The 70,690-nt window shown below is 52.5% G+C and overlaps 1 protein-coding gene across 2 annotated transcripts; it reads right to left on the bottom strand.

The window, feature by feature from the left end:
• Positions 1-14,811: 14,811 nt before the first annotated feature.
• Positions 14,812-41,838, bottom strand: GDNF (glial cell derived neurotrophic factor). Of its 2 annotated transcripts, none has more exons than XM_079792247.1 (3): positions 41,349-41,838; positions 36,712-36,885; positions 14,812-17,880 (listed from the first exon to the last, which is right to left on the bottom strand). In XM_079792247.1, the coding sequence occupies exons 2-3, from the start codon at positions 36,857-36,859 to the stop codon at positions 17,396-17,398; spliced, it is 633 nt and encodes a 210-aa protein (XP_079648373.1). In that variant the 5' UTR covers positions 36,860-36,885; positions 41,349-41,838; the 3' UTR covers positions 14,812-17,395. The 2 variants fall into 2 exon arrangements, with proteins under 2 accessions (XP_079648373.1, XP_079648374.1); XM_079792248.1 differs by having other exon boundaries at positions 36,787-36,885.
• Between the last annotated feature and the right edge of the window lie 28,852 nt (positions 41,839-70,690).

Raw genomic sequence — 70,690 nt, 5'->3', positions numbered from 1 at the left:
CTTGTAGTTATTTCTTATAGTATCTCAGGGAATGTTCACGAAGGGCATATTCTTAGAAAACAAGCCCAAATTCATATTAGCCCCATAAGTGAGAACCACTGTGGTAGCAGATAGGACACTCTGCCCACAGGGAGGATTTGATGCTGTGAATTTGAGAGGTTCTGTCTCCTGGGGAAGTTACTCAGGCTTTGGTTAAGGTTGTCTTAGGTGGACTCTGGCCTGGTTGATTCAGCTTCTCACGGACCCCGCTGGGACCCTGGTCTCCCTCCTGCTGGCCTCACTGTTGGCCATGTGGACTCTGACCCTCCTGGTGCCGGTGGTGACAGCATCGAAACCTATCCAAATTTAGAAAAGTGGGAAAGTTATCCTCTGCGTTTCTTAGAGGCTATTTTGATGCTGCTTTTTCCTTCTTTGCCCTGTTTCTCCCCAGCATTAAAAAGGATCGTGTTCACTTCGTTGGGTGCCATGTGGTCTTTCCTTTGACTCCGCTGCCTCTTGTTTGTGAAACACAGTGAGTCAACCGTGACAAATGGCCAGCAGCCATCTGCCTCCAAAGGACAGAGACTTTTTTCTTCCCCTTATTTTGTTTTAAAAATAATAAGGTCTTTTTCCTTGGGGGGGGGGGGATTTTTTATTATTCAGAGATACATAGCATCGAGAAAAACTCTGAAGCCAGGAGACCTGGGTTCCAACCCCAGATCGGGCAAGTTACATGAGCTCTCTGGAGCCTCGGCGACTTGGGGGATGTCAGGAGTCTGAAAGCCCGTTGCAAACAACGAAATGCAACATGGATGTTCTTATCGCGGCCTCTCCTTCCCAGGCACCCTCACAGGGCTAGCGGGCTTTTCAGACTCCTGGGAATGCTGTATCAATGCATGTGTGTATTTGATCTGCAACAAGAAGGTCCTGAAGACCCCGTGGCGGATTTATTTCTCACCTGAAAGATGTGCAACCCTGCTTTTGAGATCCGGCCCCTGCCTGCTCAATGCCCTCCAGCAGTTGTGGCCCCACCTGCAAGTTTAAGACTAGACTAGACTGTGGCCCTGAGTCTCCTGTCGGTCCACCCCAGTGGCCCTGGGTCTTATTCCATCCAGCTCCAAGGCTTGCTGGACCCCACAGGGTGGCTATCTCTTTTGCCAGACAGTGTGGGCTCTGGGCCAGATGTGTGGCCCTAGCCGGCTGTGTGCTTGGATTCGCTTGCATCCTCCAGGACCTTTGTCATTATGACCAGTCCGAAGCAATGAATGTGATTCTCTTAATTTGTGTGTAGTTGGCTTTCCATGTTTCCCCTTCTCTGAGGGTCACAGGAGTGTAAACAATGGGAAGACAGAACAGCACATGCACATGTCACTGCTGTTCTCTCTGAAGGTGTCGGCAAGCTGCCCCGCACCTTTGCCTCAGTGTGCCCGGACGCTGCGGCCGGTGGCAAAGCAGACACTTATCAAGCAGACTGTGTTTGACCCAGAAGAGCAGTGTTGCAATTGGGAGGCCAAGGAGATCAAGGACTGAGCACCCATCAGTTATCATTAAGACCTATCATGTGTCATAAAACCCAGAGAAGGCGCAGAAGGCGGCCAGGATAATGGGAAGAGCGAGGCTGTAATGAGAGACTGGTGGGCTCGAAGGGACATTGGAGACCCCCCCCTCTGGACCCCACGTTTGGGCAAATGGAGCCCTGAGGGGCAGCCACCTGTGACAGGGCACACTGTTAGTTAACGGCAGGGCTGGGACCGTAATAAAGATCTTGGATAGCAGCCCGGGTTCCCTCGCTCCACTCTCCTTGGGGGTCATTGATTGGAAGGAGTCCCAGCTGTGCCATGTACTGTGTGACCTTGGGCAAGGTTATTTCACTTCTTTAAGTCTCAGTGTCCCCATCTATAAAACTGAGAAATTAATACTTCACTCATGGGCTGTTGTCAAGATTAAATGAGATAATTAATATAAGAAAAAGACTTAACCAGTGGCCAAGACAGCACTAAATGCCCAGTAAGTGACCGTTATGGTTACACGAAGGGCCAGTATACCATAAAGAATAATACATGAGTCGCTCTGTTGCGACACAGATTTGGCCTAGCTAAAATGGATTTCCCCACAATTCTAGACGAACCTTCTCTCAGCCTGGTTTGCCTCCCGTCGGCCTTGGAGTGGCTTTCAGAGGTGGGCCTGGATTCTGTCTTCCTAACGCAGTCCACGGAAACTGAAATCACTCTCTCCATGTTATCTTGCCAACTTCCTCAGCCGTAATTAGTCATGTGGGAGTCTTTTCGTTAATGTGAGCCGTGTGCTTAAAATTCAGATGGTTCTTAAATAAAATAAAATAAAAAAAAGACAATGGAACCTGGCTGGAGTGGCTCAATTGGCTGAACATTGTCATGTGCACCGAAGGTTGCAGGTCCGATGTCTGGTCAGGGCACATGCCTCGTTGCAGGCTTGATCCCCAGTCTAAATAAATAAAAATAAAGACATTGGGAATCCAGAAATGAAAGACTAGGTTTTTTTTTTGTACTATTATTTTAAAATATATTTTTATTGATTTCAGAGAGGAAGGAAGAGGGAGAGAGAGAGCGAAACATCAATGATGAGAGAGAATCATTGATTGGCTGCCTCCTGTGGGGGGTGAGCCCACAACCTTGGGCATGTGCCCTTGACCGGAATCGAACCTGGGACCCTTCGGTCCGCAGGCCCATGCTCTTATCCACTGAGCCAAACCGGCTAGGGCTGAAAGACTAGATTTTGAAGATTTTGAGTGTAGGTCACTCTTGATCTTTGGTCTCCCTGATATCTTTCCCTTTTTCTCTCAATCTCTGTTTTATTGTGTGTGTGTTTTTTTAAAGCCACCAACAATTTCAAGGCTGCTCCGGAAGGAGGAAGGGAAGAGGGCACTCAGCCCCTGGCCTGAAGGCAGCCTACAGAGGCTCCGGGGCTCAGCCAGGTGGGCCGTGGACCCACGGGCTCAGGCCCTGAGTGGGAGGAACAGGCTGCTGGGCCTGAGTGTGAGGAAGGAGCGGAGTGAGGCACCGGAAGGCCTGGCGGGGGATTAGAAGGGGCAGCTGGCTTCCCTTGGGCTCTGCCCCCCGCTCTGCCGCTTGGCAGGGCCCAGCCTGTGAGCTGCGGCAGGTGGGGTCCATTTTGACTTTCCGACGAGGCTGCCAATCCCGGGGCCTGTTCGCACGGGGGTGTGCGAGGGTGGGCCGAGGTTTCTGCAAAGCCCGCGTTTTCCTCCGGGCCCTGCCCCTCAGCGGCAGGGCAGAGAAAGAGTTGCTGTTTTGTTTCTAAAGAAACCGAGGGCCGGGGACTTAACCCGACTTAAACCAGCAGGTGTGGCTAAACCCCGGCGTGCAGCGTCTGTGCGCCCCATGGTAGCGGGTATGGGCCGTGTTCCTGAACATCCTGTTAGCCCTCGGACGGAGGGAACGCGATCTGGTCTTAGGAAATGCGCCCAGAGCCCGCAGAAGTCCGAGCCGGGACGGGGGTGTGGGTCAGGCCCACGGGCAGCGCCTGTCGGGGGGATGTGAGTGTGGCCGCCGCATTGCTGACCTCTGGCTCAGCCCCTTGCTGGAGCCGTCATTCTTTGGAAAGGGGGAGCTGGACCCCGCTCCCTCCTGAAGCCCAAATGCCATCAATGCCGCCCTTCTCCGGGCGCCCTCTGACAGCTTGCGGGGTTTTACAATTTGCTGAAGGCATGTCGCCCGGAGGGGCTCTCTGGGTAGAGACCGCTATGGATGCAGGCTTCCCGAGTACAGTCTCGACGTACAAGGGCGGCCCAGTGTCAGGAGAAACGGATTCTAGAACATTAGACTGCTTCCGCGTCCCTGGGACCAGGATTAGCAATGCCAGGGCCCGGGCCCACCCAGTCGGGTATGTCCTGGGGCAGAGTCCAGGCCCCTGCATTTGTCCTGGGGCCCCAGGGGTCCCGAGAGACTCTGACGCAGGAGGTCATGGACGTGCTGTGCTCCAAGGCAGTGTACAGTGTGCATGTTCCGTCTGACGGGAACCGGAGGAAATCCGGGACACGTGGCGCCTTCACGACCTTGGCCGCAAGGTGGCTGGGCTGGATCCCCAGTGCGGGGCAGCAGGAGGCAACGGATCGATGTTTCTCTCTCATCAATGTTCCTCTCTCTCTCTCTCTCTCTCTCTCTCTCTCTCTCTCTCTGAAAATCAGTGAAAACATATTTTAAAAAACGTGTTTAATGTCAAATCAAATTAGAAGTAGATGAGCAGTAAAGTGCCTTCTTTTCAGAGCTGTTTACATTTCTGCAGCATGGGGCTGAGTGCTCAGGCGGGGAGGAGAGGGCCTTTTATAACTAAGGGGACGGGAAAGGGCTTTTTACTTTTGCAGTCCCCGCACATTAAGATAATGTGATTTTTTGTCAACTACTGACTTTTATTCCAGAGACATGTTTAAATCCTCTGTAGTCGGCGTCAGGTAGCGGTACAGCTAAAATAGCACTAACAATACTAATACATCATCATATTGCATCTCTCTGTGCTTTCTGCGACCAGCCTGTTTGCCTCTCCTTCGCCAGCTGCCGTCCAGGTGAGACCTGGCGGCTAACCGGAGAGGGACGGGTGGCGGCTCCCCCCGGAGATGGCTCTGCCTCAGGGACACCTGTTGATTTTATTGGAAACAGGAGGGCGGCCGTGCGGTGAGCCAGAGGGCGAGGGCAGGCAGGGACCGGAGCCGTCTCCAGGGCGAGGTGCCTGATCACACAAGGTGGGGGGGGGGGGGGGGGAGCGCAGTGCCGTCCTCCCACCTGGAGGACAGCTTCTGGTGGCAGGAGCTGAGGACAGGGTGAAGGGAAGTGATACACCCCGGAGAGCGGGGTGAGGCGAGGAGAGGCTGGGCCTGGCCAGGGGCCCGCACCGCCTCGGCCCTGCTCTGTCCGGCAGGGAGCTCCGTGGGACTGCCTCGTTGTGGGGCTCAGTGGGTGTCCTGCCCGTTGGTCCCCGGCTCTTCCTCCCCATGATCACCCACATACACCCCTTTCTCCCGGTCCTGGCTAATGGGTCACGTGCTGGCTCCTCCCGCTGGGTTTCCTGAGAAGGTGGAAGGCAGGCAGGGAGGCAGGCTCTGTGCAAACTCCCCTCCCTTCCCTACACAGGTGGGACTCACAGCCCCCCCACCCCCATCCTCCAAGGGGAAACGCCCCAAGACCCAGGTGGATGCCTGAGACCACAGACCGTGCGGAGCCCTGAATATCTGGTGCTTTTCCCTGCACACACCTTCTCACCTCAGGAAGCCTCGGCCTCTCTGGGGCCGCTCCGCAGCTCTGCAGCCATTAGTAAGGGAAAGAGGGGTGACTCGGACACAAGACTGCGGCCCTAGACGGCCACTCAGTGACTAATGGGCGGGAGCATGTGCGTCGTGGGGATGCTACGTCCCAGGTGGGATGGGGGGGCAGAGCAGGGCGGCACCAGATTTCATCCCGCTCCTCAGAACGGCGTGAAATTTAGAACACGAATTGTTTTTTCTTTCTTTTTTATTTCCCCATTTTTTTATTAAGGTATTATACATGTACTTATCTTACCATTGCCCCCCCCACTCCCATACATGCCCTCACCCCCCAGTGTTTTGCGTCCATTGGTTATGCTCATATGCATGCATACAAGTCCTTCGGTTAATCTCTTATCTCCCCCACCTCTCCCTAACCTTCCCGCTGTAATTTGACAGTCTGTTTGATGCTTTACTGCCTCTGTATCTATCTTTTTGTTCATCAGTTTATAATGTTCTTTATTATCCCTAAAGGAGTGAGATCATGTGGTATTTTTCTTTCATTGACTGGCTTATTTCACTTAGCATAATGTTCTCCAATTCCATCCAGGTTGCTGCAAATGGTAAGAATTCCTTCTTTTTTATGGCAGCATAGTATTCCATTGTGTAGATGTACCATAGTTTTCTGATCCACTCATCTGCTGACGGGCACTTAGGCTGTTTCCAAATCTTAGCTATGGTGAATTGTGCTGCTATGAACATAGGGGTGCATATATCCTTTCTGATTGGAGTTTCCAGTTTCAACACGAATTGTTTTTCTCTGCAATTTTCCATTTAATAATTTCAGACCGAGGTTGACTGCAAGTCATTGAGCGGTGGGAGGCAAACCACGGCTAAAGAGGGACTGCTGTCCTGCCCCCATAGCTCTCACACATGGCACTCTCCTGGGCCTCTCTCCCCAGGAGAACGGGGACCACGGGATGCCCTTGGCCCTACCCTCTCCTCCCGTGTCCAGCCAGGACCTAGCCATGTCTGACAAATGCAGTCGGTTCGGTGAGTGTCAGCTGCAGGAGGCAAATCCAGGCTGGGCTGGAGGCGGCCGTGCCAGTGCTGCGTGCCTTCCCACCGCCGAGTGCCTTCCCACCGCTGCGCTGCTTTCCGGATCCGGAGCCCAGCGAGGCCTCGAGGTGCCTGGGGCAGGGGCCTGGGGCAGGTGCCTGGGAAAGGTGCGCAGGAATGAGGCGTCCGGGGAGCAGAGGGAGGCAAACACGACGTGAAACTGGTGTCGCTGAATGGCTTCAGAGCCTGGAGCGTGTGTGACCCTCCGATATGTGTGTGATTCTCAACGTCAGGCTCAGACGTGCTGGGCAAATCGGAGCATAGCATTCGTGTCAGCTATGGCCATCGATACCCCTTCTCGGATTTGGCACATACCCTGTTGCCACTGTTGGAGTCCTCGCGATGGTGTGTGAGTTCTGGCCATGACCTCGCTCCGAGCGAGGGCACCAGGTCCCCGCATCGCAGTTCTGGCCATGACCTCGCTCCGAGCGAGGGCACCAGGTCCCCGCATCGCCGCAGCGCCGGGGGGCAATGAGGAGACGTCAGGCTGGCCACCGGGCAGATGACCCTGTGCTCACAGAGACTCGGTTTCCACACTCGGCCCCTTACAAGTAGGGGGCCTTGGGGAAGTTCCTTAACCACAGCCATTAAGACCAGAACATCAGGAAAGAAAGCGGCATTCTCCTGGCCAACCCATGCGGGCCGGCAGGTAGAAGGCAGGTGCGTGACTGCCTTCCCGCGTGCGGGGTGCGCACCTGTCCCGTGAACTTCGTGACAGGAGGAGGCCCCAGGGCCAGGCATGCTTTTCACTGCTGCTTCCGGAGTCTCACACGCTGGACAGGCCTCGCCTTGGACTCGGGAGATTTATGACCTCGTTAAGCTCCTTCCACATTATCTCCCAGATATCAGCTCAGATTCAAAGGCCCGGCCGGGCAGGTCCGCGCCGGCTTCCGCACAGTTGCTATTGTGCCGCTTCCTCGCCGACTATAATTAGGTGATTGTGTAAGGAGTCGGCCGCACGCTGGAGAGCGACTGCATTTGGCCATGATGTCACTCGCACCGGCCCCTTCTCATCAGGTGGCCTTCCCGGTGCGGGTGGAATTCCGCGGGGATGAAATCAGACCTGCGCCGAGCTCTCCCTGGAGTAAGATAGCCCTTGGGATGAGCTTTCGGGACAAGTGCCTTTACATGCCTGAGATAATGATGACATAAGAGCTGAGGGTTCTGGGAAGACCCCGTTCTAGCTCTCCAATCTCGACAAGTCCCCGAGCCTCTCGGAGACTCCCTGGAGATTGGGGCTCATCGCACCAGCAGCCCCAGGAGATAAAACTGGTGTATAAGCTGGCTCCCTCTCTCTCCCTTCACACCCAGTCCGTGCCCACATCCTAAGCCAGTGGTCGGCACAAACTGCGGCTCGCGAGCCACATGCGGCTCTTTGGCCCCTTGAGTGTGGCTCTTCCACAAAATACCACGTGCGGGCGCGCACGTACAGTGGGATTGAAACTTCGTGGCCCATGCGCAGAAGTCGGTTTTCGGCTCTCCAAAGAAATTCCAATCGTTGTACTGTTGATATTTGGTTCTGTTGACTAATGAGTTTGCCGACCACTGTCCTAAGTGGTTCACGTCTTAAGTATCTCTCAACTCCTCCCACGTTTCTCTCTCTCTACGGCCACCGTCCTCTCTTGCCTTGGACCACGACCCTTGTCTGTTGACTGGTGTCACTGCACTCACGCCTCCACCCCTCTGCGCCATAGGCGTGTGGCTTCCACAGTGATCTTTCTGGACAGTCACTTGGAACATACCCTCTAGCTTAAAACTTTCCAGGGCATCTCTGTGCTCTTAGGGTGAGGCCCAGATTCCTCATCTTGACCTACAAGACCCCGCCTGATCTGGGCTTGTCCGTATCTCGAACCTCAGGTCACGTCACTCTCTCCCCGGCGACCGGCATTCCAGCCCAATCAGCAGCTCAGATACATCCAGAACACTCCTCCCTAAAGACCTTCGGATGTTCCTTTCGCTTAGAACTTCCTGTCCTGGATCTGGCTTTTCCTGAAGCCGGCCTACCCCAGGATGTGAGGCAATCAGTTCTCTTTCATTGTGTACAGCAGCTGAAGTTGAGTTTCTGTTACTGGAACCCAAAGTCCTGGCAAATACAGCTGCTTTTTGAGCATCTGCTACAGGTGAGGCACCTTCTTGTGGCTCTCCAGGATTCAGAGAGGAGCCAGACACGGCCCTGCACTCAAGGGCCCCTGCACCCCTCAGGACATGTAGATCAGTGTGTGATCACCACAAGCAGAGCGCCAGGCCCTCAGCCTGATCCTCGCCCGAGCACGGCTGGCGGCAGGACCACAGTGAAGAGGGATGGGTATCAACTGGGGAGCACTCGGAGCGCTCCAGAGACGAGGGACCTCATTCCCCACGGAGAGGAAAGCTTGGGCCAGGGTCAGCCGTGGGAAGTATAAAAACCGCACTGCGTTCTTTGAGGTTCTGGAGGTCACCCCTAGAGACTGAGGGCAGAGGTTGGGGGACAAAAAGAAAACGAGAGAAAAGATGTGTTTGAAACAAACTGTGGAGGCTCTGATGGGCAGTGTGGGGGATCTGCCTGGGGTCAGGACGATAGAGGGGATCTGAGTGGGGGGGGAAGGATGAGGAAGATTGCTGTGGCAGCAGTGAGCAGAGCTGGGGTGGGGGGAGGGGGAGGGGTGGGGGCCGGGGGGAGGCAGCCGGTGCCGTGGTCTGCTTGGACCTCAGTGCAGGCCTGGGAAGGGCCCGACGGAAAAAGAGGGCTGGAAGCGGTGGAATCCCAGCCTCGCCAGCATTCTGCAGACAGGCTTTGGCCATATTTGCTCAAGAATCTTCCTCGTGGTCTCATCTGAAAGCCATACTTTTTATTTCATGCTAAACATTGTCAGAGGGAGCACTGGCAGATCGTCCTGAGCGGGAGCCAGCCGGCCTGGCACGCACACTTCTAATGGCATTCCAGCCCGCGGGGCCTGGCACACCCCCTCATCCCTGCCTGCACCGCTCCTGCCTGACCCAGAGCTGGGTGTCAGGAGGGAGCGGCTGCCCCCCTCGGTGACCTTCCCCGCGGAAAAGGCCCAGGACAAGACTCCAGCCCTCCCCCACACGAGACGCATACAGTTTGGTCTTTGAGGGGTGCCACGGCTGTAGCTTCAGACTCGGTGCTGTTCTGACCACCCTGGGTCCTCTCGCGTTCTCTCCCTCGTCACGCCCAGTCCTGGGGCACGGCCTGCCCCTGCTAACTCTGGTCCAGGTCACCATCACCGCTCACGTGGACCTTGGCCGTGGCCTCGCTGGCCTCCCTGCTTCTCCTTCTGCCCCTCTGTCATCTGGACTCAACAAAGCATCCAGAACAGTCCTTTAAAATCACACGCCAGATCCTGTCACTCCTATTCTTTAAACCCCCGATGGCTTTCTGCCTGATTCCAAATAAAGCCTGAGATCCCTAATGCAGCCCCGAAGACTCGATCAGACTTGTCATGGTCTGACCAGTGGCTGCCTCTGTTGCCACTGTCCTATCCCGTGAGCCTTTATGCCGCTACTCTCCCGGCCGCTACGGGCTGGTCTCATTCTCTTCATGGCCCGTGACATGCTTCATCCTAGTAAAAGCTTGTATCTGTCAGGATAGGTTCAGCTATGCTGCAGTAACAAACACCCTCCAGATCTCAGTGGCTCCGATCACAAAGGGCGATTTCTCACTCACTGTGCCATGGTTGTCGGTGGAGAGAGGGGCTCTGTCCATCAGTCATAGCCACCCTCTGGAGTAGCGCAGGTTGCTCCTACAGGGAAAGAAAGAGATTCTCAAGAGGCCTGTCATGGCCATGGAATGTTAGGCTCAGAAGAAAGACCTGCCATTTCTGCACATTCTTTGTCCAGCCACAAGGGACCCCAACGTGTAACCTTACCACGTGGCCGGGAGTGGAAGGGGTCGGCCACTATTGATAAACAGCACTAGTGATGACCATGATGTCTGAGTCTTCTGTGCGTGTGGCATCGATAAAATGCCTTGGAGTGCCTTCCAACCCAGGGATTGCCAACGGTGGCAGGTCAGCCCGGTGGGGTTAGGGTATAGAAGGTGGTGGAGGATGAGGACTGTGGGGGAGGGTTGGTTACCTCAGCTCACGCTCAGGGAGGAAGGAGAACAAGGCTGAGTTTGGCTGGGCCGGTCCAATTGTTGCATGGAAGCAAAGGCGGTGGCCATGGTCAGGTGGTACTTAGCTTCTGATGTCTGCGATTCCTCCATGAGAGAGTCATTCCTTTGCTGCTAAAATGCCATTTTCCAAGTTGTGTCCCGCGGAACTCTGCTATTAGAGGTTCCCAGGACTCCTTGGTCAAGCAGAATCTGAGAGGCTAGCTGACCCAAATCCAACTGGCGCTTCCTCTGCAGGCCTTCTCAGGGCCGTGTCTAACAGGCTAACGTGTGTTCTCTCCTGCGAGGGGACCACCATGTGCGTTTCCTCAATTCCTCCCTAGTGGTCAGCGAGGTGGCTTGGGAAATGCTGGTCCTAGTGAGTCCCCTGCGGAAAGTAGGTGTCCCGGGACGGGGGAGGGGGAGGCTTTTCACGGGAGAAGGAAAGCCGTGCAGGCAGGGCCTTGACGGAGTGGGACTCGAGACAGTGGTCCGGGAGGCGCAGGTCCAAGAGGGAGAGGAGGCCTGATACTGTCCCAGCCCTGACACCTGGCCCTGCCCCAGACACAGCTGGATTTCTTGTCTGGACTCAAACCGCCCATCACAGACTGAATCTTATTACTGCCCTCAGCACATGCATTTTAATGCCTATGTCTGTCCCTCTAATCTGAGAGCCCCTCAGATTAGGGCTTTATCTTTCAATCTTCCCATGGCAGCCCTGACCGGTTTGGCTCAGTGGATGGAGCGTCGGCCTGCGGATTGAAGGGTCCCGGGTTCGATTCCAGTTGGGGGCATGTGCCTTGGTTGTGGGCACATCCCCAGTGGGAGGTGTGCGGGAGGCAGCTGATCGATGTTTCTCTCCCGTCGATGTTTCTGGCTCTCTATCCCTCTCCCTTCCTCTCTGTAAAAAACCAATAAAATATATTAAAAAAAAATCTTCCCGTGGCAGGAGAGAGATGCCCAATAATTAGTTGAATGAATGAGGTGCAGGCACGGAGCAGGAGGTGGGTTCAAATCCCCGACATACACCACATTAAAGGATTTCCCAAATTGAAATAATCTACTCCGCACATGAAACACCTCATCGTTGTTCGTCACCTGCTGGTTCTCTGGTTTCCTGGAGCCTGCGGCCTCACCTCTCAGCATCGCCCTCTCTCTGACCTGTCCCTTCCTCCTGGTCATCTCCCGCCAGCCTGCTGGGCCACCTGGGCCACCTGTACTCTCCCAGGCGGGCGGTGAATGGGTTTGGATTGTGAATGGCCCGCCTGAGGCTGTTTCCCTGAGTAGGAAGGACATGCATGTGTCTCCAGATGACACTCTGGAAGGGTGGGGAGGTGTTTGTTGTTGTTGTTTTTAAGGGGAGGTTGGCTTTAGTGATGGCGTGAGAAAGGGAAGACCAGGAGGAAACTGCGAGTAGAGACACAGAAAGTTTACCAGCAGCACCAAGACTTCTGTGTGTCCTTTCTTTATTTTCTTTTAAATATTTTTATTGCTTCCAGAGAGGACGGGAGAGGGAGAGAGAGAAACATCAACAATGAGAGAGAATCACTGATCGGCTGCCTCCTGCACGCCCCACACTGGGCCCTCTGGTCGTTTTGGGTCGCACTGTTCCTTCCACCTGGAATGTGTCCCTCATCCCAGCTGCAGCCTTTGCCCCGTCCACCTGACAGATGCCTGCTCGGACTCAAGGCCCAGCTCGAATGTCACTGTCTCTTGCCAGATTTAGCAAATTAAAACACAGGATGCCCAGCTGAATTTCAGATAAACAATGAGTAATCATTTTAGCCTAAGTCTGTCCCAAACTTCTCACGTCCCAGATCTCGCACGAGACAGAGCCAGAGGAAGAAATGGTGCGCGTTTATCGGAGATTCCAACGCGCTGGCTCCCCTCCTCGCCGTCCCTGACTCCTTTTCCGTTCAGGTTTTCTTCCCACCTGCTGCTCCCGGAGGCCTTCCAGCACTTTCTGTGCACCTGTCGCCACACTCCCTGCACCCGTCTGTGTCATCGTCCCCTCACCTGCCACGGGCGGGATGTGGCAATGCCGTAGCTGTCACACATGAGTAAATGGTGCTTTCCCTTGCTTCCCCGATCCGGTTACTCTCAGGGGTGACGTGGCGGCATCAGCGCAGGGGGTTTATTTTCATTCAGGATGTTTGTGCTGAGATGGGGGAGTTAACTCTTGCATGGGATCACAGAAACACTGCTGTTAACAGACATGTGTCCCAGGCAGCCACTCTGGGCTCAGACATTTCATGACCTGGTGGACAAAGGCCTGAGCCGAGCCAGCCCGTGGCGGACACCTCCACCCTCCCTGCCGCGGTCCTGAGAAGTGGACAGTGTGGGCTCTCGGGCTCCCGCCCCCTGCCAGTCTGGGGTCAAACAGCAAATCAACAGTGGCCCAAGCAGGACCCTGCGGTGAGGGGGAGGGCCTTCTGTTTTGGGGATTTAGGCTCAGGAGCTTCTGATCGCCCACCTTGACCGTAGGAGTGGATCGATTCTTTGAGAAGTTCTTTTAAACCTTTGCTTGGCTGCGATGGAGAAAGCCGGCTGGAGATGAGCTCCTGGGCATGAGCCAGCTGTGCCTGTCAGCCCCGGTTCAGTGCTCCACAGGATTCCCAGTAGCAGGGGGTTGAGAGCTGAGGCCCAGAGAAGGCACTCCTGCTGGGGGACCTGCGACGGGCCCATTCCTCGGGCTGCAGGCCAGCCAAAGCGCCTGCGGTTCAAAACCCGGAGCCTGGCCGGGTCTCCAGGGCGCGGGGCCCAAGTCCCCTTCCGATTGCTAGGCATGCCCCGCTTGCACACATCCTCCCCCTCCCGGAGCAATTCATCCTACAGTCTCCCTGTGGAACTGAAATTCCCCAAGGTGATCGTTGGTTAATCATGCTGAGCAAGAAACCACAGTGCCCCAGGGTCCTGTGTGCGTGTGTGTGTGTGTGTGTGTGTGTGTGTGTGCGCGCGTGTGTGTGTGTGAGCGCGCGCGCATTCTCACGCATTTGGGGGTGGTGGCTTTTCCGTTGGAGCTGTCTCGTAGTGTCCGCCTCTTTTTAAAAATATACATATTTTTATTGATTTCAGAGAGGAAGGGAGAGGGAGAGAGATGGAAACATCAATGGTGCGAGAGAAGCATTGTCCGGCTGCCTCCTGCATGTCCCCAACTGGGGATCGAGCCCGCAGCCTGGGCATATCTGGATGATACTCTAACCAACTGGGCTACCTGGCCAGGGCCCACACTCCTCTTTTTAATTAAAAAACAAAACAAACAACAACCACTGTTTGATCTTATTGAACTCAAATGTTTTCTAAACTTATTTGATCAGGGAGCCACCCTCCCACCCTCCTTTTTCTGAGGGGCACCCTACTCAGTCAGTCACCCTGGGAGCACACTTGGGGGAGTGGAAGTAAGCAAGTGCTTTACAGTCTTTGCATTCCTCTGCGAGTCCCTAACTCCATCCCACAACATGGCAAGAGAGAGCCTGGCAGGCCTCGGTGCCGCCCTGGCCTGCGCTCACTGCTGAGCCCACGGTCGGGGAGTCGGGGAGTCGTGGGGAGGGCAGGTGGCCCAGGCAAGCCCTGCCCTGTGCTGGGAGCCTGGGCTGGCGGCCACTCAGAGAGAGTTAAGAGCACCCGGGTTTTGTTTGGGATTGAAAACACCACCCAAGGCCACCTCTGAACAGTCACAAGGCCTGGGCCCTCCACGGGGCGTGCCATCGGAGGAGCAGGCGTGCTCTCCTCCCCAACCATTTCCTCTTCTCAGTGTGTTCTTCTTGCCCCACAACACACTGAGCTCAGGGCCCCCATTTGCACAATTCCGGGGGTGCTGCCGCCTTGCACAGAGAACGGGTGTGAGTGGCGTCACTCAAGTTTGTGCAAGGCGGTGGCTCCATCCCAGGGTTTGCCCTGTAGGGTTGGCCAGGATGCTCTTTGTTGGCACGATCTACTCCTCAAGTCCCGCCTCAGTGTCACCTCTAACGCAGGCGCCCTGTTATCTTCTGCTCTAATATCCTAACTGGATTCCTGATAGCATGTGTCACCACCTGGACCCCTATTCTTCCTTTTTTGCATATTGTCCTTCTCCACTTGAGTGAAATATCGATTCCATGAGGCAGAGGTTTATGTTTTGGCCACTTTGGGGGCGGGGGGGGGGGGGGGGGCTGGTGCCTTGAACAGCGCCTGGCACAGTGTAGACACCCCCTAACTATCTGTTGAGTGAACAAAGGATGTTTTTTCCTACTTGGGTGGTGATTGGCTGCGGAGAGTTGATAGGCAAGGCCATGGGCCAACCAGCAGGCTCTGTGGTGGTGCAGGGGACAGAGTGCTTGTGGCCGGCTGCCCGGCCCAGCCCTGGTCCCAGGCACGTGAGGAAGTACAGAAGTACAGAGAGCAATAGAAATGAGTTTTTATTTGTAAAAAGTTACAAAATGATATTGTACAAAAATAAAGTCTGTAGAGAACTTTGGTTGAATAACACAAACGACCGAGACAGATCAGAGAAGTCAGAACTTCCAAAGAAGGGCCCTCCTCACTGGACCAGGCGGTGATCGCAACGACAGAGAAAAATCACAAACTTTACCCTTTCGTGCACTTGGTGGAGGACTGGCTTCCGTTAGAACCGGCTACGGTGTGCAGGCGACGCTACGGCGTGTGGGTAGGACACCCACCGAGTCCTACAGCCCTCTGGGCGGGGACTCCCCACGGGGAGCTGGGGCTCACTGAGCCGACCCCCGGGACACCAGCCCCCAAGCCTGCCAGGCCTCTGAATGGGACAATGCCTCTGGGTGGGGTGGCACCTAGCTGCTTCCTGAGTGACCGAGGGCTGGGCTGGGTGCCCCGCTCCGGCCCCCGGGGAGGGCCGGGGAGGGGAAGCGCTTTCCCTCCATTTCCAAGTTGTGCAAGAAGGGACGGAGGGGGGAGAAGGAGGGCGAGCTTGGGTGTTTGGGGTTAGCGGGGAGATTGTCTGGTAACTGCGGCCTCTTGGGTACTTGGTGAAATTAGTATGATTTGAGGGAGGCCAGGGGGGTCTTTTAATGGCTAAACCTGTCAGACTTGGGGGCTCCTAGCCACTCAGGGAGTGACAGAGGATCTCCTTGGTAAAAACCCCTTTCGTGACACGTGTCTCACGCTCTGGTACAGGGCCCGGTGCACTGCGCAGGCACCAGCTGCCGGCAACCACGGGCTGGGGGGTCCGGGCTCTAGGAGGTGGTGGCTCCCCTCCCTCCTGTGTCCCCTCCAGGGTGTTCATCGGAAAGGTGGCCCACTCGGGGAGTGCGTCCACCCTCTGGGCCACCTTCTTCCACGGGAGGGGTCGGGGCACAGGAACAGCCACTGTCACCTGAGGGGACATCCCAGGGGCTTTGGTGGCGACCCGCAGACCCCCGTTCCAGAAGGCCAGCAGCGCGCCCCTTGGCCACACCGGGCTCCGGCGTGCTCTCAGGAACAGTGGGAAGGACGGAGAAAGAGTCTCCGTGCAGAGTGGACCCCTGGCGACCTGACAGGATTTTACTTTTAGGTCAATGCTGGATCCAGAATCGCCCACCAAAAGGAACTTCACCTTTCACACAGATGGTTATGCATGTCATAGATAGCTATATGTGGTGGGGAATAAGAGCTTAAGTCCATGGAGCATAAGAGCTGGAGCAACAAGGACATAAAACTCAGTGCCGAGGGTCTCTGCACGCGCCTCCCGGACAGGGAGCCTGCCAGACACGCTCCTTCGGACACATTTCTTTTGTAAAAAGAAAGAAAGAAAGAGAAAAACAGGGGAGATGCTGCAATCCGGGGAAATGAGTGAAGGCTTTTCTTAAAAAGGTAAAGTAAGTGATTTTTGCCTAGCGAGAAATGTTTTAATACTTTGACAAGCACGGACCCTTTGTTCCCAAGTAAGCTTTCCTTTGTCACCCTTCTTTGCATTTTGCGAGCACATATACTTTGGCACCTTTGAAAAGAAACTTTAATAAATAAGGGACGAAAGAGAAACTCATTAGTGAACGGTAATAAATAACAATAACTTAAATCTCAATAAATATCTTTCTCTATTTCCGTATCTGAAACAGATGCATTGCATCGAGTAGCTTGTCTGGCCACCGGGGACCACGCACAGCCGGAGCCGGGGTGTATGTAACGTGTCTCTCTGTAAACCGACAGCCGCCGGCGCGCCCTGCCCCGGGATGGGGGGGGGGGGGGGGGGGGGGGCTTCCCCGCTCGCTCTCCTGCAAGAATGTCTCCTGTTTCCAAAGGAAATCCTTGCAGGTTGGCTTTTAGTCTTGAGGACAGCCTTGTTGGTTCCTAGCCAGCTTCTGCCCACCCCACACACCCAGCTCCAAAGGAATCACCAGCCAGCCGCTCCCTGCACGCTGGTGGTGGTAACCCTCAGGCCTCCCCTTTCAGATGCAAAGGTTACTGTCTCTGTGTCTGCTTCCCGCCCATCCCCCTCCCTTCCGGGGTGTGTCTCCACTGAGTGACACAGAAATAAACCTTTCCTGCTCTCGGCAGTAAAACGTAACGACAAGGAATGACACCAGGATTCCGTTTCCCCGGTGTCTCCAGATGTGTGAGAACAAACCACAGGAGACACACTGGTTTAGTTTCAAGTGCATCCGCAACTGTGCCCGTGGCTGGTGGGCTGGTGGGCTGGTGCCAGTGGGCTGCCTCAGATGAAACCATGGCAACCCCCACCCCCACCCCCGCCCCAGGGACACCAGCCCTGGGCTTCTGGTGGCATTGGCTGTTGTCCGGGAGAATCCGGACGCTGTTTCCTCTCTCCTGTCCAGGTCTGTGTAGCTGGATCTCTCTGTCCCAGGCTCCCACACGGCTGTCTTCCTCCTCCTCCTCCTCCTCCTCCTCCTCCTCCTCCTCCTCCTCCTCTGCCTCCACCTTGGTCCTCATCTTCCATTCCGGGCAAACATTTCCTGGGAACCTTGGTCCCTTTCTTTGCACCGCAGCAGGAATGCAATACACAGCGGTCTCTGGAGCCGGAGTCAGATACATCCACACCTTTTTGCGGAATGCTTCCTTAGAATATGGTAAACCAGGTTATCATCTAAAAACGACAGGCTGTCGTCGAAGGCGATGGGCCTGCAGCAGGCCTGCCCTACCTTGTCACTCACCAGCCTCCTGCTTCTGGATAAGTTTTTTAATATTTTGTCGTACGTCGTCTCGGCGGCCTCACAGGAGCCGCTGCAGTACCGGAAGATCAGTTCCTCCTTGGTTTCGTAGCCCAAACCCAAGTCCGTGACGTTCAGGTGGATGGAGGTGAGGACGCAACCCCGGTTTTTGCCCCTTGGGCCCCGCCGGCCCTTCCCTCTGGGGTTCTCCGGGTGGGCGGCGGCGGCCTGCCGATTACGCTCCCTTCTGGGCAGCACGGCCATTTGTTTGTCCGGGGACCTTTTCAGTCTTTTAATGGTGGCCTGAATAAAGTCCATGACGTCGTCAAACTGGTCAGGATAATCCTCTGGCATATTGGCTGTTCAACAAGAAAAGAGAAAAGAGAAAACGTGAGACAGCGACCATGATCATTGCCAGCGTCTTCTAGACCCAAGTGCCGCCTAAACTCTGCCAGGACAGGATGCACAGCAAAGCCAGCAGCCCGGCCAGCGAAGTGACCACTGCTCCCCCCAGAACAGAGCCGACAGGCACCCTCCAACACTCCGCAGGAGGAAAATGGTTCTGTTGAGAGAGACTGAGCCGTGGGCGACACACTTTCTTGTAGAAAACACATCCTTAGAGGCATGGTTTTCATTGGAATAACGTGTCCATTTTTAACATGTTGCTGTGAGCAGGCTGGTCCTCAGAGCCCGTTTTCTAGACTAAAAACATAGCCTAGAGTAGTGGATCGCAAACACTGAGAATGAGCCAAGATGCTCCCCGAGAGGCAGATTCCTATCCTTAGGGGCGGGTGTGGGAGGGGGCCAAGGAGTCTGCCGCTTTTACCAAGCCCCGGAGGGATTCCGATGTAGGCGATGCATGGAAATCCTGAACAAAGGAATTTTTGGATGGGAAGTCTCCCAACATGGCTACTACCCAGTGCTCCTCCCTGAAACCTCCCCGACCTAATACCTCTGTGTGGCGGAGGGGGCTAGAATCGTTCTGATGGAACAAATGAAAAGCTCATGAAGGCAAGTCTATTTTAAAACTTCCTGAAAAAACCACTAAGAGACTGCAGAACAGATTACTTTTCACTAACAAAGAGGCTAATTTACCACTTTCTTGGAACAGCATGAGATAAAAAAAAAAAAAAAGGTAATTCTGCAAGATGACAATGAAATGTGTCGGCCGTAAGTGGAAGGAGATGCGGTGTGCGCACACGTGGAGTGTGACCCCCGGGCGGGTCCAGCCACTGCTGCAGGCTGTCACGTGACTCTGCCGTCTTTGGTTAAAATAGGACAAGACCTGTGCGCCTTAGGGACGTCCATCGCATGGAGGGATGAGGAGGCCCCTGCTACGATGTCTGAGCCCTTTGGGTAGAAGCAGGTGTTCACTACCTTTTGGTGTTTTCTGCTGGGTTTCGGCATTTGCTTTCGCTGGTCAAGTGAGAGAGGATGAACCATTTAAACAAGTTAACACATTTCTGAGAGAGGAGAGTAATTCGAATGCCCGTTTATTAGGTACCAGGCCTTTTATTATGCTCCCCTCATCCCATTTTCAGGAGATTTAGTCTGTTTAGGGTTATACGTGCCTTAACGAAATATACCACAGAAGAGCTGTTAGCAAGAGCGAATGTTTTCTTCCAAGACTGTGACAGAGCAGGGAAGGATTGCATTGTGCCTACCCCACGTCCAATTGTTCTGTCATGAACTGATGGTTAAACAGGTATCAGGTATCCTATTGTGTAAAACAAAATCCAGCTGACATAACTTAACCACAGCCAGCTATCGATCTATCTATCTATCTATCTATCTATCTATCTATCTATCATCTATCATATATTATATAATATATGAACTATAGTAATGAACAGAGTGGGATCGTGTGACATCCCCAGAGCACCCCGGCGCCCGATGTCTAAAATTTGGCACTGGACGGTTCTGCTGCCTGAAGTCCTGAAGTTACTCCACCCTGGCCTATGCCCCATCTCATCTCCTGCCAGGGTGACTCCCTCGTCCCCACCTTACCCTCCTCCCGTCCATTTTCCACCCGCAGCCAGAGCAGCACTCTTAAAACTGTTCATGCTGCTCACACCCTGCTCTGCTCCACACCCTCCAATGGCTCCCCGTTTCTCTTGGGGGGAAAGCCCAAGTCCACAAGGGCCTGAGGCCCTACCTGACCCTGCACCGCCGATCCCCCCGCCTTGCTCCCTCCGACCTCACCTTCTCCTCCCAGCCTCCCTCCAGCATCCCTGGCCTCCTCACTGTTCCTCAAACACAGGGTTTCTCAGCCTCAGTACTACTGGCATTTTGGGCCAAATCATTCATTCCTGGCTGTTGGGGGCTGTCCGGTGCATAGTAGGACTTTTAACTGCATCTCTGGTCTCTATCCACTAGATGCCAGTAGCGTGTCCCCCCTTCCCCCCCTCCCCCCCTTCAGTGACAGACTAAAGTGCCTCCAGACACGGCCAAATGCTCCTGGTGACAACATCGTGCGGGTTGAGAACCATAAACCAGACACGAGCAGGGACTGTTTTCTCTCCGCTGGAACACGGTTCCTCAGAGCACCCGTGGCTCCCTTCCCACGTCCCTTCAACTCCTTTCTCAAATGTCCCCCCACCAAGCCCCACCCTGACCTGTTTAGGACGCACTCTCCCCCAAGCCCCGATCCAGGCCCTCCTGCCCTCCTGCCCCTCCTGCCCGCCCTCACACGGGATGACTCAGCCCCTGTCTGTTCTGACAGATGTGAACGAACCCCAGCAGGCAGGGGCCTTTGCTTGCTTGCTCACCAACGGGCCCCAAGGCCTGAAATAGCATCTGGTCCCCGGAGGCCCTCAGTACCTTTGGGGTGAGTTCCTTCACATCAAGAGGGGGACGGAAAGAGCCCACCTTTCCAGGGGGCACTCTGGCGTCTGCTGTGCACCACACCCTTATGAAATGAAAGGCTCCAACACGCACAGCCCGCCTCACAGGGGTGCCACGGTGCCCCACCCACAGATCGGCACAGTCTTTTCCCACCTGAGAGCCGAGCTGAAGAACCAACTCCAAGCGGACCTCCCCCCGCCCCCCTCTGCCAGCCTCCTGCAGCTGTCCAGCGTTAGGGCGCACGCCCACCTCCTGCTCCCCGGTCCGGTTTCCCCTGCAGAACTGAGGAGGGGGCGGGCGCTGAGCTGTCACTTCCTGGGACACTTTCTAACCGCACTTCCCTAGGCAGCTTTCTTTTTTCTTAAAACAAAACGTTAAATATCTCCAATTTAAAGAAATGAACTACTTATTTTGAAAAATGAGCTGCTTATGCTGTTTGTGATTTTTTTTTTCAGTAATAAGCTATAAAAGGGGAAAGTAGGTGTGTTCAGTTTCAGACATCCATGCTTGAACTTCTAAAACTGCTGCTGTATTCAAAGGGCGATTAATCAAGAGAAGTCTTCAAATTGCAAAAAAGACTCTTTGTTTTACAAAGGACTCCCAGGATGGGGTCCCCGGAGCCATTTGAAGAATTCCCCGAATAGATCATTAACTTAAAAACCTGGGAACACAGAAAGTTAAAATCATTTCAGAATCAACTGGAGATTAATTATCAATGAGGATGAAACATTACTAAGATGTTAACATAAACTAATGGGGAAACATTTGATTTACTAAAGTTCAACTTACCCTGGTTTAGAGACTCATTACTTTATATAACATGATAAATTACAATTTCATGTGACTAGGGTTATAATAATGATTTGAACCAGAATTTATAATGTTCTTATTTATTACCAAATACTTTCAAAGTTCCTGACAAACATGTTCCCTCCTTTTTAAGACATTTTGACTGCATGCCTTTTTCCATTGGCTTTGCTCGCCAGACAAAACACAGAACACTTAGTTAAACGTGAGTTTCAGATAAATAGTAGATAGATTTTCAGTATAAGCATTCCTCCATAATGTCTGGGTCATACTTATACTTTATTATGAGACTGTTTAGTCCTTTTATCTTTTTTTTTTTTAAAAATATGTTTTTATTGATTTTGGAGAGAGAGGAAGATAAACATCCACTAGCTGCCTCCTGCATGCCCCCCAACTGGAGATTGAGCCCAAAACTGGGCATGTGCCCTGACTGGGATCAAATCAGTGACCTCTAGGTGCATGGGACAACACTCAACCAACTGAGCTACACTGGCCAGGGCCCTTTGTCTCTATTTTGGGATGATGCAAGTGGCAGGGTAAATGCACCAACTCTCCCCCAAGGACGCACTCTCCCCCAACCACGTTTCATTCAGAAACGTCCCCCTTCCCAACCACATCGGCTTTTGGGTGAGGGGTGCCCTGAATTCAAAGGCCTCCTGGCACTGGGAAGCAGTTGAGAAACGTTCGATGTGTTCAACTGAGGAGTATAGTTAATGAGGACTTCTCCTTTCTGTGGGCAAACCTCCCTCATACTGTTGTTAATGTGGGAATATTTATTTAAGTCCCAAGTTCAGGCCATAGGTGACTCTTATTGAGCTGAGGAGTTCTCCTCCTCCCCTTTCTTCTTATTGAAAAACAGAGAAAAAAATATGTATGCTGAAAGTTTTACAAGGATATAAATTTTGGAAACCAGAAAAGGGCAACATTATATTTTCTAAACCACAGAGCAAATAGTCCTGTCCCTTCCAACTAAATTCCCAATTCCGGGCCTTTTGATGCTGACTGAGTTCATTCATAGAGCGGCCTCAGCACTAGGTATCTGGGGGTGCCAGGAGCCATGCACCTCACTGAGCCTGTCCTCGAACCTCCTGCTGAAGCCTGACACCTGGCCGGGCAGGCGAGTGCCGGAAGCCCAGAGCTGCCTCAGTGTCCCAGGAATTCACCCAGCCGAGGGGGAGAAAGGCACTGGGGTTTGGAGTGGTTCCCTGAATTAAGACTTAAAGTCATATCATTTTGTTCTTTATGCTATAAAGGGCTTGGCAGACTGTCAGCTACACGAATGGCCCTCATTAGTATTAACTTTGATAGTAAAATACCTGCAAACCACAAAAGAGGACAATCTTTAAAAAAAAACAAACACAACCACCAACAAAACACTTGCTCACTTCCCAGACCAACTTGGGGGAGGGATCTTGGTTGGAAAACAGGTCCATCTAAAAGCTCAAGTTTTTGCCCTAGCTGGTTTGGCTCAGTGGATAGAGCGTCGGCCTGTGGACTGAAGGGTCCCGGGCTTGATTCTGGTCAAGGGCACATGCCCGGGTTGTGGGCTCGATCCCCAGGGACAGCCCTGCAGGAGGCAGCCAATCAATGATCCTCTCTCCTCATTGATGTTTCTATCTCTCCCTCCCTCTCTGAGATCAATAAAAAATATTTAAAATAAATAAATAAAAGCTCAAGTTGTCGAAAAATCAAAATACCCAAGTGCATTTAAGTCATTTTTCAGTTTGCAACCCATTATCCTGGCATCGTTCTATTTAAAATACTTGCACGTTGGTGTGCCCTTTGTATACACAGTTCTTTAAACACACGGGACCTTGTGCGGGGGCACGACTCCCAGAACAAGCCGCTCAGAGCACACTCTGCCTCCCTCGATTATGGAGGAAAACACGTCCCCTCGGGAACAAGGGGCTGGGATCGTGACTATTTTTTAAAGTTAATTGAGTTTTTACAGGAACAACGGTGAGGCCTCAGAGAATTCCCTGCAACAGCAACGTCGGAAGTACAGAACTCAGATGCTGCCTTGCGGAGGCTGGCCGTGGTGAGCTGGGTTTTAATCTCCCGATTACCAGATTTCTCTTGACAACAGGCCAGGTGAGCTGGGTTTTAATCACAGGGGTCATGTGATTCGTAGAGTTGTCCCCCTCTCACCCCGCCAGGCTGGGGGCTAGGCCGGCCTTCAGGCTGTCTTCAAGCTGTGGGCCCAAGAGAGAGGTTGTCTACAAACCCGAGGGGATGACCCCTGACCCGAGTGGAAGGGGGCTCAGAGGACCAAGGGAAGGTCCCCGAGGGTCCCAGGAAGCAGGAGCCATCTTCGCAGCCAGCTCGGGGCCGCGGGGGCTCAGGGCCTCAGGCCCAGGAGTGGCTTGCTCTGGGAGGACCGGGCAAGGGTTGGCGCACCGAGGACCACAGGGCTGAGCTACTGCCACGCGAGGCCGGAAGGTGAGAGGGCTGGAACCAGCGCCTGGGTGCCCGCACGCCAGGCAGTGCGGGGCGCTGGGTGGGCCAGCCCCGGGGTGTGCTGTGCGGGGCTGCGGAGGTGCCGGGCAGCCCCTGCTCATGTGAGAGGCTCCCTAGGGGCTGCCCGCAGGCAGGAGGCAAGTGGGAACCCCCAAGTGGGGGACATTTAACCTAATGTTTTTTGCCTACCTGCACCCAGGCAAAGTCCACATTGCTCTGTAGACCAAGTATATGAAAAATAGTTCTCTCTCTCTCTCTCCTGAGCCGCTGCCAGCTTTTGTGTGTGTGTGTGTGTGCGTGTGTGTGTGTGTGTATTATATGTAGTTACATAGCTATAGATAATTATACATATATGTATATATAAACACATGCATGCTTATATGAAAAGATCAGTATAAGATTCATATAACCTCTCAAGAAAATTCCCAACTAATGTCATTCATTTAAAAAAATATATATTGCCCTGACTGGTTTGGCTCAGTGGATGGAGCGTTGGCCTGCGGAATGAAGGGTTCCAGGTTCGATTCCGGTCAAGGGCATGTACCTTGGTTGCGGGCACATCCCCAGTAGGGAGTGTGCAGGAGGCAGCTGGTCGATGTTTCTCTCTCGTCGATGTTTCTAACTCTCTGTCCCTCTCCCTTCCTCTCTGTGAAAATCAATAAAATATTTAAAAAATATATATTTATTGATTTCAGAGAGGAAGGGAGAGGGAGAGACAGAAACATCAATGATAAGAGTCATTGATGGGCTGCCTCCTGCATGCCCCACACTGGGGATCGAGTCTGCCATCTGGGCATGTGCCCTGTGACCTTCTGGTCCATAGGTCAGCGCTCAACCCCTGAGCCGCACCAGCCGGGCTCATGTCATTCTTTAGATTAGCTATTTTTTCCATCAGATACAAACATGAGTTTCTTTCACTACTATTGAGATATTCTCAGAACCACATAGTGGGGTCTTTTATAATTCCTCACATGGCAACATTTCATTCTATATTTTAAAAAACAGCTTCCTTGATGCATTTAAAAAAAAACAAAACACCCACCTTACCAATATAAAGGTGGGGTGGATGCCGACTTTCACACAGAGCTAACTGTAAACCCAGCCACATCGCTGCAAGGCTGAAGTAGGGATCAGACAGTCTCTCCACTTTACAGATCGGGAAAGTGAGGCTCAGCGAAGAGCCGCATTTGCCCAGGGCCACAGGGCTCGTAAATGCGGACCCAGCTGACTTGGTGTCAAAGCTCAAGCTCGGTATAGTTCTCCATGGCGCCTGCTTGTTTCCAGGTAAAGCTGCGACTACCCTGCAGCTTTCGCACGGAGAGGGCACCCTATGCCTCTGTCCTCCCGTCGCCAGCACCCGAAGGCCAAACAGCTGACTCCACCTGCGCCTGGTCAGCCACCAAATCCAGAGCAGGGAGTGAGGAACGCACCTTCGGTTGAGAATTCAGTATGAATCCTAACATTAGGCGGCCTCGCCCACGGAACTCAGCACCCTGTGCCCACGAAGGGAGAGCGTGGCCTCAGGGGCCTCCCTCCCGGCTCCTGGCTCCTGCACCTCGGTCGCAGGCAGAGCTGGCGGCGGCCCAGCTGAAACCGGAAAACCGGCAGCCAAGGGCAGCGGCAGATTCAGACACAGCGGCCCCGTCTCCGGAAGCTCCTCAAACGCACCCTGGCACCAAGTGCGGGCTCTTGTGGCAGAGCCGGAGAGGACGGAGCCCGGGATGCCAGTCTGGGTCAGCCCTGCCCAGCCTCATGACCTTGGACTAGTCACTCAAAGCCTGGTGAGGTCAACCAGCCCCTCTGGGCCCCTCCCAGGCCCAACAGCCGAAGATGTGGACAGAGTCTTGGTGGGCAGTGCTGCCCAGCCTTGGCTTTTGGTCGCCTCTGTCCGGGAGGGGCCCCCTCGGGGATGTCCCCCAGCATTCCACCACGGAGGGGCCGGGAAATAGCCCAGGAAGTACTGAAGGTTCTAATTCTCAGCCTTTTCAGTTTACCTCTCGGCTCAACATCGCAGTTACATTTGAAATAATCACCACCCAGCGTCTGTCAGCACATCAAGCCCTCTTCCTGTGCCCTGCTCGGGAGAGGTGAAGAAATGTACAGAACGGGTCCTGAATTTGAGCCTCAAAACCCCCAGATTCCAGTGGGAGACATCCCTCCACCTCGGTCTCCATCTGACCTCCGAGAGGACAGCCTGTACCGCCAGCCTTCAGTCTCCAGCATCCAAAAGCCAAACAGGAGACCTGCCACTTCCTTAAAATCTCTTCTCTTACTCATCTCTGATTTTGCTACTTGAAGCACGTGTGGGTCAGACTCAGCTCATGTCCCTGAGGCTGGAGCCACCGAGTGGATCGCGAGAGCCCCACAGCTGGTCCTGGACACGGCCGACCCTAGTCCTCATTTGACCTTCATTGACCTCTGAAATATACAATGGTAATTCCACCAAGTTCTGTCATCTGCTATTACTTAAAAGTGTCAATGTGGCCATTTATTTGAACTAATTTAAAAAACAGTCCGTCAGTCACTAAGCCCTGGAGTGCGGTGCGTCTCACATTATGTAGCAAGCGTCCTTGCCTTGCTCTGGATGGAGCATTTGTCTAGTGCGAGCAGACCACCCTGACCCGGCGCTCCTCTTGGGTTAACTTCTCGGGGTCCCCAGCACCTACTTGCTAAGGATAATCACCCACAGAGCAGTCTACGAAGCCTCCGTGGCCACGGCCAGAGCTCCAGTGCGACTCTCCACAACCAGTGGTTTGTTGACAATAAGGCATAACGACATGGGTTTATTGGAAAAGCATTTGCGTTGTGAAAACACCCGTGTTTTGTTGTTTTAAAACTGCATTTCTGGACCTTCTCAAGGCAGAAGAGAAAGACCAACCAGACTGCAGACCATTTCAGAAACAGAAATCGGGGCCCGGGGTACACTTTTAACAGCCACTTCGCCCACCACAACGTCACTTTCTTTCCCATCTCCACCTACGTGGACCAATATCGCACACACTTATTTGTTATACTGTATCTTGAATTATTTTAATCCTACCACTTAACTAAAAAAACTTGTCTGAATTATAATGGAAATTGCTGCATGAATACCAACAGCCAAAAAACAACCCCCTCCTAACCGCCCCCCCCCAAAAAAAAAACAACCGTCACTCAGGCACACAGGCTATATCCATTTTGTTCCTCCGACCCTAATTACCCTGCTCTGATTTCCACCTGTGTCCATACTTTTATTTTAGTGATGTTAATCATTTTACAGTAATAGAGCATGGCTCCCCTGGGGGGAAAATGTCCTTTCTCCTGCTTTTAAGACAGGAAAACAGCCAACAGGGTGTCCATTTGTTAGCTAATTCACACACACCTGGTGTGAGCAAAAAGCACTCGCAGTCAGCAATGAATGCTGCATGCTAACGAGTGTGCACCAGGGGCTCGGCTACTGCCCTGGAATAACCTTGGCGGGGAAGGGCGAGAAGGTGACCCGATCAGATTAAGTGCACAGCAAGCCCCTGGGGAAAGGAATCCCTGTGGTGTCATCAGAGGCAGGCAGTTTGAGGGAAACCCCAATGGAACCCAGAAGCAATGGAACCCGAGCCTGCCTGTGGCCGGGAGGCCAGGGTTCCCGGGGACCCCCAGCCCTTCCCGGCGGCCAGCTGAGCTGTGGGGAAGAGGCCTGGGGGACCTGGGCAAGAAGAGGAGGGACGAAGAGAAGAAGAAAGGAAAAGCGAGGGGCGAGAGAAAAGTGTTCTCCATCATCTGAGCCTGTTAGACAGACCCTGTGGTCAGGTGTGGGGAAGGCCCTCCTACCTGCCCCCAGTGAGCACATTTATTGGAATGAATCTCTTAACCCTTCATATCATCAGTTCTAAGTTTCATCCAGAAACGTCCCCCTTCCCAAAACCCCAGCGCCTGGCTCTTCTCCTTGCTGACGTTCTGTCGTAGCCAGAGAGCTCCGTCGCTGTGTCGCTGTGTTGCTGTGTCACCATGTCCTGGGCTGGCAGGACGCGATCTTGTGACATGGTCGCAAGAGCCAGTGCTGGGCTCGGGTGGCCCTGGGTCTGGAGTCGGGCTAAGCTGCTTAACCACACAGAGTCCCAATTGCCCCTTAAAACGGGGATGGCCACCCCGTTCCCCGAATGGAAGAGAAGGTTTCAGCTCAGGCCTGAAAGCATGGGACACACGGTGTCAGGAAGTCCACATGGTCGTCACGTCTGTGGCAATTCCTCAGTGATGTCTACACAGAGGCAACGGCACAAAGATCCGCTCCGCCGGCTGTAGACAAAGCAAGATTTCCCCGAAGGGGTGAGACCCTGGTCCCGCGGCTCCCGGGAGAGGCCTGGGCCCCGGCATGGTGGTGTGTTCCGTGGGCAGAGGAGCAGGCCTGTCTGGGGAGTCTGTGCCGTGTCTTCTGTGTTTCTCGAAATGCCCGACCATGAACCTTCCAGGCATCAGCGGATTCCTCGGCCCACGAAGAATAATTTTGTGTGCCCTCTGGCTCAGATCAGTGCCTTGGGACTGAGGCTGGTCCCCTCTGGGGGCACAGGAACACTTCCCAGAGTGCCTGTCGGCTGTTTTAAGAGAATCAATTTCCAGATCCTCAAACTTGCACGTGTGCTGTCTCTCCCAGAACTGGCCTGCCTGCGAACACCCTGCAGCCGCCCCCCCTTTCTCAACCGCCCTCCTGCTCACTGGGAGGTGTGCTGCTCCCCCATCTCACTCCTTCTACTGGGAGCCACGGCCCAGGGCAACACTGAAGGTGCAGGGAAGCACAATCAGGCTCGCGTGGCCCCTGGGGACAAGCCGAGGCCAGAGCTCCTGCTGGGAGAGCCCAGCATCGTGAACTTAGCGTCCTGAGGTTGACTCACCCTGATCACCTAGACCAGTGGTCGGCAAACTGCGGCTCGCGAGCCACATGCGGCTCTTTGGCCCTTTGAGTGTGGCTCTTCCACAAAATACCATGGCCTGGGCGAGTCTATTTTGAAGAAGTGGCGTTAGAAGAAGTTTAAGTTAAAAAAATTTGGCTCTCCAAAGAAATTTCAATCGTTGTACTGTTGATATTTGGCTCTGTGGACTGATGAGTTTGCCGACCACTGGTCTAGAACCATCACAAATCCAAATGGAAGGGAAGTCTGCAGGGCAGCAGGCGAGACAGCCTGGACCTTTAAAAAAATGTCAGTGTCGTGAGAAAAAAAAGGCTTGGGGGGGCTATTCTAGAATAAAGGAGAATAAAGAGACATGGCGATCAAATGTGACCCCCGATTAAGAAAACAACTATAAAAGACGTGATGGGCAGAACAGGGGGAATTCACTATGGACTATCTGTTAGATAACAGTATTGTATCGATGTTAAATTCCCTGAGACTGGTACCTGGATTGTGGTTCCATAAGATCATCTCCCTATTCTTAGGAGGTACCCGCTGAGCCACTTGATGGTTTGCTGGGAACTAATTCTCAAATGATGCAGAAAATAAAAACGAAGCAGAATGCCAACAAGAGACTTGGTGAAGGGTACATGAGGACTCACTGTGCTATGAACACTTACTGAGGGAAGGTCCCGGATGAACAACCCAAGAAATACTGAAGCAGGTGGTGCTGTATTTCATTCTGGTGAGGCTTGGTGCCTTATCTGCCTGTCTGGCTATCCACCCATCCATCTATTCATCCTATAATTAAGATCTACAAGTGTGATGGTTTTCATGGATGCATGTTAACATGTGTATTTGACTTGAAAATGAACTTGGCCCTTTTCGGACCAAAAGGTCAATTTATTTGGGCCGATTAGTTTAATGTTTCTCTAGGAGTTGAATAAGCTAAATTCGCAGGGTCAAGGTTTTTCTGAAAATATATGCGAAGCACAGATACAGTTCTCAAATGGGCTGGACCTTACATCGGGTACAAGTAACTGAACTTATGATAAAAAGCTATAGAAGTCATCTTAGACGTATGCAATAGTTTACAACATCCTGGGCGCAGGTTCACAAAGCAAAAAAAGGCTGACACCTTAAAAACCATGACGCCCCACTTCAGTTACTAGTCATACAAAAGTGGGTTCTGTGTCACCGAGCTAACTAGGCGTTTTCCATGGCGACCCTCACTGCCCGTGCACACCCACTCCTGTTCCTCCTGTGGTAGTCACTGGCACATGTTCCCATGTGAACGCCCCATTCCCTGGGCAGAGGAGGAGGGATCAGAGAAGAAGCACCTTCCAGAAGCTTCCCAAAGGCGTAAGCCTAGCAAGCTATGAGGAGACCTTGCTATGTCCCGAACAGTTAGGGAGCCTTCTCTCATTGCCCAAGGCATCCGTGTTACCGGAGTATGTAGAGAAATTCACGTTTCTCTCCTTAAAACACGCTGACCTGGTCTGTGAAGTAGCCATCTATAATAATAAAAGCATAATATGCTAATTAGACTGAACATCCTTCCAGACAAATCCAGGTCTGCGAGGGAAGCCTGGGTCCTGGGTGCCAGAGGGAAGCCGGTGCCGGCAGCTGGGGGAAGGAAGGCCTATCTTGCACGAATTTCATGCATCGGGCCTCTAGTTAATAATATGAGCCCAGGCCCCACTGCAGCCCAAACAAAATCATGGAAAGGGCCTACAAGAGATTTATTGGCTTGCTTGCTTGATTTTCCTGGGAATCTGTGTTTCGGTGTTGGTCAATGTATTTTTTTTTTTAAGGGAAGAGGTTTTAAAAAAAATTATGTTTTTATTGACTTTAGGGAGAGAAGAAGGGAGAGGGAGAAAGAGATAGAAACGGAATCGAGTCTGAAACCCAGGCATGTGCCCTGACCGAGAATTGAACCGGCGACCTCTTGGTACGTGGGTTGATGCTCAAACAACTGAGCCACACCGGCAGGGCAGTGGATGTAATATTAACAGACCAGTGTTTGTGTTACCTTAGTCTTCTGATATGGGAGCACAGTCCATGTGGAGCCCAAATTACCATGTTTGGTGCTAGAAGTTGGGGGGTTGAATTCTGGATTCACCATTCCTGAATTTGTGACCCCGAACAACTCTCTAGGTCTCATTTCTTCATCTGCAAAACGGGGATACTAATATCTCCTCTCGTCTGCTGGGGCTCAAACACCCTCGATTTTAGGACAAGACATAAAACCTATTTGTTAAAAGCAGGGTTAGCATGTGGGTAACCAAGAGGTACTAGTCCCTTACTTGAGGATTGATAGGTGGACTCAATTGTGCTTATACCTAGAAGCTTTTGAAACACAAGGCACCATATCTCAAAGTGAAGACTGCACCTGTGCTGTAGACCCCACTCGTGAGCAGCTGGCCACCTGTGTAACTTTCACTGGGCGAGATGGCGTTGCAGCCAGATCCCACTCGCGGCCACCTGCCTGCGCCAGGAGCTTCAGGGGCGCCCACGGCCATCAAAGAACAGAGCAAGCACCTTCTTCTCCTGGATTTCACAGCATCTCATAATCTGGGTATCACCTACGGAGATATCCTAAATTTCACACCACTTCCCGCCACCTGTTCCCAGTACTTGGCGACGGGTCTGGCCTCTTCCTGTATCCACCACCTCCACCCTCCCCATATGGCGGCCACAAATTTGCCCATGCTTCTCCTTGGTCTGGAATGTGCTCTTTTCCTTCTTCTTCCCCTTCCTAATACCCGTCTTTCAAGTACCAGCTCAAATCCTCCCTCTCCCCCAATCCTTTCCTGCTATGATCTCCAAACTCCAGTGACCTCATTGCTAGGAATTCTTACCATGACCGCAGCTAACGTAAACCTCTGGCAGACAAAGGTATCTGTCAGGCTGACAACCGCCTGCCCACCCACCCACCCACCCACCCATCTGCCCATCCATAGTTTACAACTGGATCATAAGCTATTTAAGTTCACAGTTTTGCCTTTTAGATGCCACATAGGGCCTGGCGCAAAAGATACTTAATACTTGCTTCTTGATGGAGCTCAAGTGATTAATTAAAGAGCAAGTGTTTTAACTGAATAAAGGTTGGTACTGAATAAACAAAGATGAAAGGGATGTTGGAAGGGGAACATGCCAGATAGCTTTTATTTTCCTATCGGCAAAAGTAGAATCTTCTGAGCAGAATTCTTTGGCTGTTGGATCAGCCGAAGGTCCTAAGACGGGCCAATTCAAATTAAGCCTGAAATAGATTTCTCTAAACAGCCACAGTTTGAAATAGGTCTTGAGCCTGAGGCCAGAGTGAGATGGTGGACTCAGATCTCAAGTGAGGAATCAGTGACTCCTAAAAGTCTGACATTCAATTTCTTCCCCCAGCCCCTGTATTTATTTTTTTAAATTTTTTCTCCTTCTGACATGCAATTTCTTGATCCCAAGAGCCCCTTTGTAGCTCAGTCACTTTATTACAGTATTGCTCATTCCTATAGTCCCTAGAGCTATACGAAGCAATAGATGGGTGGTGTATTTATTCTATATCCCATCACATTACATTTGAAAGCTTACCATTTAACCAGCTAGTTGCACCAGAAATGTCCTTAGCTGGATAACCAAGGGCTGAACATTTACTAAAGTTCACTAAAGTTTTTTTGCTGGGTTTATGAAACATCTTAAATTAAATATCCAGCTGGGATCACTCAGGACAGAAACACAGTCTCTCAATACAGGTGGCCTCCAACTCACAGCCCCATGACCGCTCACATAGAAAGCTCTTCGCTTGCCCTGGCTCCTTTCTCCCCATAGGGAAGAGGGTCTCCCCAACATGACTATGGGGATCTGATGGGGAAAATTCCATAGGAACGATGTGAGCTTAGAAGATGGGGGAAGGGGAACCTGGGAAGCGCCAGGGGGAGCTGACCCAGGGGCAGACTCCCAGGCCAGGCTGACCTGCCTACGTGCTGACCAACCCCATGACGGTGGGGCCCAAAATAGCCTCCCCCAAGGCCTGCATTGCTTTCACTCCCCGAATTATGCTGCGCTGCTTGAAATTCCGCCGTGGAGAGTGGCGTCTTGGCTGAGGCGGTGGGAGAAAAGGCTCTCTGTGGGTGCAGGGCGATGGGCCATTGGAAACAGGAGGGTGACAAACAGCAACTACAATCCTCATCTCTGGGGCTTTATGAAGCATTACCTCATGTAACCTTCACGGCCACCCATGAGGCAGGCTTAATGTTACCCCTATTTTACCCACGAGGAAGCTCAGGTTTAAGAGATGTGAAGTAACAGCTGGGTCAGTGGCAAGCTGGGATCCAAACCATAGTCTGAACTGAATGGGGGGACTTGAGCTCTTGCTATTGAAATGCCCTAATTTCTTGCTCTCTGCCCTCCTACTGATGAAGGACCTCCTGCAGCCCAGGAAGAGACTCTAGCCTAATAATCTTGTGAATTATGTTTCAGTTGTATCGTGGCTTACTTGCTAGCTTGATTTAGAAGTTTGTTCCTCTAGGCAATTTTGTGACTTGCCACCAAACAGGCGGAACATAATCCCATTATATTACAACAAACTGCGGATGACCTGTAATTACAGCTTAACAATGCTCAACGTTTCCTCTAGCCGCTTCCAGTCCCACAAAAAAAGCCCACTTTACCAGTCCAGGGTTTTTCACATTTACTCTTAGTTTACAATGCTACCAAATCGTACCGCACCTCTGCATACTGGATAGTATGTTCCATGAGGGCAGGGCCTCTGTCTTTTATGTGTACCAAGGGTTCCCCAGCACCGAGGACAGTGCCTGGCACAGACAGCCACACATGAACTCTTCGTTAAGTGAATCATGCTATTAGATCACAGATTTTTAAAACCACTTACACTTGATGCCTTTTCTGTGAAACACCGTTAGAGCTGTCGCCCACAGCTGAGACCCCGTATGTGACTGTGATGAACTAATACATTCACGCAGGCTGTGCAAGATGGTTTTAGTCGATAGTTGAAGTCCTTCCTCCCACATAAAGGGTTCCCCCCCACATAGCAAAACCAAATGCTCCCTGTGCATGTCCGTGGTTTGGGGAAACTCTGGCCCCAGCTTCAGCGGACCCGCCTCCTGCCACCCTGGGACTCTTGGGCAGCCTGCTTTTGGGCTTCCTTGTGGCTCTAAAGGGCTATGCCGCCTGTGAGTCCCACCTTCTCGATTCCTCATGCCCACCTTAATCCCCTTTGGAGAAGATACCGGCAAAAAGCAGAATGAAAGAACAAAGAGAGCTAAAGGGAAGAAGTCTTGGATGCCCCACAGGGAAAATCACAAGTCCGTGGGTTTCCACACGTTCGAAGTTGCTATAGGGGCGGCCATAGCCCATTTACTTTGTGGCCAACCTCTAGGGAAGCAAGTGAGCCACTGACCGCTTCTCCTTGGGTAGCTCATCCTCGGAACAGAATCCCGACTACTTCACGGACACTGGGACCAGCGGGGCACAGGCAACGCCAGGGCGAGTACATGGACGGGGCGCAGCCCAGTCCCCTCTGAGCAGCACAGAATGCCTGGGGCGGCGTCGAAGAGCCTTTGCTCCGTCACTAAGTTACCGCGTTCGAAAGGAAGAGGGGCCAGGATTGATGGCACGTTATGTTTTCAAATGGAACAAGTGACTTAATGTTTTTCTGCATAAGCCTTACCCAGCGGCACGGTGTACAGTGCAGGATGTAAATGTCAGCACCGTGACAGGGCCGCGCTGACATGGTCGAGTGTTCAGAGCCTGCACACTGTCAGGATCCCGCTTTCCCTGTGCTGACAGCTCGCTACCGAATTGAACGTACCTGGAAAGAAGTCAGTCTGGCTTAGGAGGCAGCCCAGTTTCTCTGCAACTTTCCTCTAGGCCAGTGGTCGGCAAACTCATTAGTCCACAGAGCCAAATATCAACAGTACAACGATTGAAATTTCTTTTGAGAGCCGAAAACCGACTTCTGCGCGTGGGCCACGAAGTTTCAATAGCACGTGGTATTTTGTGGAAGAGCCACACTCAAGGGGCCAAAGAGCCGCATGTGGCTCGCGAGCCGCGGTTTGCCGACCACTGAGCTAGGATCTACTGGGTCTTCTCACAGAGACAGCAGCACTGGTGGGCTCTGCTGGTTCGGATGTAAGTGTAGTAGTCAGAATCCTGTCCACTGCGACTCAACATCCGTTTTGGAAAGGGGAAGGAATCGCCCTCCCCTCACAACAGGCTCCCTCTCCTCCCCCGTCAGCAGGAACAATGCTACCTTGCTGTGTGATTGGCGGTACCTTGGAGGCACAGATTTCCTTAGGGTACTAGCAGGTCATAGTGATTCTAACTAACCCTGACTGCACATCAGACTCACCCGGGGAAGACCAAAGTCTCCAGATGCCCAGGCCACACCCCAAACCCATTAAGTCAGAACCTCTCAGGTGAGGCACAGTGCCAACAGTCGTTCACGTTCCCCCGGTGATTCCAATGAGCAGGGGTCTCTTAGGAGACTTCCCCCAAAGGACCGGGCAGGGGCATGCGGGCCAGGGGGCAAGCCTCACAGCCACTGGCATTTGGGAGTAGAAAGTACTCCTTTCCTGTACAGTTTTAAATAGTTTATCCAGTTCTCAAGCAAGTAAGTAACGGGTCCAAAGTCACAGAGTCTGTCGGAAGTAGAGCCAGAACCAGGCGCCGGCATTGACTAAGCCCAGGTGGGCAGGACACGGATTTGCTACCTAGGGCTCCAGGAATCAAGGGGCTGCATCATCTGGCAGCCACTGCTCCCTCCTGCATGGCCCGGTTAGAGAACCATCGTCTACCACCGTGTCTCTGGTCCTCTGGCCTAAGCTACACGAATGAATGAAAAGCCACGTAGCTCACACGGGCGCTGTTTGAAAGACACTGGTACTGAGGGGCATTTTACATTTAAGGTCCTATTGCAGAATCATTCATGGAGACGAAGACGGAAACTCGCGCTGGAGACCAAAGCCTTTAAGAATGGGTTTCTACCATACACCTGAGTGACGGAAACTCTCGGGACAGTTACTTTAATTTCAAGGAGTCAAGCCTGTCCTCTTTCTAACCCAAGTCACTCTTGAAGTCTTCATTTGCCTTGAAAGAGGGACTTTTTGGGGGACGGCTGGCAGAAGATGCTTTTATTGTTGTAAAGAAGCATATAATCAAGGCATCCCATTTCCTTTAGCCCGAGGCTGCGGGGTTTGGGGGACCCTTACCACGCAGCTGACTTGTGGGGCCACTTCGGCTGTGCCTGTGACCACAGACTATTTCAAGTGCAAACTAGCTGGGGGGCCCCCGGGAGGGGGAGTAGCCAGGGTGACTTCCTGGCTAGAGCTCACTACGGCTTTCTTTGGGGATTGTGTCAAATGTTATGTCTTCGTTACCTACGTTCCCCCTCCCCCCATGACCTCTAACCTGTCATGTAGCAGGCCTGGCTTCAGGCAGCAGATGCACTGCTGAAGAGCGGAGGGTAAATGAAACCACAGCTGACGCCCTAATGAACTGCCCTCTAAAACACCTGGGAGAGGCGCCATCCCAGATGTATCTTCTAATCTGCACAACCTGGTTTCTTGTCTTAAGCGTTAACACTGTCATGTGTGGGGTGAACTGCAGCGCGCCCCCCAGTTCCGGCCAGCACGGTTACCCTGTCCTTCTAGACTGCAGGCGCTTGTCCCAGCAGGTCTGACACTGCCCAGCTCTTGCTCTGGAAACCCTGTCCCTCCTGTGTGTCCTCTGATGCGGGTTTGGCTTGTGAAACCCCAGCCCCTTCCCTGGCAAGGGCGGTTTAGGATGGAGACGCAATTGCTTTCAGGCAAGGGCTTTGGAAGAAAGGAAAAACAAAACAAAACACGTGTGTGTGTGTGTGTGTGTGTGTGTGTGTGTGTGTGTGAGAGAGAGAGAGAGACAGAGAGAGAGAGAGAGAGAGAGAGAGGGGGGGGGGGGACTGTGTGTTCTGTGGCTGGTGGTGGTGGTCTAGAAGATGCCTGTCCATCGGAATGCTAAAAGCTCAGCATCCAAGGTGACACCCTCTGTCCTGGGCAAACCAGCGCGTGCCATCTACAGCCTAGGCTGGGGCCTCTGGGCAGCAGCCTGAAGCGCCTGCGCGAGCCGAGCCGGGAGGTAATGCTGCCTCTGGGCTGGCCCGGGGTGCGTGCGGGCGGTGGGTGGGGTGCGTGGGGGTCGCCGGTGGGCCCCCCGCGGGGAGGGAACGGTTCTTACAGTCACTGCTCAGCGCGAAGGGCGCGCGGCGGCCGGGGGAGCGGTCTTCGGCGGGCGCCTCGGGAGGCCTCTTACCGGCGGGCAGCGGGAAGGCGGACGCGGTGTGGAGCAGCGCCAGGCAGACAGCCACGACATCCCATAACTTCATCCTTGAGTCCCGTCCGGCCGCGGCACCTGCGCCCGCGGGCGAGAGAACCGAGAGCGCGGTTAGGCCCGGGCGCCCTGGGCGCAGCAGCCCCCCGCCCCCCACATCGGCCCCCGCCCCCCTCCTCCGAGGCCCCCGCAGTCCCGCGGCGCTCTGGGCCTCTCCTACTCGCTCCCCGTCCAGGTGCGACCCGAGCGACCCTCTCTCGGGGTCCACACGCAACCGCCTTTCTCTTCTGCACCCTGTCCTTGGGTCTTATTGTTGCCCCGCCAGTCCCCATACGACGACACCAGGACCCCGGGCACCTCGAGGACGCCAGGACTCCTGGTCAGCCCCTATTTCTGGAGCGCCCCCGCCCCGCCCCCCATTCTCTGGGGGCGACCAGGAAGCCCCCACGCTGTGTTTTGCGCCGCCCCCCAGCCAGAGACCTCTCCAGACAGCCGCGGGGAAACCGGCTCTCAGCCCAAATAAGCGACCAGATCTTGTATTTTAGAGTAAAAGCCAGCGCCCCTCGGCCCGGGGTCCGGATCCTGCGCCCAGCTAAGCGGCGGCAGGCGCGGTGGCACCCCCGACCCCACCGGCCGCCCACACCTCACCCCACCTGTTCGGTGGTGGGAACCAGGAGTTAGCAGAGACCTGGAGGCGGAGGGCCGGTGTGGGATTATCTGTATTAAGTTACATAACCCCCGAAGCATCCACTCGGTGTAAAGTACTAGTTCCCCCTCTTAAAGGTGTGTACATTCACCGACGGGTGCAAAAGGCCCGGGGAGCAGAAGGCAAGCGCCCGCGCAACCCGTGCTGCAGCGTGCACGGGGAGGGGTGGCGTTTGTCTGGAAAAAGTTAATCCTTCGTGGCATACCGGACACTTTCCATGCTGCAGTTTTGCGAGATTTCGAGTCTACACTCCCTTCCCTTCCCAAAGGAGTCTCGAGCTCCCCGCGACCCATCATAGTCACTCCTGGACGATTGTACCCGAGTCCTGGCCTCTGTGTGTGTGTGTGTGTGTGTGTGTGAGGGGGGGGGTGAATGGGGGGGGGATGCACCGCCAACGCCCACAAGTTCACAAGTTGGGGGCTCAGCTCATCTCTGGGAGGGGGCTCCTTTAGGCTTCCCAGTCCTCACTCCCCCAGAGAGGAGGGCCACGCCACCCGGGACCGGCCAGGAAAAGGCTTGGTCAACTCGGGGCCAAACTCCACCCAATTAGGAGGTGGGGAGGGAACGAACGCCGGCACCTCGGGGTGGGGTGCGTGTTACCCAGGACCTTCCCAAAGCCAGTGTTCCAGTTCCTAAGGGAATTCTCAAGTCGGTTGTCCCCGCTCCTCCAGATAAAACGGGTTCTAGGAAACCCCCGAACTTCTTCCACGGGAGAGAGTGAGGCGGTTTCCAGGTGGTGCGAAGACCCGCGCGCCTGTCCTCTCTGAATCCCCAGGCTCGCCGCCTCCTCCCAGCAGCCGCCCCTCCTTCCCCCCGTCCGCCCAGCGCCCCCGCCGGGTTCCCGTGCAGGCCGCCCCGGGCAGCGCTTAACTCGGCAGCCACCCCCCACCGCCGCGGGGACGAAGGCAGTTTCCGCCCCTAGGGCGTCTGCTGGGTCGCCACGCCGCTGCTGGGCTCCGGGGGTCGGCAGGGACTAGGAACGCGGACAACCTGCAGCTCGGGGCGCCGGGCGGTTCACAACCCCGGGGAGAAGGCAAGGCGCACGGGCCCCGACGGCACCGCACCCAGGCCCGGCACCGGGAGCGCAGCGACGCGCGTTCGCAGCGAGGTCTGGGGGCGCGAGGCCTTCGGCCCCCTCTCGCGGGGGCAGCTCCCCGGTGCGTGCGAGGTGGCTGGCGGCCCGAGGAGCGGGCAGGCGCGGGGTGAAAGCGCCATCCCCGCTCGCGATGCTCGCCAGCAGGAAGCGACAGAGGCACCAGCGTCCTCTTCCGCGTGAAGAGGGGCTTTCCTTCTCTCCGGCTTGGCCTCGGGGGGCTTTTTAAACTGGACGTGGAGGTCCTCCGTTAGAAGGGTGACGAGGCTGGCAGAAGGGGCGCCGGGAGAAAACTCCCGCCTCGCCAGAGGAGGCTGCGGGCTCCCGTCCCGCCCTCGGCTGGTGCGGCGCAGGCCCCCAAAAGCTCTCCCACCAGCCGGACTGGGGAGGGCGAATTCTCCCCTCGGGGCGCCGCGGGGGCCGGCTCCGGCCCGAGCGGCTCTTTAGTTCCCGGAGGGGGAGGGGGTCTGGGGCCTGGGCACACGCCGCGGCCTACCAGGAGGCATTCTCTGCGCCCCTCGGCCCCTGCCCCGCCCGCCCGCGGCTTCCCGGTTGGTCTCGATCCCTTTCTCGAAGCACATCTGCCCGACGCCTTTCTGCCGCCTTCCCTGTGCGCGCGAGCTGCTTAACCAGCGGCCACGTGCGGTCCCCACGCTCTCCTCCCGAGTCGGCCGCGCCGGGGGCCTCCGCACCCCTTCCTGTACCCCTCAGGCCGGTCCCCGCAGGGCCGAAGGGGCGCAGCGGGCGCCGGCCCCCGGTGGTCCTTTCCGCCCCGAGAGCCGCAGGGCCCGCGGAAGCAGCCGCTCGCCCGGGGCGCTTCTGAGTTCCCGGCGCCAGGGGGCACCAGAAACCGCCGGAGGCCCGCCGCGCCCACGCCGGCGGGGAGGCTGCGCTGTCACTTTCAACAGAAAACCGGCCGGTGAACAAGCGCTCCCCCTACCATCCGCCCCAAATCCCCAGGACTCCCGGAACTTCTGGGTGTCCTCACCAGCATCCCCGCTCTCCGGGCTCCCACCTCTCCATCCTCTCTCCCTAGTGTTTCTCTGCTCACCGCACCGGGGCTGGTTTCCCCGCAACCTGCATGTGGAATCCTCCCCCCAGATCCCCGGCGTCGGGGTGACAGCTTCGCCGCCTAAGCCTCCGCGCCTTCTGGCGTCTGGCAGGCTGGGAGGTTCCTTTGGGCTTTGCCTTCAGGATCCAGATCTCAGGGAGAGAAAAGGGAGGTGGCGCGGGGTTTGCCTCTGGGGTGAGGACAGAAGTTGCTGGAATGGACTGCTTTACTTCACTGTGCCTCGTGTCCCTCCCAGGCTGTCAGAGGACTTAACTCTCCCCGGGTTGGGACCCAAGACTGGGGGAAGGGAAAGAACGAGGGGGGCTTTCTGGAGACAGTCTGGAGAGGGGTCTTTCTGTGAAAAGGCCCGAGGCCGGGTTTCAGGTTTTGGGGGTCACCTGAACCCCTTGCGAGAGTGGGGGCGAGGACGCTGCGGGCTTTCTGGACACGGAACACTTGTTGAAAAGGCGACTCTGTCCCTCCCTCCCCGCAAGGCGAAGGCGTTGCGAAACCGCGGGAGCCAGACCTGGCCGGGCCGGGCGGGAGCGCAGCGGCTCTCGCTTGGAGGGTTTTGCGGGAAGAGCTTTGTGCGTGATTTGGAAGCGGCATCTCTCTCTCCCTTGGGATACTTTGAACGTAGATTCAAAACCCCGAGGAGCCGGGCGCGCGCTGACATATCCGAGTCCCGCCAATAAGCAGAAAGTAGGCAGCGTGGGGTTGGGCAGCCCCTGCCCCACCCGGGGCGCGCGCGTCGGCTCTGCGGGCGGGTTTTCCACAGCCCAGACTAGGGGGGCGCCCAAGGCTGGGTGGGGTGGGTGGTGGTGGTGGTCCAGGGAAAGTACCTTCCCTGCCGTGATGAGGGCTCGTGTTCACCGGGTGGGGCTGGAAATCAAACCGCGACGAAATCTGCCCCGAGGGGATGCAAGGTGGTGGTGGTGGTGGTGGTGGTGGTGGTGGGGGGTGTTATTGTTATGGGGAAAGTGGCACAGAGCACAGGAGGAAAGAGGTCATTAAAATGACACCTCGCTGGCCGGCGGAGGCCTTGGGGAGGTTCAAGTGTGTGTTTGAGGTGGAGGCCCGAGTCCTGACCTGTCCAGGGAGACCCTCTCCTAACCTCGACGGCATGGACAGTTGGGGTTGCAGGCTTTAGCATCGTTCGAGCCACCGGGTTCCGAAAAGGGCGAGGAGTGTGAGCCCGCCCGCGCCCGGAGGAGGGGAACTCTCTATTTTAGGTCCTCAGCACCTTCGCAGCGTCCCCTCGGAACAGGCGGGACAAGATCACCAGTGAGTTTCACTCCCGGCAATATCTATGCAGACGCACGTCCCCAGGGGACTCTCTCTGATCGCAGTGGGTCCGAAGATGACCCCCAACCGCGCACTTGACAGAAGAGCGCCCCGCCGAGTCGGGGAGGAAAACTGCCCCTCTCGAACATTCCGGGGTCCACAGGCACCAGGTCTCTGCTCACGTGGGAGGGCAACTTGCCCCTCCGCAAGGCCGGCCTCTCGCGCGTCCAACTTCTCTCCCTCCTCGTCGCCCTGCGCCTCGGTTCCCTCTAGCCTTTCCCCTTTCCAATCCCACCGCCTGCCCAGGGGTCTAGCCGCGCCCCCTGCCCCGGCGCCCCGCTGCCTGCCGTGCCCGCCGGCGACTTCAGGCACCACCCGCCCCCTCCACCCGGGCCCGCGCCTCCGCTTACCTCGGATCCGGTCTCCGCAGACCCCCGGTTGGACATTAACTCCAGGAGCCCCAAGTCCCAGCCAGTACACCCATCCGGGCCGCGGGCAGGAGCGCGGAGCCCCGCCCCACAGGTCAGGGGCGCGACGAGTTCCCAATCCTGGGGCCGCTCCCGGCTGCGAGGGCGCGCGGGAGGCGGCGGCTAAGGCTCCTGCTGCTGCCGCCGCCGCCGCCAGAAGGGCGAAAGATGCCGACAGCTCCCCCGCCGGCCCCCGCACCCCCAGAGGCCGAGGTCCGAGCAGCCGCCGCTGCCTTGGGTCGGGGGGTGACACCGCTGCGAGCGCGGCGCTCTCGGCTGGGGCTGCGCGGGCCCTGGGCGCGGCGTGCGGCTCAGCGGTGGTGGCCGCGCTCCGCGCCTTCTCGGGGCGCAGCGCCTGGGCGCACGGGATGGGCCGGGCTGAGGCAGCCCCCGCAGCTGAGATCTGGCCTGGAAATCCGAACGAGGCACCCCGTCAACCAGCGCAGCGAGTCTGTTGAAGACATGAGGGCGCCAAGAGCGCAGGCTGGTCCTTGAAAGCCCGGCCCGGGGGGCCGGGGGCCGGGTGGGGGAGGGGAGGCGCGGGGCCCCTGGAGGGGAGGGGTAAGGAGGCGGCGGTGGAAGAGGTAAAAGGAGAGCAGCGAGGAGGCGCCCGAGCTCCCGCGGCGGGGGGCTCCGGGTGCGAGTGGGCGATTCGAGGCGCCCCTCCCGGGGTGCAGGGCGAGCACTCAGCGCCTGGAGACGCCGCCGGGCTCGCGCCTCCTCCGCCCGGGGTAGATCCGGAGGCGTGTGCGGAGCGCTGCGCAGTCCCGCCGGAGGGGGCAATCCGAACTTGACTAGGGCGTGCGCCCTGGCTGCGTCCCGCGCGCGGAAGGAGGGCACGCTGCCGGGTGGAGGGCTCTCTGCGCGGTCCTCCCGCCTGTCGCCTGTCCAAGGCTGTCCTCCCTCCTCGGTATCCAGCCCTCGGGCTGCTCTGCGGGCAGAAGCAGGCGGCGGCGAGGAGAGGAGCTGCGGGCGGAGTTCTCCTAGCGCGGCGAAGGAGAGGTGTGGAGCAGCCGGGGAGGGAGCCCAGTGTTTGCCAGGGGACGCGGAGAGCCGGGATGCATTTATAGGGCGCGCACTCCGTGACGTGCCCTCCCGTGGCTTCTCTGATTCGCTTTCCGACCTAAACACACATTAGTTGAGTCCCATACGGGGCCAACACGGTCTCCAAATATCTGCTGGCTGAAGTCAGAGGCTTTGCATATCATGTATTACATGGCAGGCGAGGAAGAGGGCTTCTGAGGCTGGCCGGCTCCTCCGTCCTAGGCTCCATTTCATGCCGTGGTAACATAACACCAGACGCGGGGTGGGCACATACATTCAAAATCCCAATTCCAGAGGCGCAAGGTCCCTTGATGGGGAACAGGGCAGGGAGGGTGAGCTAAACTTGCTTTCATCCAGATTTAAAAAAAAAAAAAATGTAGATGGGACACCTAAGCGGGCACTCCCATGGGGGCTGAGCTCCAGTGCGTGGGGACGCAGCTCCGGTCCCCAATCTCCAGGAGACCCTCTAGGCGTGCCTTTTGTTGGTTAATTGCCACCAGAAGCAGCAAGCGCCTTCTTTTGTAGAGGCGGCCAGGAGGGTAAGTCCTTGCACACGACTCTGCCCCCAAATAGGCTTCATTCGCACAGGGCACGAAGGGAGCTCTACCTTTAAAATAAGGGACCACGCCAGGTATGTCTCTGCTAAGCAGAATCCCGCCTTCCGGAAGCCACCGGCCCTGGATTCAGAGGGACCTCTTTGGCTTTATTAGCTGGAGCCAGGGAAAGCATAAACAGGCTCAGTTTACATCCACGGACCTCTGCTTTGATGACTCATCCGGTTGTTGGGGAGTATGTGATCCTTAAGTCGCTGATACAGACAATAGGCGAGGGGAAATATGTGTGTGTGTGTGGGGGGGGGGGGCGGGGGGAAGATCACATATTATTCAACGTGAAAGTCAAAGACCAGCTACTCTGGAGGTTTGTCAGTGAGGCTGGTGTGGGAGGGAAATGGTTCTTGCTGTCGTTCCTGTGGTTTGCAGATTCAGTGGAATGGAAGCCGACTTATCCAAACGCACCGTGGCTGACATGAGGATGCTCACCGCGGCTCCGCAGAAGGCGCCGTGTCCTTTGGTAGAGTCATGGCAGGAGGGTAGATGGGTTTGGAAATGGGAGGGCGGAATAAGCTTAATCCATTTATCCTAGTTTAGCATGGTTTCTGGAATGCGCAGGCCACACTGGTGAGTGTTCTGACCGCGAATGCTTTCATTTTCAGAAAGGTTTTCACTGGGGATGGTCATGCCATCCAGACACCTGCAGTGATTTGGCGCTGGTTCCGTGCCAGGCAAAGCGCTAGCCCCTGCGGGTTGTGCCGTTTGGGGCTGCGAAGAACAGAGAGCCCCGAGTTTACCCCAAGTCACGGGAGTTTGCTGTGGAAGCAAGGCTGACCGGAATCTCCACCACGCGGCCACGTGCCTCCGAAAAGCCTTCCGGCCAGGCCGCCCGGCCAGGCCGCACGAAAACTGGATTGAAGTTCAGGAACTGGAAGGTCATTCAGGATACAGATCTGTGCCTGGGTTATCTCGCTGCCCCTAAGCAGCAGGCGCCTGCCTCCGATCCCTCCTGACAGGCTTAGCCGCCAGGCGATTCAGCTCCTCTCTCTCTCCTCTTGCTGTTTTTCTCCGGGTGTCTCTTGGCTTCTGCTCCTGCTACCAACTGCTCAGCTCTCTGTTGATCTCACATTTAAACGCCTGTCGTGGAGGATCTAATGGGCCTGCTGGGCACTAACCAGGTGCTAGAGCTGGACTGAGCTTTTGTGTCAGGCCTGCTATGGGTCATGGGACACCCTGTGGACCTTGGTCAGGGCTATCTAATCACCCAGGTCCACGCTGTCCGGTCACGGGGTGCAGAGACTGGCCATCTTTGCTTAAGACACTTCCTAGGGCTCCTCCTTTCCTTCCTTCCACAGGATTTGTGCCCCCATGGCAGGCACTTGGAGTTTGACAAACTTCTGTCTCTTACAAGAAAGACTCAAGGATGACTAAGATACAGCTCCCAGCTCTTCCTAAGCTGACCGTCTGTAAAGAGAGAAAGCCATGTACACAAGTGAGCGTAGGATGAAAGGAGAAATACTCTAATAAAGGTCCGTATGAGCTGCTCAGGGCTAATCTCCATATGGTCAGCAAAACCCTGGGGAGAGGACAAAATAGACACACGTCTCAGCCCTGAGCCTCAGTGACTAAATGCGAATCTCTTGGGTGGCGGAGCCCAGGGGTCGGTATTTTTAAAACGTTGAAACGTCCCCCAGGTTGTTCTCTGTAACAACAGAGTTGAGGTGTCAAGTAACTTGGTTTATTTTCAATGATCATGATCACTTCATGATTCTTTTTCAGAGCAAAACTAAAAAATGCACCTTATTTTGATAGGTTCTAGGGCTGACTGTTCCAAAATAGTAAATTCCCTTTGAAATACTACTAATTATCTTGAAACAGTAATAGAAAGGAAGATGGAAATGTTAATTTAGAGATAAAGCAAATACTGCTAGTTCTGAAAGAACACTTTACTTGCATTTTTACAACATTCCGGTGGCTGCAGAAAAGGGGGAAAGATCTGAAATGTTCAAGCTCTCCGCCTACAGATCCCAACATTTAAATGACTGTAATGGATATTGACAAACATCTGCTCAGACCCGCCTTTACAGACAATGAACAGCAAAGTTTCTCCCGAAGTGATGCCAGGAAGGAAGTATTGGATGTCGTGGGGACAGGGGACGGCTGGATCACAATCTCAAAGCCACCGCCCCCCCCCCCCCAAAGCTGAAAGTGGGGACCGCTGTAGTCCCGTGGTTCTGCCTCCTCTTTTCCTGAGGAAACAAAGTCTGTTGGGTTTGAAAGTGGCCCTCTGTGAAGTCCAGAGAGAACAGCCTGCAGCAGCATTTCTGTTCTGAATGGGCAGATGGTCCTGTGATAATGTAGCAACACACATCGTCCCTGGACCTCAGCCCTTCCTCTGGAAACCCTGCCTGAGAACCGGAAAGAGAGAAGCTAGCCTCGTTCAAGCATTTCATCTCCTCCTTCAGAAAAAAGGGTCAGAACGTTACTCATTTCCCGTTATCTTCGTCTTCCCTGGAATTTGTGGTGGCTCTCTAACGGAAGGGTGTCTAAATGATGGGTGCTATCTGTGCTTGAGGATCTTTGGGTCCCGGGGAAGAGAAAACACAAGCATAAAATGAGAAAAATAATACAGGAATGGGCTAGGACAGTGGTCGGCAAACCGCGGCTTGCGAGCCACATGCGGCTCTTTGGCCCCTTGAGTGTGGCTCTTCCACACAATACCACGGCCTGGGCGAGTCTATTTTGAAGAAGTGGCGTTAGAAGAAGTTTAAGTTTAAAAAATGTGGCTCTCCAAAGAAATTTCAATCGTTGTACTGTTGATATTTGGCTCTGTGGACTAAAGAGTTTGCCGACCACCGGGCTAGGCACCTTGAGTACCTATTACCGTCTTTGGAACTCAAATGAGGCCTTGCTTGGGTGGGTAAGCAGAGGGGCGGGTCACGTGGGGGCGTCCCAGGCTAGGCGGAAAGTGTCTCTGGAGACGCCAGGCTGAGTGCCGCAGCCTGCAGGGCGGTGGGCTGCGGGTCAGCCTGTGCCATTCACAGAGCCCCTCACGCCTCCCAGTGGGGCTTTGCAGCTGCTTTGCCGATAAGGGCCAGGACCCGGGTCCCTGGACTCCCTCATAACCTGGGTCATGACGGCTGAAACAGAATCCATCACTTGGGCAGGGCAATTTCCTTTTCAAAGTCACCACTTTATTGGGCAGGGATTTGTTTCATGCTCGCTCGCTCTTTAGCCGTCATTTTCACCAGTCGTGCTATTACGGAGGCAAGATGAATGCGCTATCCGCAGAGCACTCCAAGAAGGAGGGAGGAAGGGGGGTGGTTGGTGGTGGACCGCAAGGGCCCCTTTGCAAAGTGGCAGTAAGAGACACATTTTTTGGAGTGAATTGTTTTCTCGTGAGAAATGGATTCTGACATTGACATGGTAGGTTTATCAGTGATTTCCAGCAGTTTCTTTTATGAGGATCAGAGTGTCTAATTATCCATTCATTTTGTGTTTGGCTTTTGACATAACTTTATGAGACTCCTTTATTTTTTTTCCCCCAGGAAGAAAACTTGAATCCAGTAAGGCGGAAACAACACCTGACTCTGTTGCTATGCAGATGTTCTAGAGGCTGAGATCTGGGGTCGGCAAGCTTTCTGTGAAGGGCAAGCATTTTCTGCACAAACAGGACATGCTTTCAGCTTTGCAGGCCAGACAGTCTGTCATAACCACTGAGCTCTACCCTTGCATTGCAAAAGCAGCCACAGATAGATGCGGCTGTGCTCCCATAAAACTTTATGGACACGAAGTTTTAGTTTTCTTTAATTTTCACCTGCCATGAAATACTATTCTTTTGATTCCCCCCCCCCCACAACATTAAAAAATGTGAAAACCATTCTTAGCTCGTGGCCCATACAAAGGTAGGCAGGACTTGGCTATGGTTTGCTGGTTCCAGCTTGGGCGAAAGTTGCAGCTTACAGGAGATGTACCAGCTCTAGAATTATGACATTCCAGACCTGGAAGATTCCCGAGGCTTCTAGTCCAGTCTCCTCATTCTACCGGGGAGAAAACTGAGGCCCTAAATCCTGATGCACTAATTAGGAGGTTATCATGTCCATGATCAGGCAACTGGAGCCTGTCTCCCTCTCTCTCTCTCTCTCTCTCTCTCTCTCTCACCCTCTCTCTCTCTCTCATCATATCCTTGTGCCTTTGTGATGACATCCTGTCTATTGGCTGTCTAAAAGCCAATCTGTGGCTTTTTAAGAAGGAAAAAGAAAATCTATTTAGTGCTCTGGCCTTGACAAGCCATGGGAGCTTGGGAAATTTCTAGCATCCCCAGCCTCACTTATTTTCCTCTTCTTGCTTTTTCTCTCCCGCACTGGGATACCGTGTGAATAGATGAGATAATAAACCAGGTTTTCTGCGTTCATAAATTACTCCCTGGGACTCATTTATATTGCACGTATACTTCCCGGCCACCAGGGTCCTATTTGCTAAATTGCTGGCCTCCTGCAGTGCGTTAAGTGGGACCCCCAGTGACCTGAAAGAGTTAATGCCTTCCTCCAAGCAATTCACTTACTCCTGGGGCGTAATTTACCCTCGGACAGGACCTGGCTGACCATATGTGGAGTGCCTGGAGCTCTTTGAGAGAAAGTCAGCTCTAGAAACGTAAGGAATTAAGATCACAAAGGGCGCATTTGCAGGCCATTCCTCAAGGAATCCTCTGTGTACATTTCCCCAGAATAGTTCAGTCAGGTGGGTCGTGGTTACCCTTTGCACAGTCGTCCGCTAGCCAATGGGAGATCAATGCATGACATACCCAACGTGGGGTGAGGGAGGAACATACCTGTAGGATGACTTCACCGTTTGAGAATGCATGGGTGAAAGATTGGGAAGTACGTTTTAGAAATCTTAGTAAAAAACCCCCACAAAAGCTAAAAGTAAGGTAAGTGTCTGCTTTGCAAGGTTGAACAGTAGAATGTAACTTAATATTATGGATCAGTTTTTTTTTAAACAAACACAGGAGCACATACATATTCAAAAGTGTCCAAGTGGCCGCCTGAGGAGACTCTGAATGCCCTGATATGCAGCTATTGCTCCAAACGCTCTTGTGATGTGTGAGTGGACTTGTTCATTCATTCGACAGATGTCATGTAGGCATCTCCCTTCATAAGGTCCTGTGTTGGCCATTGTCAAGGGCCAGAAAGGCATGAGATAGTATCCCTATATTCAGTCCTGGCAATTGCCTGGATGGATTTAAATTTGAGCAAAGACCAAACGATCCTATATAATAAAGACGGAATATGCAAATTGACCATAACTCCACGACAAAGATGGCGGCGTCCACAGCCAATAAGGAGGGAATATGCAAATTGATGCGACAAGGCAAGAGGTGGAAGGCAGCTCTGGCCGGAGCGAAGGCGGTGCCAGCAGCCAGAGTGAGGAAGACGTATTCTTGCACGAATCTTCCTGCATTGGGCCTCTAGTCTGAAATAAATCTAGTGAAAGAAGTGGGTAAAAACCAAGGGAAGGTCACTGAGAGACTACCCTTCTGGTATGGCTGGGTAAATTGCAATGATGGGCTCAGTTCTTACCCCTTCCCTGCATCCATGCTCTTGGCATGTGGCTTTGCATGTCCTCTTACTAAAAAGGTGGTGTCCATTTCCCATCCCTCTAATGTGAACGGGCACCGTGACTTGTCTTGGCCAGTGGGAGGCAGTGGCTGTGAGGATGTGCTGCTTTTGTACCTGTGACCCAGGAGGCTAACGTGTTTCCGTTTTCTCTCTGAAACTTCTGCCATTACGATGAGGATATGCTTGGGCTAGCCTGACCAAGGATGACAGACACATGGTGCAGAGGAGTGCTCCATGGGTCACAGCCAAGGCCAGCCTCGATCATCAGAGAGCCAGCCGACCATCCCCGCACCACCACCATCACTTCAGACATGCAGGTGAGCCTGGGAAGACCAGCAGAGTTGCCTTTCTGCCCCCTTGGCGCCCCCCCCCTCGCCACTGAGAGATGAGCAGTGTAAACGTCTCGTGTGCTGCTGGGACTTTGTGTTATGCAGCACAGTTCTGGCAGTAGATAACTGACACAGCTTGTAAACGGATTCTAAAAGAGGAACTCCCGACGTTGAACAAGCACAACATTCTGGGAACAAGGGGTGTCTCCAGGTGACGGCCGGGAGGCTGTGACAATCATTTGGGACTGTATGCTCCAGTGTTTCCTGGCACCCTTCCTCTGTGCCTGCTGTACTTTATGCCCATTGTATGCATCCCAAATGCTCTGCAAGGGCAGGAGCCACTTCTTTTATTTTTGCATCTTTAGCATCTAATTCATAAATGGTATTTGTTAAGTGAGGGAAAGTGAAGAATTTCATTAGAAGCCGTAACTTGCATTGTGTGCTTTTAGCAACTTTGGTCTATTCAACAACATGTATTTGGTGTGTAATATGTAATCTGGAAAACATAATGACTAGATTATACATGCATGCGTTTCAAAAGATGCAAAGGTATTTGCAGTGATCGGCGATCCCTTATCTCTCATGCTATCTTCAAGCCATCCACTTCCCTGGTAACACAACTAGTAAATTCCTATCAGTTCTTCCAGAGAATGTGCAGTCCTTAAAATAAAAAGTTTTGGCTAGGAAAGAAAGAACATTTCCAGCCATTATATTTTTAAAATCTGCACATTTTATAGCCCATTTTCTTTTGTATCCAAGAGGTTGGATCTCTTGCATGTAGCCCTTAGGTTCTTTGCTAGAATGTTGGGTGAGCTGTCTCCCCCCCGCCCGGAGTTTGTTTTTTTCTGATTCAGGAACTTTCCCTCAGCCTGTGCTAGGTCTGCTCCTGCTGGAATCAACGCAGCTGCTTATGTTTACTTCTTTGCCTGTGTGCTTCTAACACGGGATGTCGGCCCGGCTCCGGGAGCCGGTAATTACCACGGGACCAGGCAGCAGAGGGAGCAGATAACCTCAAAACACTGGGTTCCCTGGTGCCAGGGAGCCCGCAGTTCAGAAGCCCCCAAAGGAACCTGTCATCATGGAGAACGCATGCCTCTATGTGATGATGGTAAGGTGAGCATAATTTTAATGCAAAACTCTTAAAGGGATCTTTACAAACCAGCATGTGGTTTCTGCTTTAGAGCAACGCAAAGATTTGTAAATGGGCAAAACCATGTTGGCATAACCGTGTTGGCTGCAATAAAGCTGGCATCGTGTCTTTTAAGGCATATTTCTATGAAGTGGTTTAAACCAAAGCCACAAAAATGAGGAAAAAATGCATTTTCAGATGAATTTTAGTACATTGCGGAGGCCTAGCGTTTGTGTTAAAGATGCATACTTTTAAAAAAATCCATTTTAATAATCAAATGGTTTAAAAGTATTCTTCCTCACGATTTGTGGCATTTCAGGTTCAGCAAAGTATGTACTAAGTACTGTTTTAAATGTTCGTCCGTATAATTTCTCACCCAGTGAAACATATCGTTCATTAAACAGTACGATGTACACAGATCAAAACAAGAAGACAACTAGGACGGACAGCGACGTGTTTGTCTTACAGCTGCGCTTCCTGGTCGGCAGAGTCTCGGTTTGCATGACGCGGTTGCACAGCATTTCTCTGCCCACTTTGCACCAGATTTTGCATGATTCATTCCCACGCATGGGATAGCCACGCTCAGAGATGAAAAACTCCTGCGGCGTGGCAGGCCTGGGATGTCAGCTTTTTCTTTATGATCGAGGGACTGTTTCATCAAAACATGGCTTCCAACAGATGTGTCCTGGTGTTTACTGAGGGAGAATGTAAGCCAGGCGGATTAATTAGCAGCTAGTCAAGATGTTGCCCTGTGCCTCTCTGGGCAGTCTGGGGTTTATGAAGCTGTCAGGAGGCTCAATCCAGATGGTGAAAAAAATGACAGCAAACCCAACCTCAGATCACTCTGCTAGGGTGTGAAATATGGTGTCTAATCACTCTACCTGGTTTTGACTGGAACAATGGTTCCCTTGAGTGTCCGTGATAGGAATAACACAGGGGTCAGCGTATATTTTCGGTAAATGGCCAGCTAGTAAATATTTTAGGCTTTGTGGTTCACACAGTCCATCACAATGACCCGACTCAGCGATTGTAGACAATATGTAAATGAATACACATGGCTCGATTAAAAAAAAACTTTACTTATGGACATTGAAATTCAAATTTCATGTGTCACGAAATATTATTGTCCTTTCAATTTTCATCCAGCCATTTGAAAATGAAAAAAAATTTCTCAGTTTGCCAGATGTATATTTGGCTCATGGACCAATAATTTGCCACCCTTGACAATGAATCTTGAATCAGTTTCGGTCCCGGTTCTTTTTCAAAAATACAAGACTCATTCTTTTTAAGTCTTAGTTTCTGTGTTTGCAAAATAAGGGATAATAGTAGTTGCACCATCTCTTCCCAGGACCATTGGCAGGATTAAATGAAGTAATGGGTAGAAAAGTATTTTGAAGAGTGAAATGCTATGCTCAAGTAAGATACTGATGATGTGATTTATATCAAGAATGTGTTTAACTGAAGGAGGCCTAGAACTTGATTAACATTGGCTTAAACTCATAAAGACATTTATTGTTCACTTACCTGGATGTATAAGGTCCCAAGATTGGGACAGTGGCTCCATGATGTCATTCAAGACCAATGTGCCATGGGGCCATAACTTCACGTTCTCACATGACAGTGTCCCAAGGGAGGAATATGGGTCAGAGAGAACAGGGGCCTTCTCCCAGCGCCCCCCCTTATGTTTCTCCTAACCCCCCTCCAGCAGCCTTCCCTTCACCGCTCACTGATCAGAACTGGTTCACTTGCCCATCCTGGCCCCACCACTGGCAAAGGGGAAGAGGATTGATGTGCTTGGCTTGTAGACCAAGCATGACTCAGCTTCTGGAAGTGGTACAGTGCTGCCTGGACAGTCAAGGTTCTACTGGCAATGAATGGTGTCCGCCACATTCTTCTTCTCTACTATACATTGTGTGGCTGGCAGGCTGGGGGAGGAGCTGATGAACTAATCCCCTGAGAATGCTCAGGGGTGAAGCTTTCAGGTGCCATCCAAGCTGTTCCCAGAGGTACATAGAGACAGAAGCCATTGTAGTGAGTGGGCAGGGTCTGGCTATGAGTTGAGACAGAATTTCCATACTCACCTGCGCTAACCTGAGAAGGAAGCAAAAAAGGGCAGGAACCTGAAGGTCACCTCCCTAGGGCTTCTGGGACATGCTAGAGAGAACCAGTTTCATCCCCACCTATTATAATGTATTATGATAACATGCTCCACAGTCATTTTCCTGAGGAATCTCTTTATTGTAAAACCCAGTCCTGGAGGTACCTTTGTAGGTGTGTCTCATTTTCAAAAAGCTCAGTTTAAAAATGTAGTCTCACAAAATACAAATTAGGAGTCAATACCTAAGGTTTGAAATATTCTTCATTTTGTAGAAGAATTTACCTTAAAATCCCTTCTAATAGTGAAATACTTTGGTATACTTTAAATTATTTCAATGATGAAAATATGATTTTCATAGAATTAACGTATGGGCTTATACACACACACACACACACACCCCTTGTTGTATTACACTGAACTAGGTAGAGCTGTAAATTGATTGAAAAAGCGTGAGGAAGATAATTCTTTAGAATACATTGTCGCTGATGTGATCTAAATTAAACATCTCAGGGTTGTAGGGTGCTAGAATAAATGACATTTCCCAAGAAATTAAATGCCCACTCCAAGAAGAAAAACTTATACAAATTATACCTCTGTAGAAACAGGTCAAATCTCAGTACAAGACATTGTGTGTGGGGTTGACCGAAGCTCCCTCAAAACTCTAAGAATATTTCATTCTATGAGGACCTTTGAGCTTGAAGGTCTCTTCTTTTCTTAATACTGCACTTCCATGATTAGAAATACTATATAATAAAAGGCTTATATGCAAATCAATCGAACGGTGGAACGACCGGTTGCTATGATGACACTGACCACCAGGGGGCAGACGCTCAATGCAGGAGCTGCCCCCTGGTGGTCAGAGCGCTCCCACAGCAGGAGCGCTGCTCAGCCAGAAGCCAGGCTTACGGCTGGTGAGCACAGCGGTGGTGGCCGGAGCCTCTCCTGCCTCCACGGCAGCACTAAGGAACCCTTGGGGGATGTCCGACTGCCGGCTTAGGCGGGGAGCAGGCCTAAGCCGGCAGTTGGACATCCCCCAAGGGGTCCCGGACTGCGAGAGGGTGCAGGCCAGGCTGAGGGACCCCCCCCCCCCCCCCCCAGTGCACGGATATCATGCATCGGGCCTCTAGTGTCTTTATAACCAAGTTCTAAGCTCATAGCCGGCTGTTTGTACATTCACCTACCCATTCATTTATTTGTTTAGTCTTTTTTTTTTCCAAAGCTCACACCTGGTTTTTGCTCTCATGGAGTTCACAGTCTACAATGAGGAGAGCAATGTAAGCATCTATGTGGTTATACTGATGCATAACTACACACAGATTAGTGCTCTGAAGAAAGGCAAACTGCCCCGTGAAAGGAAATGAAGGAACCTGACCGTGCTGGGGATCAGGGAAGGCTTCCAGGAGGAAGCAGTGCTTGACCTGAGAACCAATGTGTGGGTAGAGTTAATGGGTGAAAGGCAGAGTGGAACGGAAAGAGCATTTCTAACAGTACAGTGTGTGCATTCACCTGTCTGCCTGCCATCCATCCATCCATCCATCCATCCATCCATCCATCCATCCATCCTGTTTTACAAGACCAAGTGACCACAGAGTTGCAAACAAGTGGAAATAGCCTCTGCTTTCGAAGTCTACAAGTCCACTTGGGGAGACGAGGGAAGTGCATGTTTTTAAACACCCTCAGAAAACGCTGGGAGGTTTAAGTACTAATGGATGTGAGGCCCAGCCCTTCCTCCTGCTCTCCCTGGAATGGGACTTGCCTGAGTGCACACCCAGCGTTAGCTCCCCCGGTACCGACCTTGCTTCTTCCCATGGGGAAGGCGCAGAGCGCAGAGGACGAGACGGTGTGCCAGCAGCCGCGCACGGCTTCCATGGGAACTGCAATTTGCAGTTAAAAATTGAAGCAAAAGCATTAACAGGGGATTTATCTAATTTTAGAACGAATTACTTTTTTTTTTTAGTGCTTTTAGGATCAACCAAAAAGCAAAATTCAATGCTAAAAAAGTGGGGATTAAAGTGGTGTCTATTCTGCACGAGAGATTGTGCCGTCTCTGCGACCTCCAAGGCGGTGGTTGCCGCTCTGAAGCCGGGCTCGCTGTCAGTGATGAGCAGACTTCCACTTATGGCTGCTGTCAGGTTAATGGTAAATGTTCCGCTGAGTTCACATAATCTTGGCATTAAATTTATACCTGGAACGGGTTTAGAGATCCAATATAATTCTCATTGCACACGAGAAGCAGTTGAAAGCCAGATGGGTTAAGTGGCTTTTTCAAGCAACTTAAAAAGTTATGCCCCAGCGGACTCCACGGGCTTTGCAATGGCCGTGCGTGGGGCAGACACGCTGGTCCAGGATCTTCGCACTCCGCTCAGTGCAAGGGGCTTTGGCGTTTGCCCTCAAATCCTTGCTATTTACTTGCCTTGTGAACTTGGAAAAACGGTTTGACCTCCCTAAGCCTCCGTGTCCTCACCCACAAAAGGGGGTAATAATTGTAACCACCTCCCTGCATTATTGTGAAGATGAAAATGCGTGAGAAGAGTCAGGCCTGTAGTAAATGCTCAGTGAACGCTTTGCCACGTGCCTTTGGCCAACAGGAAGAGGACAGACGTGACCGCGTGTCGGCTGTGGGTGGGACTTCAAGAGGCAGGGAAGTGTCCTCTGTTCTCGTGTGCCCCTGGACGCTGTCGTGAGAAAGCAGGTCTTGGGCGTCCAGTTGTCCCAGAGTCAGGAAAACTGTAATGCACATGCTTGTGCAAGTTCTTTCCTGGGCATATGCCTTTCTTTCTTTTAAGTAGATGCCTAGGGGTAGACTTACATGAAAAGCGGCCAGTTTTGCACAGTGGTTGCACCATCTTCCACGGTCCCTGGCGTGTGTGAGGTTCCAGTGGCTCCCCGTGGTCACTAACACGGGGTACGCCAGCCTTGACCTGAACCCATCCCGGTGGGCGTGTGCTGGTAGCTCCGTGCCGCAGCCTACTGAGCTGCAAAGAGTTTCTTGCTTGTTTGAAAATGTCTAACACTGGCTTCTAGGTCCTCTGTTTCGCCCTCAAGGACAGAGCACAAAACATTTGACGAAGTCAGACCCACACCTGTCCCTCCGCCTGGCTCCACGGCAGTATCAGCTGGGCATGGGCCGGACCAAGCGCCAGGTCCCGCAGCAACACCAGCCGGTTCCCGGGGAGCGGGTGGGCCTTCCCCGTGGCCACACGGCTCAGCTGCCGAGGCTCCTTCCCGTGTGGGCAAATGTCTGTGAGGGCGACGTGGACATAGGGAGGGTCTTTCCTACCCTTTCCGTGTACTTAATAAACAGCAAACATTGATGCCTTTCGCTGGACTCGACTCACTCTGTGTGGAGCTCCCAGAGGAGCCTCCTCAGGGTTGTGGAGACACAGGCGGTGGCTGTGGTGAGCTTTCTAAGTCATCTTCCTCTCCTTTTGCTGCCCTTCCTACTTCTATTTCCACTTTCCTCCCTTTTCCTACTTCCTCTCCCTTTCCTCCTCCTCCCCTCCTCCTCACTTTTCTCCTTTCTGCAGCTGAACAAGAGTTGAACAAAACCTCGGAACATAAATTTGAAATCACCAGAAAAGCTCACCCCCCTGAGACATCGTCCATTCCGAGTCCCTTCTGAATTGATGAGAGGCCCGATTTATCTCCTATTTCATCTTAAGGTCTCTGTTGCTAAGAGTTCCGTGTTGTCCTGTGTTTATTACTTCACGTGGCTATTTCCACCTTTCTAGGTAACCCTCCTAATTGTGATTCCTAATGTCAACATAGTGGTCTATTAACACACCAGCTTGCTGGGTCCTCTCACCTAATGTGACGATATTCCATAGCATGGATGGAGCAGACTTTATTTTTACTTATTTATTTTTAAATATGTTTTTATTGATTTCAGAGAAGAAAGGAGAAGGAGAGAGAAATAGAAATATCAATGATGAGAGAGAATTGTTGATCGGTTGCCTCCTGCACACTCCTTACTGGGGATCGAGCCCACAACCTGGGCATGTACCCTGACTGGGAATCGATCCGGTGACCTCTTGGTTCATGGGTCAGTGCTCAACCACTGAGCCACATCAGCTGGGCTGTATTAGACTTTATTGACTAATCCCCTCTCACTGGGCAGTCATGTAACTCACAGTGTGAAACATGAACAACAATGCTGTAGAAAATATCCTTGTACAGAAACCTTTATCTTCATTTCTGCTTATTTCCTTGGTATCAATTTCTAGATGTAGAGTTAGAGTCAAAGGATAATGAGCTTTTTAAATATGTTCTTTCTACACGTGACAATGTTGCAGAAAGACCCAACCAACTTTGTTGCTAAACTTAATGTATGACAATGCCTATTTCATGGCAAATGAAACTTTAAAAAAATGTATAAGTAAAACAAAATAAAACTCCTTAAAAAATTAGAGGCCTGGTGCATGAAATTCGTGCACGGGTAGGGTCCCTAGGCCTGGCCAGCGATCAGGACCAATCTGTGGGCCAACTGGCAGAGCGATCAGGGCCCCCGCTTGCACCCGCCTTGGCCTAGCACCGCCCGCTCACCTGCTCCACCATCCCACCGTGGTCTGGTTCTTGTTGGGGCCCATCAGGGACAGCAGTGCCTCGTTGCTGTCGCCCGCCATGTTCCACGCTGCCCCCTGGTGGTCAGCGCACGTCTAACTCCCGGTTGGTAGAACTCCTGCCCGGGGGAACAATTTGCATATTAGCCTTTTATTATTTAGGATATATATATATATTTTCAATTTTTTTATTAAGGTATTATATGTGTACATATCTTACCATTGCCCCCCCTCCCCCCACTATTTAGGATATTTATGAGGCAACACCTATCTGCTGTGAAAACCTCATCTTAGAGAGGAGCATGGCTATTTCTTTAAACGTCTGGGACACACCCTCTGCTCTGCAGGGTTTCCTAGGCAACGGTAGATGCTGGAGCGTCAGGACCAGGGTCAGCCAGTGCAGTGGGTGAGATTCGCGGGGTGTCCTCCTCAGCGGCAGTCACGTGCTGGGTTCTTCTCCCTCCCTCCTCCTGTCTTGGTGGTCATGAGTGCTGGTCCCCAAATCTTTCTGGCTCTCTGCCTTCTGGGCACAGGGTAGGATTTCACTTCCGGCCCCCTTGTCATTGGGTGACCAGTTCTGGGGAATAAGAGGTGAGCGGAGGGGACGTGTCAGCACCAGACCAAGCCTGCGCTCGCTGGTGCAGGCTGTGCGGAGCTCGCTCCCCTGTGGCTGGCTCCTGGCCGGAGAGGTGGTGGAGCGAGAAAGGTGCCTTTCCCCCTTGAGATTCTGGCCGTGTTTGCTCCCACAGCTTGTTCTGGAAGCCAGACCTCTCCTCTCCCCCTCCTCCTCCTCCTGACAGGTAGGGTGACTCACCCATGTCCATCATGCAGTCGCCAGGCCTTTGCCCTGACCCTCATGCTGGGGAGTCAAGAGAAATGGATTTGAATTTCTTATGGTACATCATGGACATAAAAGGCTTATATACAATTACCATTTACTTCTTGAAAAACCCTACTTGATGGCAAGTAAACAAAAAGTAAGCACCTTTGTTTACTCAGAGAGTTTTGAGAACAAACAGGCTGGGTGCAGGGGTGGGGGAAGGCGCTGGGAAGGGGAGGGACAGTGATGGCCAGAGAGATGGAAGGTGGACCGGTTGGCGCTGCCGAAGCGTCGGTCTGGCCTGTAGCTTTCAGCTTCCCAAGGGAGCCCGGAAGGGCCAGGCCCGTTATTGTTCGAGAACCTGCTGTAGGAGTTTTCTGCCGTGTGCACAGGCAGGCAGGGAGTGTGTGAGCGTGTGTGTGTGTGTGTGTGTGTGTGTGAGCGTGTGAGTGTGTGAGCGTGTGTGTGTGTGTATGCGTGTGTGTGTATGCGTGTGAGTGTGTGTGTGAGAGCGTGTGTGTGTGAGCATGTGTGTGTGTGTGTGTGTGTGAGCATGTGAGTGTGTGTGTGAGAGCGTGTGTGTGAGCATGTGTGTGTGTGTGTGTGTGTGAGGGTGTGTGTATGCGTGTGAGTGTGTGTGTGAGAGCGTGTGTGTGTGAGCATGTGTGTGTGTGTGTGTGAGCATGTGAGTGTGTGAGAGTGTGTGTGTGAGAGCGTGTGTGTGAGCATGTGTGTGTGTGTGTGTGTGAGGGTGTGTGTGTGAGCGTGTGTGTGTGAGCATGTGAGTGTGTGAGTGTGCATGTGTGCGTGTGTGTGTGTGAGCGTGTGTGTGTGAGCATGTGAGTGTATGAGAGTGTGTGTGTGAGAGTGTGTGTGTGTGAGTGTGTGTGTGAGTGTGTGTGTGTGCGCGTGTGTATGTGTGTGTGTAATTGTGAAGAAACCACACGCCCGTGGAAAATCAGGCTGAACAGGTCTGATGCAGGGCCGTGTGGTGCTGCTCCTGTGCTTCCAGGGGAGCCTCCTGCCGGTGATGGATCGGGGGACACCATCGAGTCCTTTATGCTGACAGACCGTTTGTCTTGGGCTCTCCAGGGGTCCAGGTTGTCTTCACGGAGGACACCACCAACCCTGCAGTCCGCTGGTGTGGACAGAGGCGCTGCACGTCTCGCCGTTACCTGCCGCAGGAGCGTGTCCCGCCCAGGCTTTGGGGGGGCCCAGCTCCGTCTCCCCTCCCTTCTGTCCTGACAGTCACTGGGCAAGTTGAGGTCCCAGTGCTTCCGGGCCTCCCAGCCTCTGCTCCTCTCCGATGCTTCTCTTTAGCGTCAGCGGGGGTCTTTCCTTTTGGTTCGGTGATGCATCCGGCCCTCGCCGTGGCCCTGAGGGAACAGTGGGGCTTTGTGTAGGGGAAGTGGATGGCTCCCCAAATTGTGCTCTTTCGTTTTCAGTCTTCCCAGGAGCTAAACCACTTTGGTGCTGGGCTGTGCATGTGTGTGTGTGTGTGTGTGTGTGTGGCCCCTGCCACCACAGGAAAGGAAGAATAGGTGCTACATTTTTCTCCTCTTTTTAAACAAACTCTCACTGAGGCTATATTTTTATTGATTTTTACAGAGAGAGTAAGGGAGAGAGAAACACACTGGTTGCCTCCCATACGTGCCCCAGCTGGGGATCAAACCCCAGACCTTTTGGTGTACGGACGATGCTCCAACCAACCGAGCCACGCCGCCAGGGCTATTTTTCTCTTAAATTAAAGTGAGTGGGGGTGTTGTTTAGAGAATGTCTGAGGAGCCCCCCCCATGATGTGTCCCGGGCTGGAAATGCATGTGTCTCACTGCGGAAATGGCTGCCCTGGAGGTACCGACTGAAACGTTTTCTGCTTCTAGAATGCTGTTCCTTCATCCCAGTGTCCCCAACAGTTTACCATCCGCATCCCAATCCCCAGGGCGGTAGTTCCTCCGCAGATTCCTGGTTACTCCCAGACGCACTGAATCAGAGCCTGTGGGGGCTGGGAGCCAGGGGCCCGCATTTAAGGGGTGCCCCAACCTTAGGACCCCCGGCTCCTGAGGCATCTCCCCCTGCCTGGAGAGCGCTCCCACCTTCCTCACCTGCAGCAAAGCCTGGGCCTCAGAGAGGAGCAGGGACTGGCCTGGGAGGGAAGACCTCGCCCGCCTCTTCTTCCGGCACCCCCGGTGTGGCGAGGCCCAGTGTCTTCGGACAGAAGGGCCTGCAGGAAGTTCGGGGAACAAGACCAGGAAAGACACGCGTTGTGGAGCACAGGGGACTGAGCCTCTCCTGGTCAGGGATCAGGCAGCTTTTTCATGCATCCGCCCTCAAATATTTACTAAGTGCTGACTATGTGCCAGGCACCAGGCTCGCTGCTCTCCTCATCTTCTTGTCGAGTTGGAAAGATGAAGCTGAGGTGAAGTCCCAAATAGTGCCTTTGTGTTACACACACATATGTAGGCGAGGGACTTTAGCCTGTGTTTTCCATGCACATATAATTTATTCCTTTCTTGATTCGTGTGCTTATTCATTCAAGAAACATTCATCCGCTCCTTCATCCAGCGGCGTCTCCTGTGGGCCAGCTGTGGGCCAGGCCAGGGGCCTGGGCACGTGGGGAGGGAGACAAAGCGCTTGCCCGCATGGAGCTTTCCTCTCAGCGTGACCACTGCTCCCACATGGGTACTAAACACAGACATGGTTTTACCATTTACCTTTCCAGCAGAGATTGGCAGCTCAACAGGATGCAAATTAGAGCCCGGAGCCTCGCCCCTGCCCCCCTCCTCCCGGCTTTACACATGTTCTTTCCGGCAAAGACGCCTTCCCAGACGTTCCATTACGTGCTTGAAGTCTTTGCACACCTACCTGGGGGAAGCGAATTAACACTGCGCATTAACTCCATGGGACACAAGTCAACATAGGAAGTCGGTTGTTCAGCCGTGGATTATGACTGCTTCCCGTCAGGAAACCCCTTTCCAAAAAAACCGTCACGGAGCACACACTTCAAAGAGGCTCCCCGCCACGCTGTGCTTCCAACGTGCTAATTGGACCCGACTGCAAACAGCTGCCCAGCTCAGCCTCTGTTTGGGTTGGCATTCACCCCCTCTAGATCTGGGTCACCATTTTTTGGATACATTAGATTCATATTGGGATGCTAACGTATTTGTTATAGTTTCAGAATGTCCCGCCATCCAAAGGAGTATGAGATAATAAATAAAACATGAATGACATGCTTGCCAGACCCTGAGGTCACTGCCAAGTACATAAGCACGTGAGGGCAGATACCCTATTCGATACACTGTGTGGGGTCATGGCCTCTCCCTTCAATATATGGGAAATTGTCCAACAAAAACAAAACAACCCATGGTGTTTGCTGGTTTCTGGATGTGGTGGAGGCATTGAATGATCTTCTATTGTCTATTCTCCGCCACTTAACTACTGAATTTTAATGCCACACATTGCAGGAGGAAGGAGGGAAAAATAATATTTATTAGTTTATTGGGTGACATTGTCGTTGGACCTAGTTTTATAGAATATTGGTGTTTCTCAAGAAGCACTTGTGGGAGCAACTTATTGGTTAAATATGAAGGGTGGTTTCTGAAATATTTATCAATAGCAAGGCATGGACACTGAGCAATGAGGAGGAGCAGGCACTGGCCACAGTGACTGGCGTGCCCACACCCCTGCAGACTTATGTGCGGCCAAAGGGGTCCTCATCCAGCGAGTCATCCCTGAGGGCAGCTGGAAGGCGACCCTGCTGGGACTCAGTGTAGAACGTGCTCCTGGGAGCTCTCTTGCCCTAGGAGCGAGAGCACTGGGTATTCAGACCCCCTTGACGTTGGCTGCAGGCTGCTCCCTGGGCATGAATTCTCTGGCACTTCTGCCCTGCCAGTCAAGGGGCAGAGTCCTCTGGAGGACTGAGGATGCCCTTATGCAAAGAGATGCTGCTGCTTGCAATTGAAGGTCAGGCTGCAGGGTACTGATACCCAGGGGTGTGGGTGGGGCGCCTGCAGCACCTGCTAGGGTGGTTAGGGGGACATTTGAGATGTCAGTGGGACTGAAATGGAGACCATGAAGTGTTTCTCTCTCCGCATTGGGCACATCAGCCTTCCTGAGATTGTTTGGAACAAATTGGTCCTCAGAATATGACATCAGTTAAATGGGAGTGAGGGGGTGCAGTATATAATGAAAATGATGATGACCATGAGAATAATGAAAGCAGTTATTACTTATTTTATTTTAAAATATTTTTATTGATTTCAGAGGGGAAGGGAGAGAGAGAGAGAGAAAGAGAAACATCACTGATGAGAGAGAGTCATTGATCGGCTGCCTCCTGCATGTCCCCTACTGGGGACTGAGCCAGCAATCTGGGCATGTGCCCTTGACCGAAATCTATCGCAGGACCTTTCAGTCAACAGGCCGATGCTCTATCCACTGAGCAAAACCGGCTAGGACTATTATTTATTTTTATATCACTGTATGATAGCCATGGACTCCCCTTTTTCCAGATGAGGAAACCGAGGGTTAGAGGTGTTGAATAACTTGCTCAAGGACACACAGGTGAGGGATGGTAGAGACAGGATTTGATTGGCCTTTCTGACTCTATATCACAGACTCCTGAAAGTACAGAAGGTTTAACACAGACCCTTCCCTTTCTCTTTTCTCCATTCCCTCCTTCCCTCCTTCCCTCCCTCCATCCCTCCCTTCCTCCCTTCCCCTTCCCTCCCTCCCTCAAAAAATATTCGAGCACTTACATGCGCCAGATGCTGCTTTAAGCACCACACAGCAAAGAAACAATTTGATCCTTTTTGATCCCAAGAGTGCCCTTATCCTCGCCTTAAAAACGATTTTCCCTTCCCCAGGCTGTACCCCGACTTTTGCGGGGCTCTGGCAAGTGTATAAAGGGAGGCTCATATGCCATGCCTAAATATTTAAAAGTTATAAATCAAGCTGCTAAACTGTAAAATAAAATATATTTCACTCACACCCAGCCTGCACATCAAGCTCCGCCCCTGCACACGGAGAAAGAGTAGGTGGATTGTTAGCCACCCTGTGGCCACTTTTTGGACTTCGGGGAGTGCAGACTGAGGCTGTGGCCAGCTCTTGAGAGAGGCTGCCCGGGGAAGGCCCTGGCATTGGTCAGGACCATGCTTGTGGAGAAGGCATGGGCACACTTCTCCACGCTCAGCAGCTTAGTCCACAGAGGAAGATATACTCCCCAGGCTCAGTCCTGAGAGCTTCATGGACTCATCCCAGACTTCTATCCACGGATGAGACTTCAGCTCCGCTCCCTCTTTGCTTCTCCAGCCACGATAACCAAAGTGTTGGATAAACTCCTGAGACATGCCCAGACACAATGCTTGCCTACTGGGTCAGGTTATTCTGGGGGAGTCAGAGTGATGGTCTGACCCGAATAGCACACGTTCATGCCAGTGGAAGATGAAGGCTTAACACAGGCACATCTTGGAGATGTTGCGGGTTCAGTCCCAGATCACCACAATGGAGTGAATCATAATCTTTTTGCTGCTGGAGGGTCTTGCCTTCAATTTACAAAATATACAACATTTCTGAAGCACAATAATATGAAGCGCAATAAAACGAGGTGTGCCTGTATTTGCTAGAAGGCATGCTACCATAATCACCTGTGTTCCTCTGCAGGTGATTATGGTCTTCTGGGCGCAGGTAACTGCCAGCAGCTGTGCCTCTTAGAGAATCACATTAACTTATTTAAAATGCCGACTTCGGTGCGGTGGCTGGCAGGACACTGACGGGGAGGATCCTGCGGTCACAGCCAGGCTCATCGAGCCAGGGCGCCATGAGCAAACCCGGCTGATGAACTTACCATCGGTTGCTGCCTCGGGGACTGCCCAGGACAGAGATCAAGTGGGGAACAGCCAGACCTCAGGGTCTGTGGCTCCTGGGAGGGCCAATTGGAGCTCAGACAGCAGGGCCTGGCCATGCCCAGAGAGCTCATGGCGGACCTTGCTCAGCCGCAGGTTCAGCACTGAGGCCTTCAGGGTGGACCCGGGACCTGGGGGATGGCACACGGACCTGCACATGGGAATCCTGTGCATCAAGGACCCCCGCCCCTTCCAGGCCAGCACCAGGCAACGCGAACTCTTCCCCGGGCCATGTTGGAGAGGAATGGAAACGTGGGCGAGGAAAACGGTAAGATGGAAATATCAGGGGAAGTTTAAGTGATTGGATTGGATGGCATTTGATTTTCCGTCTCTACATAGTAAGGTGAAGGGCTCAGGAGAAAGATTAGGTCGATTATAAAAAATAAGGAAGCTGCATTTCTCTTGTGTTTGTTCACCCAGGCCTACATGCGCGCGCGCGCGCGCACACACACACACACACACACACACACACAAATAGCACTTCTATAAGTTTTTCCCCTCCTCCTCCTCCCCTCAAGAACCTGTACCCACAGATCATTAGTGAGAAATGTAGACTTCACTGCGGATTTCCCAGGGGAGACGAAGAAGTGTTCATTGCACCCTCCACAGCAAACAGGTTCTCAATCCCACCTTCAATACTGTATTTCATCATTTCTGAGATGCACATTTTTCATTTGAATATTTGCTATCTATTTTTATTCCCCCCCCCCAATTTTTATTGATTTTATTGGGATGACACTGATTAACAAAATGATATAGGTTTCAGGTGCACAATTCCATGACACATCTCTGTACACTGTGTTGTGTGTTCACTGCCCCAAGGATATCTGCTCCCTCTGAACCAGAATCTGGCTTACTGGGGTGGTGTGTCACAGCATACGTACAATTGGCAGCACGTCTGTGGCAGCACGTAAAATAATGGTGTGTCTTACACTGACACCTTCTTATAGTTGATGGAACCCTTGTAGCCTCTGCTTTGCTGTCCTTCTCAGCTGTGACCAGAGGCTTCCCCACCGAGGTCACCGAGGAGAGTGGTTTGAGGCACAGATTCCAGAGTCAGCCCGTTGCTCACTAGCTCTGCCCTTCACTGGCCAAGTGACCTTGAACAAGTTACTGAATCACTCTGGGCCTTTGTTTCCCCCTTGAAATGGGGATAACTATTACTAACTGCTTCATAGGGTTGCTGTAAGAGTTAAACGAGCTGACATATGTAAAGAGATTGGAACAGTGCCAAGTGGAGGGACACACTAGATAAGCAGTTAGTAGTCTTATAGTTATTACCCGATTAGTCTCTTCCCCACAGGCCCCGCCTCCTGCTGCCTATTGCTTTTTCCTCCTTTCCTTATTTTATGAAGAGTGGTTCAGTGACCACTGTTGGCTGTTTGAACAGCCCTTTAGTTGTTGCTTCTCCTCCCCCAGTGGCTTTCCTAACTATTTCCTCTAAGCAAATCTGTTCTTTTTTGAGTGGAGTTCTGAGATGAAAACTGCTGTGTGTAGTAATGTGTCTTTATCATGATTTCTAAGTATTTATGGTGATGCAAGAGATAGTGAGGTCGAGTCTGCCCAGAGTGGAGGTATTTGTGAGAGAGCATTAGGGGAGAGGATGGGGGAAATGGCTTGGAGCCAGATGGTCATTTGAAGGATCCATAGGCTACTTCTCCGATGCAGCTCCTCGGAGCTTTTGTGTTAGACAACAGCCTTCCATGCTGTGGACATGCACTCACACTGGCCAGCCCACAGAGAGTGGAGTGGGCTGTCACTCTCTTTAAGTCACTCCATAAAGGTGGCAGCTGCTTCATGTCCACCCTAGATGACAAGTCGGTGGATGTGAACTGAGAGATTAATTGGGATTTAGGTGGAAGGTGGAGACTCAAGAACAAATATTCAGATATAGGGCCTCAGGGAAAGATAGACAAAAACAAAGAGACACCCCAGCACATCTGGGCCTGAGATGTGTCACAGGCCTGCGTGCCCTCGTAAGATTTTCCAGACCCTGGGAGCCAGAGTTTCAATGGCCACGTCCCTGGTTCTCTCTCCAGTGAGGCTGGACAGAATCAGCAGCTCTAGCAAGTGGAAGACCTCTGCTGTGGTGGGTTAGCACTTCCAGCTCCAGAAACGAGACACACCAAAGGCAGAGGGTGTGTCGGCACAAGGCGACCAGTACCCCACTGCTCAGTCCTCCACCCTGTTCATTCGCTTTGCTGGTGATCTTGTCCACAAGAACAAATAGCTTTTCTAGCTGGTCACTTCTGGAACAAACCAAGAGTTTTTGAATGGGGATTAAAAAAATATTTTTGGGGTTTGTTTTGGTATTAATGAGTCAATGCTTTATTTTGCTAGGAGTGTTTATAACCAAACCTAAATGTGCGTAGGGTCTTGAACCTCCCCCCACAACTATTTCCTATTTGTTTCCGGAAAAATTTCAACACCACATTTTGTCATAGCAACCAGAGGCAAATATCAGGACAGCGTTAGGGAACTTGGGGCCTGGGTTTCCCTGCAATGTGGCTTCAGCTTCCTTAGGGCATCCATGGCCTGTGCAGAGCCCTGGAAGGCGAGAGCTGGCCCGGCGGTTCCTCGTGGGGGAGCTTTGCTGACTTCATTCCCACCGGGAAGTGCATCTGACAGTTGGCCGTGCCAGGTGCAGAAGGACTGACTAACGTACTCCTCAGGCCTTGCACCTGTTGTGTGTTGATTTTTAGTTTTGTATGATTAATTTTCAAAATTAAATGTATTGAATTTATTATTATATCATGCTTTTCCTCTGAGGGGTTTAATAAACAAGCCTGTTGCTTGTTTCTTAAATTGTCCCTGCAAATAGTCTTTGGAAGAAAGTGGGGTATATAGGAGTAAGCAAACAGGATAACAAGGCATGAGCGTCTTCAACCATCTGCCCACAGGGCCCCTCGTACTGTTCCTCTCCTCTTAGTCACTGTTGTCATGGCGATGCTATGAGGATGGACTCCTTGCCCATGGGTACAGTCATCTCGAGCCCAGCCTCTTGATGAAAGCACTTTTGAGTTTTGAATCAGTTTTTTTTCAGGTGTGGGTTCTGAGTAGTGGTGTGTTGGTAAATGTTTAACACCTGGCTCTCAGAAATAATATTGCCTTCATCTGTAGGGTGTGCTAACTGTCTGGTGTAAATACTCCCACAGTGGCTAATTTCAAGCCACCAAAGCACGTTGTGAATGGGGAACTGGAAAGAGATGCACACGTGGACTTTAAGGGCTGGTGGGAGCTGGCTGCACCACCCCATTGATTCTGGGGACTAGGGGTTCTCAGCCTTGGCACTATGGGCACTTGGGGCCTGATAAGTCTTTGTTGTCAGTGGCTGTCCTGTGCATTGTAGGATGTCTAGTAGCATCTCTGGCTTCTACCCACTCGATGCCAAGATCATATCCTGATCCCTCCCCACCCAAGTGTGACAAAAATGTCTCCAGACATTGCCAGGTGTACCCTGAGGGGCAAAATCACTCCCCCGGTCTGGGCCATTCTGCATACATGGTGTTTAGAAGGCACCTTCAGCAGACAGTAGGCCTTTACCAACTGCTCTCCACGAACCACCCTTAACATGCACCTGAAGAGGTGCTTTCTTGGCATTTCAGACTTGGTTGTTGTTTTTTTAAAATCACAGTAGATTTCCTTGAGGAGTCTCGGGAGGAGTGATGCCACAGAGAATTAAGGCACCGAGACAAACATGAGCACTAGGGGAGAACCAAGGTATGGATTCGAGAATGGGATAGGTTGTGATGGACGGAGAGGTCCCTTAGTTCCGCCTTTTCTTTGTATGGAAGAGGAGTGACACTTAGAGGCCAGAAGTAACTGGTCCCAGTGCGTGAGGGCATCACACAGGTGATGCGGTCCATGCTGTGAAGTGCCTCTGTGTTATGCTGGGAATTGGGACTGACTCCACCTTGAAGCTGTATGAGTTTTCTAGGCTTTATAACGTTAGATTTGATGCCGTGTTTTGACATCTCGCAGTCCCTCCCCTCCACACACTCCCACCCTGGCAATATCAGCTCATGAAAACCACATTATAATGAAGGTTTCTGTTTCAGACAGAATGATTCCCATCAGCTTCAGGAGTGAGGAGTTCATTCAAATGCTCTATGCAGGAGGATCATGCTGCTTGTCATTAAAGAACAAATGTTGACGATTGTCATTGATTCCTCCTCTTTCCTCCCACATCTGCTCCGGGCCTTCTCATTGATGAGGCATCTCAGGCCATTCCCAAAATGCTTTAAGAAAGGGACTTGTAGAAGAAGCGGACTTTCCAGTGGAAAACTTAAGACGGCAAGATTAACGCGATAAGAACGAAGAGAGCCCTTGCAGGATTGCCCCGGAAATGTTTCCAATGCACTGGTGCCCGGTCGGAAGGGAAATATTAGGGCGGGATTATTTGCATCAGCACAGTTCCTTGCCTTGGAAGTCCCACTGTAATTAGGGCAATCAGACCCTAGTAAGTCAATACCCTTCAAATGCCAACCAAGTGGGCTTGTTGAGGAGAGCAAGTCTGCATTTATCGGGGGGGGGGGGGGGGGGCGACTGAATAAAAGTGAAAGCAGTGCTTTGAATCACGGATCTTTAAGAGCACATCAACATGTGAAAAGAATTAAGATGTGGTGATTTCGCATGGAATAATTCATCTCTTTACTCCAGATTAGTTTTTTACAACAGGAAGTACTGGCTCTTGAGGAAATTTTCCATAACCAAAGTTTACTGTCATTACCTCAGCATCTACTATTGTCCTTGGTCACATTGCCACCAGGTCCACAGGGACCATGCAGACCAACCCTATGGCCTCTGTCCATTTCCATGCAGCAGAGTCACCTTCCACCAGGCCTGTAAGGCTCCCTGGGCAATGTGCTCCGGTGGATTTTTGCTTCCCCCCGCCCTGAGGGGTCAATAATGCAAGAGTATAAGAGGGGAGATGTTTGGGATTGTGGGGAGCATTTGAGGCAACTCTGTAGGATGCTCCCTACTCATTGATGTTCAGGCCACGCTGCCCCACAAGGAAAGGCCTCCTGGGCCAGGGAAACAAGCTTTCTTTCTTCGACATGGATTTTGAATTGATCTAATCTTCATTTTTTTTTAAAGCAGTTACCCCTTTACTGTACAATCTTTTAGAAATGTTTTATGCACATATGGTCATGAACTCTTCAAAAGGCTCATTATAAGTATATCTTGCCAAATTACTGTCCCGAGGAATATGCCAATATACGCTCCTACCTATTGTAAATGAACACCTTGATTATTATTATTGAAAAAGTCAATATGTTGCCATTTTTATTAGGATTTGTATAATTCTAATGAGATTATAATTTTGAACGTTGATTTTTTTAAAATGAAGAATTATTTTTCGAGCAGTTTTAGGTTCACAACAAATTTGAGGAAAAGGCATAGAGATTTTGCATATACCCCCTATTTCAACACACGCATAGACTCCCCCTTTCCTAGCACCCCCCACCAGAGGCGGGTACTTGTTACAATGGATGCATCTACACTGAAGTATTATCATCACCCAAAGCCCACGGTTTACATCGCAGTTCACGCTGGTGTTGCGTGGTCTGCAGACATGGATAAATGTGCAATGGCGTGTGTCCATCTTTATGATATCACGCAGTGTCTTCACTGCCTTAAAGACCCTCTGTGCTCTGCCTACTCATCTGTTCCTCCCCCTCCTAACCCAGCTGGTCTTTTATGATCCTTTTTTTCTCTCTCAAAGTGGAAAGAAAAGGGAGGAGCAACAGCTTTCAGGTCTAAGGGAAGGTCCTATTAACCTTCAGAAGCCCCAAGGGGAACTAAGCAGGGGGAGGGGGAGAATTGAGGAGAAAAGAGTATAAAGAATTTGATTATGGCATTTGCCTTTGAGTTGACATCTGAGATTTCCAGAAGTTAGCACTGCACTCTTGCAATATGGCCCGTGCTACACGAGCGGAACCAAGAGGTGGCAAGACACGAGCAGTATTGGTCATCAAAACAGCCAGATGTGGTCTTGCTTGACTGTTCCCTCTGAAGAATCGTTTGTGCCAACCACTTGCCTTTGTCATGTGATCCTTCCTGGTTCTGCAACACAGATGTGAGGCGCGAAGAGAGCATGCCATTGGATTCCATTTCTAAAAGTGGAAAATACACAGTGAGCTTGGGGACTTGGAAAGCATGGATATTATTCTCCATATGTGCCTACAGCCAGATGCAGACATCGACCTAAATGGTGGTATAGACATGTCCACTGCTTCTCATTGCCAAATGGCAAAGCCTGAGAGCTGTTTCAGCTGCACTGCAGTTGGCTGGATGCGTGGGCGGGTCCTGGTCCCCGTTGTGTTGATGGAGCACCCGATTAAGTCCGTGCATGGAGAGTGGATGCTCAGGTTTTGGGGGGTCCACTCACCCCATTTTCATTCAGAAGCCTACTTGATTCATCAGAACAACTTATAGGGCTGTTCTGGGGGAAGGACTCATAGTTTATTTTGTATCCTCAGTACCTAACAGTGCCAGGCATGCAATAGGTTATTAAAAAAAAAATGTTTTTATAGCTTTTTTGAAGTATAAATGATATAGACTCAACTGCACATTTTTAAAGTTTTCCATTTGATGAGCTTTGATCAATGCATACACTCATGAAACCATTACAACAATCAAGGTGACAAACATATTCATCACCCCCCAGGTTTCCCGTGTTCCTTCACAGACCTGTCCCCTTAAAGCCACTGTTCCCAGGCAACTGCAGTCTTGCTTTCTGTCACTACAGATTCGTTTGCATTTTCTAGAATCTCTCTATATAAAAGCCTAAGCAACTGAACAACCAAACGACTGAATGACCGGCCGACCAGTCACTATGAAGCACACTGACCACCAGGGGGCAGACGCTCAACACAGGAGCTGCCCCTTGCTGGTCAGTGCGCTTCCACAGCAGGAGCGCAGCTCAGCTGACCAACAGATGCCAGACATGGAGCACACAGCTGGCGAGCGCACAGTGGCCTGAGCCTCCCTAGCCTCTGTGGTCGCTACTGGGCGGTGGTGGAAGGTGCAGCAGGGCAGGGCTTGGGCTCCTCCCCTTAGCGCACTACTACATCACTCGCGGGATGTTGGACTGCCAGTTTCGGCCTGATCCCCACAGGCGGCAAATGTACGTCTGCCCAGCCAGAGAACGCTCGGAAAGGGTCTACACTACACCCAGCACTCCATGCCTCCAGGGTTTGTCTGCTCCTTCCCACCTGGCAAAGTGCTCAGCCAGACA

Source organism: Cnephaeus nilssonii, assembly GCF_951640355.1.
Source record: "Cnephaeus nilssonii genome assembly, chromosome: 2".
Classification (NCBI taxonomy): Eukaryota; Metazoa; Chordata; class Mammalia; order Chiroptera; family Vespertilionidae; genus Cnephaeus; species Cnephaeus nilssonii.
Note: the sequence above shows the minus strand (reverse complement) of the source record. Positions and strands in the feature narration are given on the sequence as shown.

Coding starts and splice junctions, on each gene's coding strand:
- GDNF (XM_079792247.1), bottom strand. CDS start 36,859: ATGAAGTTATGGGATGTCGTGGCTGTCTGCCTGGCGCTGCTCCACACC. Junction 17,881..36,711: donor CTTCGCGCTGAGCAGTGACT/GTAAGAACCGTT, acceptor CTTGTTGAACAG/CCAATATGCCAGAGGATTAT.